Source organism: Thermobia domestica, chromosome 11 (assembly GCF_964235325.1).
Source record: "Thermobia domestica chromosome 11, izTheDome1.hap1.1, whole genome shotgun sequence".
Lineage (NCBI taxonomy): Eukaryota > Metazoa > Arthropoda > Insecta > Zygentoma > Lepismatidae > Thermobia > Thermobia domestica.
Window position 1 is genome coordinate 249,796,649 of NC_137464.1, and position 72,089 is coordinate 249,868,737.

Sequence of the window (72,089 nt, forward strand, 5' to 3'; positions counted from 1 at the left end):
CTTCGTATATTCATACTCAAATTTTGAAACTCTCTAGTCGCTTTTCGTACCTATTTCTAAGTGCCTACGTTTCTGCTCCGTATATTACAACATTAACGAAGCATTTGATGATCTGTTTCTCTACTCTATATTCAACGACTGCCACAATAATATGTATGCGTTATTAAGGGCAATGATTCAGTACATAAGATTTTTTTTTGGGGGGGGGGGGGTAGCCAGACCTTGCAGGGACATTGGTTTAGAAGTAAAAGCAGAGAAAACTAAATACATGGAAGTGCGTCGGGGCCGGAATACAGCAAATTATGGATGCGTTAAAATAATAAATAATGCTTTTGATAAAGTGGATAGTTTCAAATATCTAGGATCAATATTAACAGAGGAAAATCATATTCACGGAGAAATTAAATGTCGAATAAAAGCAGGGAATTCGTGTTACTATTCGGTTCAAAATCTCTTGTGTCGAATTTTGTCGAGAAATTTGAAGCTTAAAATATACAAAACGATAATCATGCCTGTTGTTCTGTATGGCTGCGAAACATGGGCACTTACTCTGAAGGAAGAACATAGACTGAAAGTATTTGAGAACAAGATCCTGAGACGAATATTCGGACCCAAGAGGAACGGGAATGGGGAATGGCGGAAACTTCATAACGAGGAACTGCATAATTTATACGGTTTACTCTTAGAATGGACGAAAGTAGAAACGCTTTCAAAGTCTTGACAGGAAGACCAATCGGAAAACGACCATTAGGAAGACCTAGGCGCAGATGGGAGGACAATATTAAGATGGATCTCGCAGAGATTGGAATACAAAGTAGAAACTGGATGCAATTAGCTAAGGATAGAAGTCAGTGGAGAGCTTTTGTGAACGCGGCATTGAACCTCCGGGTTCCATAGACCATAGAGTTAGTTAGTTAGTTAGGTAGCCAGACCTGCACATTTATGCTATTACATTTTGTGGCCATATTTGTACACTTATGCTGTTAAGATATAATAAGTGAGGACAGCATCAATGTTAGAGTTGTTTTTGAGATATACGGCGAAGAAATGATAAGCATTAAAAAAATATAGTTTTAAAGGAACAAAAATAGTTTAATTTCTTGTAGTAATTATCGAAGTAAGTTTTGGTGGTTGTTAAAGTTAGTTTTATCGAACTGGGAACTTTATATTAAATTTATTGTTACACGACCCACAAAATTACGATGTTTTCCCTTATTTTCTTTTTCGACATTCATTTTCTTGAAATTGCTTGTCATTTACACTTCTTCTCTCAACGTCCATATTTGCCATTCAAATTATAATTATCATTGCTTTCGTTTTCTTTTTTGGTATTTTGTTATATGTATTTAATAGGTATTTATTCCGATAATTAATACAGTGCATAATGCTATTCCGACTGAACTAATGCTATGTTCTACAGTATGCGCCATTTATATCGTTGTGTATTGTGGAACATCACCTGGGAATGTTATTCGTTATGACAAGGGAAATCTTTACGTGTACGACGTTAAAAAAAAAAAAAAGGATTTCCTAGAAGTTTTTTTATAATCCTTTTCCTACAAAGCTTGTAAAAGACTTTCTAGATTTATTCATGTATAGCAGACATTTATTTTCCCATTTATCGTCTCACTAAAAGTTCTCTCAAATTGTCTCTGAATATCCTAAACTCTTGCCCATTATCGCTCACTTTGTACTATCCTTCAATACTAAAACTAGAGGAGGTCCACAATGGCTTAGAGGTAAAGCACTCATCTCTGGTGGCAGAGGCCTTTAGTTTCAATCTAGGTCCTATTAGTTTGTCTAACTTATTCGTACTTCTGTCTAAATTTTTTATACTTCTAATTTTTAACAATGCTCTAAAAGATAAAATGTAACCCTATTTTTTCTATTCTTTATGTTTCCTTAATACTTTCTAGTCCCCTATATTTGAAGTTGATTAAGGATTTGGACTAGTTCTCCCCTTCAAAAAAATATTTATAGCCTATGTGTATGCAAATAAATATACGCCAGTCTTCACTATTGCTTTCTAACAGGGTCGTTGTCAAAGAGGCTAGGAAACATGGTCCTCCTGTATTTCCTGTGCAACTATAAACTATGATTGCAATGTGCGAAATAATTGTACTAATAGTATGTTTGTTTCCTCTTAATATTTACAGTGATCTTTTCCAGAGCAGACCCAGAAATTTTTGCTGGGGGTCCATAATCTTTGAAATCTCTAAGTTTAACGTCCCACGATTATGCCTGTTAGGCTAAGGAAGACGATGATGAAAACAAGTGAATGATGATAAAATAATTATTGGAATGAGAAAGATTGGAGGAAACGGGAGTACCCCGAGAAAGTCCACGAGCACGATGTTGTCCACCACAAAATTACTTGGCGGGGATCGACCCAGGGACCCCATTCACCAGAGATAAGCCATCTACCACTGAACCACTCTGCCCTCTTCGAAAATATAGTTCCGCAGCAAGTGTGCTCAGAGTTATGAAGTTTGGGAGGTCCGAATCTGAGGAACTCGCCTCCCGGTGATATGTCCCTCATGAACTTCTCTTACTTGCTGTCCCGTACCTAAAACCGAATTGACATATTATTTCGTTTGAAACTGCAGCATTCCACGAGTGAGTGGAATTGACTTCTTTAGATTTTTTCTCTCAATTTTCTCGGAAACAAAGTTTGGAAGGAACTATTATTATTATTATTATTATTATTATTATTATTATTATTATTATTATTATTATTATTATTATTAATAATAATAATAATAATAATAATAATAATAATAATATAAGGATGGCTTTTCAACACGTTCTAGGCAAATTTATTTTATCAAAGCTTAAATGGATTTATTCTGACTGAAGGTCGTCTTCTTTGAAACAAGTTTCTTTGCATATAAAGGTGTGTAAATTTCTTTGCATATATTCCATATACCTGTATCTTTTTTAAAAAAACAATCAATAAAAAAGAGATGGCTAAGAATTTTGTTACTAGGAGAAAAAGTAGCCAACATAGTTGTATACAATTTATGTAGTACTCTTTTTTTAACAATCATACCGTAAGTATTAGTATATGCAATTACCAGATATACATAGTGTGCCAAAAGTAACCTTGCACTTGGTAGCCAAGCAATATACAGTACACTTATCTGTATTTGTTACAATCATATTAGTTCAATACAGTTTGTGTATACTTATTTATCACATCACTTACTTTAAAAAAATCCCGTTAGTGTTCAAATTGCCCTACTTCAACATTGTAATATGCTTTGTACCTTTCCGTACCACTATGACACGAAACCTGATCTGAATCAATTTTAATAAATGATTCTTAGATGTACTCTTTTAATTCATTTATTATGTGTGAATTTCTATCGTAAACTTTGCTCTTTGCTACACTTCAACAAAGAAATCCATTGGTGTTAGGTCAGGTAAACGTGATGGCTACTCGATCTTCACCTTCTTCAGAACCAATCTGTGGAAAGATTTAGTTAAAGTAGTTTCTTACTACCAAAGCATAATGGAGAGGTGCTACATGTTGCTGGAAGTTAACTCTGGTGCTGAATTGTGGGTGATAAACAAATGGGTATGGGTGCTGTAAAACATTTCTAGATAATTTGTTCCATTTGACAATTCCATTAAAGAAAAATGGCCCTTGCTGGACAATGCACTTCACAATGTGATGCCAAACTGGTTCAGTTGAGAAATGACTGTAACATGAGGATTGTTATCAGTTCATTACACACTGTTATACCTGTTCATGTGACTTGACAATTCGAAGCAAGTCTAATCTGACCAAATTATATTATCCAGAAAGTCAGACTCCAAACCGATTTGTTTACCCATCAGTTCGCAGAACTGCAATCGGCGATTGGAGTCATCTTCCAAAAGACCATGAAGTAGTCATGAGTGGTATAGTTTTAATTAGTGATGAGCGCAAGAGTCTTGGTCTTGCAGTTTTTGCAAGAGTCTTGCATGCAAGACCAAGACCAATAATCCCGATGCAATACCAAAACCAAGACCATATCTACAAGACCAAGACCAAGACCAAGACTCTTGCGCAAGTGTCTTGCACAAGTACCGGTACTACTTGATTTTCTTATAGAATGTAAAAAGGGGGAAATCATTACATCTTTCGTTTGAATTTCTTGGCTTCAATAAAAATGTCGCTGGAGTGAATATGTTACCAGTATTTTATGCAATCCGTGTGAGTCGATATGCCCCTGTAGCATATAGTTACATTATGTCGTTTTCTGAATTGGTTATTTGCGTTGTCAGTAATTATTACTCGTTTTCAATCCACACAGGTATCATTCTAATCAAAGCTTGTTGCATACAAAGAAATGTGTCATTGGTGCTGGATTACGATGCATTCCTGCGTTTTTAAACAATGAGGATTACTTATCGGGAAATCAGACACTATTCTACAGGTATGTGTTATCTGGAGTAAATTTAAACCTTTGACCTTCGAGCTGGTAAAGTTTGTCTTTTCGTCCAGGGATAAATGTAGCAAAAGAGGGATTTGTTTTTCACCCTTCAGTTGCTTCAGGCGTGCTGGCTCAGTGGTAGAGCGTTCATCTTTAGTGCATTTTGTTCCTGGTTTGATCCCAGCTTGCGCCATGTGAGCTTTTGGTGGACAAACATCGTGTGCGTGGGTTTTCTCGGGGTATTCCCATTTCCTCGTACTTTCTTCATTCCACCATTTCATTCATTTCTCATCATCAGTGTCTCCCTTAGCTGCGGTGCATAATAGTGGGACGTTAAACTAGATATTTCATTTCATTTCAAAACATATTAGTGGTGTTTTCCTTCCAAAACTATAGAGAAATGTAGTACTGAACATCGGTAATTCCGTACACCATAGGTGCCGATTAGATAGGTATGGACTTGGCTCCGAGGCTCAGGCATCCGTTGGAAATTTGTAATGTGTGCTCATAGAATTAATATCGAAATAACATTTTCATGACATTGATAAAAACTTAGTGTATGTGACCGCAAGTTTGATTTCATGGGTAGACGCTTATACGTTAAAAAATATTTATCAATTAAACTTTTAGCCTCCTTAGGTATGCGGCACATCGAGGATTGAGCGATATAACATTATAAAACAATAAATAATCCACATTCACAAGTGAGAGTTATTTTATACAGCTATTTCTAATAACTTGGAGTTTGATGCCGTTATTTTGTATTTCTAATATTTAGGTCAAAAATATTTATACAAATTGAGTTTACACAAAAGATATACAGTCATTTTCAGTTTTCACTCAAATTATTCTAAAATATTAAGAGGTTTGATTATAATCATTATTATTTTAATTTTTTCTCTCTCTCGTTTTTGGCAAGTATTGCTAAACATATCATCATCATCATTATAGCTATTCTATTATCGGCAGATCACTTGCTGCAACTAAGAATCTTTGATGTACACTTGTCCTCAGCTAGTCTCTTCGTCTTGACGTAGCTATTTTCTGTTTTAATACCTTCCTTCAACTAGTCTCCTTCGCCCCCTCCCTCTCTTTTCTTCCTCCATACTCTCTAGCACGTTCCTGATAATACAGTTCCTCCTCAGCCAATGCTCCTCTTAATTACATCTGAAATTATTCTTTTCTTCGCTACTGCTACTATTTCTAACACCTTTTCATTCGTTTTCCGTTCAACCGAGCTAATTCTCTCCTATTTTCTTCATACCTACGTTTCGAAAGCCTCCATTTTTTTCACCGCTTTTGAGTAATTTCCATCTTTCTGCCCCATAGAGTACATGTGAGAGTCAGTAAAACCAAATCTCAATATTTAATTGGAAGTTTGTTCAATACAAAGATGAGGTAATCGTGGTAGAAAAAAAAAAAACTGACGCCTTTAGAGTGTAAAAGTAATTTTGAAATTCATGATATTTCAGGAATCTATGCGTCTTGATTTTCTTTCATGCATCTCAAGGGTAGCCTCCCCAGTTTGTGAACCAATGGAGTATTGGATCTGTTAAAAAAAATATACCTATAAAAGGTTACGAAACGTTGTGATTTATCTTATACGTAGTGAAGCGTGGGCACTCATTAATAAAATAAAATAAATGTCATCGTCTATGTTGTACACTATCATCATACTTACACGAAAATAAACTATATTACATTTAGAAACATACATTTATTTCCATTACTATTGGCGCATTGTAGAATTTATTATCCCTTATATCCAGAGCAAAATTTACCTATGAAAAGCATAAGATTTCTTAAAAGCAAAACTTGCAAGACTCTTGCTAGCAAGATCAAGACTAAGACCAAGACCACCTGGGTCCTGATCTTGGTCTTGCATTTGCTCATCACTAGTTTTAATTTAAGTGTACCCATTAGGCGACGCAAGAAGGTTCTTGGTATGGATAGTTCGATAAAAGTGCGTTGACAGGCTTTTTTAGACTGTTCACAAATGGAAGAGGCACTTTCATCGAAGTCTTAGGACGGCCAGATTTTGCTAAATTATCCACCTAACATATGCCTTAAAATTCATTTCTAATGGGATAAATTGCTTGGCGTGAAGATGGGGGAATGTTAAAAGCTTTTTGCCATGCTGTGCACATCTGCTCTGCAATTTCACATTTCCAGTTAGGGTTCTTGCTTGTACAAAACTAGGCTAGAGATTTCGAATTTTAAGAAAATTTTCAGCATTCCGAATAATGCCTATACAAGGAATGCATTATACTATGAAGAAACGCCAAATTATCCCGAACACTTACAAAATATAAGAAAATGTTAGTGGCATTTGTAAATTTCGAACTAAGATGCGTACCTATGACTGTCGAGGTATTTGATGTGGTTCTATCGCTAAAGTTTTTCGTGTTAGCAGCATTGAAATAATCGTTAATGAGGTTATTATTTGACTGATTCTATAGTTCTCGTTCAACTAACCGTCAATTATGTTCTTCTTTGACCGGTTGCATAGTACCCGTTCAACTAATCACCAATGATGTTCTTTGACCGGTTGCATAATACCCGTTCAACTAACCACCAATGATGTTATGCTTTGACCGGTTGCATAGTACCCGTTCAACTAATCACCAATGATGTTATTCTTTGACCGGTTGCATAGTACCCGTTCAACTAGCAGCCAACATAAGCTGACGTTACGACTTTTCTGTTTAATGTAGTTTTCATTTAATTTTTCATTATTTAATATATATGTATTTCTTTCTGTCATTCTTAACAAATTGTTTCATGTACCACTAATGTATACATGTTCAGTAAGTGTGCCTCCGTTTAGGCTTACGAAAAGATGCAACCTTACTTCTAATACCACTCTAGGAATCACCTTCTTTAATCTCGATTTAATTTTTTTACTGTTGCTGCCAATTACTGTAAATAATAATAATAATAATAATAATAATAATAATAATAATAATAATAATAATAATAATAATAATAATAATAATAACTATTAATAAAACAAAACTGACTAAAGCATCAAATATACAAGGATAAATCAAAAAGTAAGGTGAAATTGCCTGTCAAACCCATAGTATTGTGTGTAGCTAATTAATTCTTTTCCATTTTACAGGTAATCTGGTAATAGAAGTGTGACGGCTTGTACAACATTCTATGTCCACCCGTCTGGTGCTGAGAGCAACTCAAAGATGGCACAACGACTGGAACATTACACCAAGGAGGAAGTGCGTGGTGTAATTCGTTTTTTCTGGGCCAAGGGAACAAAACCATGTGATATTCATCGAGAATTGGTGCAGGTCTACGGAGATAGTGTTATGTCGCTAAAACAAGTGTACGTGTGGTGTAACGCATTTGCAAGTGGTAGGAGTACTGTCACAGATGATGGCAGAAGTGGCAGATCAACAACGTCCATCACCGACACGAATGTGGCTGTCGTCGATGCTATGATTCATGAAGACAGAAGAGTGCGGTTGCAGGGCATTGCCAATGAATTGAATATCTCCTATGGTTCCGTGAGCGCTATCGTCCATTACCAACTGGGCTTCACAAAAGTGTGAGCGCGCTGGGTACCCAAGCTTCTGAGTAACGAACACAAAAACCAGCGAATGGGCATTTTCCTGAGCCAGCTCACACGTTATGCCGACGAAGGAAATTCATTCCTTCATCGCATCATAACGGGCGATGAAACTCCGATACCTCTATGGACACCTAAATCCAGACGACGGAAATATCCTTCGTCACCACAGGCCAAGAAATGCAAGACAATAGCATCTGCCCAGAAAACAATGGCTACTGTCTTTTGGAACCGTCTCGGTGCTATTCATGTTGAATTTCTGGAAAAGGGTACGACCATTAATGCAGACACCTACTGCCAAACCCTGGACAGGCTGAAAGCAGCCATACGGCAGAAACGGCGGGGGGCACTCCGAGAGAGCGTGTTGTTACTGCATGATAACGCACGTCCACATACAGCCGAACGGAAGCGTACCCACCTCCGCGGGTTCAAGTGGGAAATTCTAGATCACCCTCCGTATAGCCATGATTTAGCCCCGTCGGATTACCATTTGTTCGGCCCCCTGAAGCAACATCTTCGTGGGCAGCGTTTCCAGACACTGATAGAGGCACAACAGGCTACACGTACCTGGTTAGGAAATCTGGAACCACATTTCTTTGAACAGGGCATGGATGATTTGGTGCCACGTTGGAATAAATGTTTAGACAACTACGGTTCCTTCTTCGAATAATAGTGTGATACCATACTTCAAACATAGTAAAGCTTCATCGACGTATCTCTGTACGCTTTTCTGTAAATCAACAATTCACCTTACTTTTTGATTCACCCTTGTATATCAATAAGACTTTATAACGGTTTCGGCAATGTAATATCGCCCCACGATTTTAAGTATGCTACCCATCATGAATAATGAAGGCGAGGGAAAGTGCACTTGCACTCAGAAAGGTCTAAATACTACAAATACAATCTTGTTGACGTCTGTTTTTTCTTTAAATAATAATCTATTATGCTAGTGAAAGATAAAGTAAACACACCTACAGAAGGAAGATGGTAATCCGTTTTATAGAATTCAATATCGAGCTTCAATTTCAATATATCAATCTACAATTTCAGTGCAACTATTTCTTTTATCATTATATCTTGATTTTCCTTCTACATTTGCTAACGATAAGGAACTTGTTTGTGAGAAAGACAAGACTTGTTTTCATATCAAAACTGTGATAACTAAGTACAGGTGTTCGCTACTGCTCGAGAATTGAGTCTCTATATTTGACAACAATCAAGCAATTCATTCTGGAATTTGTTTGACAATTTGCTTTAGAACTGTCCATGTGACCTTAAACTAATGCTACCTAAACGTGATGTATGAATGTAGTATTCAAATAGGCCAGCTTGCTAAATTTAACTACCATCATTATGAAGTGTATTTCCAACAAGAAATGTTTATTTTAAATAATATAGTTATGGCAGACCCGCCCCTCGAAACTTACCGTCTCGTGCAAATGCATGTGTTGCGCATAGATCCTCTACTGTGTAGCTGGTCCTGACTGCATACACTTTTATTATACTGTAAATTCTTATTATTTATATATGTGTTTAGTTGTTCAGTTATTGAAATGAATGTTTTAATGTTCTCTGTGATGTATATAAAATGGTAACCAAGAAATTTCTGTCTCTTTTTGTGGAGGTCTGTGTTCCATTGACCTTCACACCGTGAGTTGAATGCGAATGGAGATAAGGCGAAGGTCAGTTGTTGGTGTGGGTATATCCAACATACTACCAGTTGTGACAAGGCGAAGGTTAGTTGTTGGTATGGGTATATCCAACATACTACCAGTTGTGACAAGGCGAAGGTTAGTTGTTGGTATGGGTATATCCAACATACTACCTGGTTGTGACAGTTCAGTTACACCGTGAACTTGCGTAAGGTCAGAGTGAACATGGGATCTCCACAGAGCGTCATAAAGGCTGGTCTACACGCTCTGTCTTGGCAACGATTTACCTGCGCAGTTTTAAGACGTTGCAAGCAAAACGTAGCGTGTAGACAGGAAATTTGTGCAGTTTTCCGAACTGAACGATGACGGAACACGGAGCTAAAAGACTGAGCAAATTAGCACAAACATTTGCGACGTGTTCAGACAAATCCGAGCGTGTAGACGGTCACTCCGTCTTTAGTTCAGGCATTTGCTCCGTTTTCGTAACAATTGGGAAGCGATGGTTGATCTTCGGCAGCGTTCCAGACAATTTCTCACAGAGTTTATAGAGTTGTAGCTTTCCATGCCTATGGCGTGTTAAGTCAAAAGAATATAGCGATCGGGACAAGAAAAGTCAGGCTTATGATGTCCTAGTTATTAAGTCCAAAGAAATCGATGTCACTGCAAACAGAGAAACTATTGTGAAGAAAATTAATTCTCTTCGAAGTGTTTACAGGAAGGAATTGTCTAAAGTAAACAATCTATTCGATCTGGTGCTGGAGAAGCTTAGATATACAAGCCAATGTTGTGGTATTATGATTTGCTTGCATTTTTGAGCGACCAAGAAACTCCCAGGAAATCTAGGAACACCATAGACGATGATCCTAAAGACTCTGAAGAGGTAAGAAAATCTCTCGCTATCAGTAATAATTTCAGGTAATTTATTATATTTCCCGTATTGTAAATAGAAATTGTTTAAAAGCATTTTCGAGTTTTTTTTCTTTTCGGTCATTTTGCGGATTATCCGTAGTCGCCACACCACCCAATCCTGGAGATAATCCGGAATTTACTGTATTTCAATTACAGTCTTTGAAATTGGAACAATATATTTCTCTAGAAATCATTCAGAAGGAAAAAATTTACTAGTGTAGCAGGTGATTTATAAAACTATTTTCTTCCTCGAAAATAGTGTAGTGATCTGGTTAATATTTCAGTAACAATCTTACAGTATTTGACATAATTCATTTTTTTCCTAAAATTCTGGAAATACTGGAGAGAGTTTTACGTTATTTATCCAGAGCAGAAAAAAAAACAGACTTACTTCATATTTACTGAACAAATATTTCACTACGTGCCCTATAATAAGGATAAGTTATTTCTTTTTTCTTCGTCTTCTTTTTTTAAGAAAAATAATAGTTTACTCAAGGATGTTATAAATAGAGGATCTGGCCATATGTATCTTCATCCTATTAAATCGATGAAGCAAAAAAAAAAAAAAAAAAACGAGCATCGGCACGTCTGATTGGCTACTTTCGTTTCCGCCATGATTGTTGGCTCAAAACATTGCGATCCTATTGGCGGAGTGGGCAGAATAGGGGTGGCGAAACTGTGACGTATGACTTCAAGATTTTGTTATAAGGGCAGATCCTTGAGTTTACTGGTAAAAATCTTTTGGACCATTTTGTACACGTTTTTCATTAACAAATGACAATCATATACTATATACAAGACTTGTATACAATTTTGTTGGTATTTTCTATCAGTAACTTTGCAGTATGTTGTGAACCATGATTAAAAAAAAAAAAAAAAAATGTTAGTGCAGTGATCTGTATCTTATCTTTTATTTGTTATTGAAGTTGTTCTAATGTCTAAATTGATAATACTGAAGCGCTTGCGTTGGTCAGGGATCTTGTTTTTGCTTCAACGATCAGTCAACCTTTCGACGATTAACCTTGTTGTATTTTTTGCTGCTGGGGTTTTCCGCTATGATATACATGGTTGAAAGTTTCTGGGTCCCCACTTTATTTTGTATTTCAGTAAATAACTTAAACGCAATGAAGAATACAAGAACTGTAGAAAGTAAGCCAGACAGTATGTACAAAATGCTATTATGTGAAGTAGTAAATGCTTTAAAGACTTTTCGTATAGCCAATAAATTTGGATGCCCACAAAATATAACGTCATAAACTGTGCACCCAAATTTCCGTTCTATAAGAACAGGTGAACCGCTTACTGCAGAAAGCAAACATGTTCACATTTCGTAATCTTCGCAGGAGTAAAAAAAATAAAAAATGAAAACCGATGGAAATTATTTTTATATTTCCAACACAGGGGTGTAGCCAGCAGGTTTGCGTAGGGGGGGCAGTCATTTTTGAGGGGGGGCAGCTACAATGTACAAAGCAAAAAAAAAAAAATGTGTTGCTGCTAGTGTGAAATAAAGGAAAATTTTGGTTTCCTTCTGGAAGACTAAAAACACTATTTTAGCTTATTATTATTATTATTATTATTATTATTATTATTATTATTATTATTATATTAAAGATAGTTTTTATTATGCTTAATCAAGAACTACTGCCCGGGACCAAACGCTATACTTTTGTGCATAACTATAAAGGTAACCAAGAAAGTTCTGTCCCTTTTCGTGGAGGTCTGTGTTCAATTGGACCTCACACTGTGAGTTGAATGCGAATGGAGATAAGGCGAACGTCAGTTGTTGTGGTGTGGGTATATCCAACATACTACCTGGTTGTGGCAATTCAGACACACCGTGAACTTGTGTAAAGACAGAGGGAACATGGGACATCCACAGAGCGTCATAAGAGCATGTATGCTGAACGAGTTCAAATGGAAGTCAAACGCCGCTGTAGCGGGACAGAAGATATGCCAGGCCTTTGGTGAGGGTGTCGTGACGACGCGGACATTGCAGCGATGGTTTAACAAGTTTAAGAACTATGACGAAACACCCGCAAACACCACGTGCCAGAAGACCAACACATGTACAAAGAGGAACTGGGACTACAATTCAGTATGTGGTGAAACCATTCGGCAGCACATCCATCAACTTGTGAAGCACTACAAGTTGGGTCGATGGGTCTCTCATATTTTGACTCCGGACCAGAAGGCAACGCGGCAGTCGCCTGTGTTTATTTACTGTTTCGGAGCCATTTCTGGACAGGGCGTTGACATGTGATAAAAAGTGTGACCTATACGAAGCTCCACGGCGCCGTCATCATTGGTTAGCATCCCATGAACCGATTTCAAAACAGCAGAAACCAGCACTGTACCAGAAGAAGGTCTTTCTGTGTGTTTGGTTCTTCGTGCATCGGGAACTGCTACCAGCTGGTCAGAGTATCAATGCAACTGTGTACTATCAGCAGTTCAGCTGTGCTCAACAAAAACTCAAAACTCTGGAGCCATCACTTCTGAATTGCAAATGGGTCCTCGTTTACGGGACAACGCTAAGTCCTACGTGGCTAGGATGACTCAGGACACCATTTTCCGCCTTGGATGGGAAACAATATTGCAACCACTATATTCCCCGGGTATTGCATCGTCCGATTACCACCTGTTCCATTCTTTGGAGAATCACCTTAGAGGACGCCAGTTCAAATCCCTAGTAAAAGTCTAAAATGCACCTCATACTTTCTTCGTTTCACGGCCCACCAAGTTCTACCGCGATGGATTGCATGGCCTTCCAGAACGTTTTCAGAAGGTCGTCGATGCTGATGGAGACTAATTTTGATCTTCCAGGTTAGGTGACATATCGATGTTCGAAGGTGGTGGGTTAAAAAGCAACAAAACTTTTCTTGGTTACCTTTATATTTAAATTTAAGACCTTGTATACAGAACCTATCTACACAAGATTGATTTTCTTTGAAATTTCACTTAATTTCTTTATGATTTCCTGACAAAAATATTTATTATTCGTGACTAAAACAAAACATAATTATTTTGAGTAGAAATAAAAGAGAGCGAATGAAATCCAAATTGAATTAAAGCATTGTTTCTCACCAAATTGTCCACCCTCTGTCTTTTAAAACACTTGTTAAAGCATATAAAATATACTGTACTTACAAATCAGTTTAGTACCTTTGTTTTATGGCTGTATTTGTAGTACCTTGTTAAAACGTTTGTCTTCAAACTGTCAAATTAAATCGCAGTAAATTGTGTAATCTGCTGTCACAAAAAAGTATAATATTTTTCGATCGGTATAAGGAAGAGATACTATACTATTTTTCGATCGGTATGGAAAAACAATATTTCTCCATACTATTTTACCATAAATTATTAATTGTGAATAAACTTTGTTACTTTTAAATGAAGCGAGATAATTTTACTATAATGTTTTAAAAACTGGTCATTTGGGGGGGCCAGGAAACCATTTGGGGGGCCGGGCCCCGATGGGCCCCCCCTTGGCTACACCCCTGTTCCAACATAACATGTATTTTTCCTTAAATGGCAGAAGTATGCGTGATTAAAATATACGTGAAAATTTTGTATATGACGTAAAGAAATAGACGGGGCACGATTATCATCACAGAAAAGTAAATGTGTAAATGTTGGACAAGTTCACTTGCTGCAGTAAGCAGTTCAGGTTTTGAAACGGTGATTTAGTTTATTCGATAGCGTTCTGTAGACATCACTTTGCTTGCTTAACCCTTTGGGGATTCTATGGTACAATTTTGTACCATACGGGTGGTTCATCGTACATTGCGTTATAACCAAGGTGACCAGAATTTTCACTTGCGAAAACGGGACGCATACGAAACGGCTATGGGGGGGGGGGATATCTGACTTCCAGATTGCATTTTGGGACTCAGCAGTGTTCTCAATTTACAAAATACACAAGTAAGAGTGATAACAAACCGTTTCTAACTTTACGTGTACCACACAACAAATAATGGTTCCCGATTGCAAGTTCCACCCAACAATTCTTTTAACTAGTTGAACACTGAGAATTCCCACTCAATTCCCACTTGAGCCACGAACAAACAATTCCCATTTGAAAATTCAGAAGTTCTAGACACGGCTGAACCTTGGCAACAAGTGTTGGTACGGAAGATAGTAGAATTTGCATTGACGATTTATATTTTGAATAATAATTACGGGACACCTAGGTCATTTTTACTTAAAAACGGGACATTTAGGCGTCCCGTTCGAGAATCAGAAAAAAACGGGACAGCGGTTGGAAAAAAGGGACTGTCCCGTCTAAAACGGGACGTCTGGTCACCTTGGTTATAACTCTCCTTTTTGAGCTTTTTCGTCCGTTTTTTTTTTTTCAAATCCAGAGGCATTGTAGAAGACATTACGTATGGTTTCACACCTTCCTGCGTCCAGACATAGGAAGTGATGACGTCATAAGTCTAAAATATATTTTTTCATTTATTAAGCCTATGTTGAATATTTTTTGGCGCGCTTATTTTTGCACGTAGAAGAAATTTTGCACAAACATTCAGTCCACAGAGTAGTATTTACCAGATTTTTTTCAGATTTGTGAGTTAAAACAAGGGGGGAACCAGAGGGTCAAAGGGTTGAAAAAAGGGATATTTTTACTCCTAAAATCCCTTTCTTTGGGATTTTCCCGCCTTATATACATGATGGAGTCACGTGAGTCATACCGTCTGAAAGGCAATTTTATTCTGAAGAGAATGATGTGCGAAACATGACCCTAGGGTAATTAGGGATGTCTCAGGGATTTTTAAAAAAAATCCCTCTGTATACGGGAATATGGTACATTGTCGGTATATATATTTTTGGCGGGCTTACTTTTGTACCTAGAAGATTGAAATTGTGCACGAACATTCAGACTACCTAGTAGTATTTATCAGATTTTTTTTTAGATTTCTACGTTAAAACAAAGGAGGTCCAGAGGGGCTAAAAGTTGAAAAACGCTATATTTAGACCCAAAAAATCCCTTTCTTCGGGATTTTCCCGCCTTATATACATGATAGACACACGTGAGTCATACCGTCTGAAAGCCAGTTTTATTCTGAAGACAATGATGGGCGAAACATGACCCTAGGGTAATTCGGGATGTCTGGATGCCTCAGGAAATTCCTGAGATCATAGTGTTTTGTGGTAATTTGGGGCATTGTGGGAATTCTTGATAAAATTTCTCCCGCCCTTACTATTCAACATAGAAACTTGAAATTTGGCACACACATTCAGTATACCAATTACTATTTATCAGATTTTTTTTTTAGATGGCTACGTTCACACAGGGCCGCTCCAGGGGGGGGGGGCAAAGTGCGAGAAAAAATTTCCCTCCGAAATTTTCCCTGATATCATTTTTCCCGCTCCTGGTATATGGTATGAGCATGCAAGTGGTACCATTTGAAAGCCAGCTCTATTCTGAAGAGAATGAGGTATGAACCATGATCCTAGGATGAATAGTGACGATGCAGTAGCTGCTTGGCTGAAAGTCTAAAAAATAGCCCAAAAAGCCGGAATCCGGAAAGGGTTAAGAAGGAACACAGGCGTTGTGATCCATATGGGCTAACAGATAAGTTCGAACCGAACCGAAAGATCAAGTCACTGAATCGAGAAAAATTAAAAATGGTCAAAGTAAAGACTTACCAATCTGTAATTCAACATAATATCTCTGAAGCTTTTGGACAATACAATCTATAAGGTTCTCTTCTACATTTTAAAAATCATACGTTAAAATAACATCTTTATTTATCCTTTTTTTCTTCAGTTTATTGAGGATACTTGATACAACATTATAACTACCCACTTCTGTTGCTATTTTTTTCTATTTTGTTTCTTTCCAAGAAATCCATAATTTGAATTTGCAAATTTTGTAAAATATGTGGGCGATATCCAATTAACTAATCTATGTGATAATCCTTCTTCCTATAAATACGTATTACAATGTTGAGTCATAAGTCTTGCAATATTCTAGCACATACAAATATATAAATACAGTACAATTGAAAGCAGGATAACGTTCAAAGTATAGCCCCTCGTGTTTGACTGAACCCACCTTCCTGCCAGTTCCTCGATTTCACGTCGATATGTCTTGTCCTTAGAGGAATTGAAGTCAGTCACTGTTGTTGTCCCCTCCTTCTGGGTGGCGAAGCATCGTGATTTCAGGAAGTCCTTAGACCGAAACAGGCAGTAATCTGAAGGGGCACGATCAGGACCATATGCTGGGTATGGCATCAGTTCGATGCTACTAATAATAAGTTCCTTAACTTTTATTGCATTTCCTGAGTCGAGTGTGGTTTTGTATTATCCTGTTGCAGCAGGACGCGCTTTCGGTTTACCAATGCAGGATATTCTTGGCGTAGTGTGTATACATCCGCTCCAACTGCTCGGAATAAACGTTGGTATTGATGATAGGAACGAACTTGAAGCGAATTATCCTCTCATGGTTCCAGTATACAAAAAGCATAGCTTGATGCTCGAAACGGCGGTTCTGGAAGTTGGTTCTTGCGCATCCACTGTTTATACACATTTGGATTTTGAAAAAATCATCCGCTTTCCGTCGCATGTCACAATCCGTTTCAGGAAACGCACCTCACGCGGATTCGGTAATAGTTGTAGGCATACATCCACTCTCCTCTGGAACTTAACTCATGCTACAGCTGCTAATGATTTTGTCCAGTTCGTGAAAGTAACGCACTACAGTGGACTGAGCCATAAGTTTGTTTGACGATCATCATATGCTGGTGAATGAATTTTCCTTAATGACGTGTCGTATGTCCCCAGAATCTGTTACCCTGGGGCAGTCTGATCTTGACTGATAGTCATTTTTACAACACCCACGAAATTCATGAACCAGTGAGTTGCTGTGCACCTTCCCGTTCCCACGACAAATGTTTGGGTTGTTGCCGGAGTATTATCCAGGACTTCAAATTCCTACATTAATAGGGCTGATACGTGAACTGTACTCACTATCACTGCCACTAAAAACTGACTGAATATACTGACGGAGTGGCAGCTTCCTTGTTAAACAGTTCATCTTGCCACACTACATTACCTCTTGGGTCAGTTTGAACTTATACTTACGGTCATTAACGGCTTATACACGCTCCTGCCGTTTAGGCTGTGGAAATATTGCGAGACTTACAATTTACCCTTGTATTTAATGGTTTAGATACCCTCAAGAAGAATCATCTCTCACTTTAAGTTCTGATTTCTGAAAAAATCTCCCATTTCCAAGATTTCAGTCATTCAGTTCTACACCATCGACTTTGTAACCTACATATTCCAAAGGTAGTCTTCTCACACGCCCAAATCATCGAAATATACTTTCTTTCAGTTTTCCTCGGATCACTTCATTCCGAATTTTGTCATTCTGCGTCACTCCACACATCCAACGCAGCACCTATATCTTCGCAACATGCAACTTCTGTTCTTCTCTCTTCTTCGTCGTCCAATATTCTGCTCCGTATAATATGGCAGGTTACTGTTTTCTAACTTTACCTTTAAGGCGCACTGGTACCCTATGGTTCAACAATAGTTCTGCTGCTTCTCTACATTTTGTCCAACCGTTGCTAATTCTGCTATTATTACCGCTTCTTCTATTGCTGCATTTTCCTGTAGTATTGATCCCACGTACTTGTATTTCTTCGTCCAGTCATATTCTTGTATTTTCGGTTACATTTTTGTTGAATAGCCAATGTACACTCATGTCCAAAATGATTGTCGCATATCTATAACTGTCTTCTTGTAAGAATATAATTTGATAATGATTTTGCAGGGTACTTTTAATACTGATACTATGTGTATAATCGGGAAATGTATATTTGTGGTAAATACGAAAATTACAATGAGCAAAACAAAATGTTGCTAAATGGACAAGAAAGTTTTATTTTCGTTTTAATGTTCTTATTTACTGCTCTTTTGACATGAAATTTACCACATGCATGTCTTTGCCTATTATACACTTACTAACATTATAGGGAATACCGGACGAAATCGTTATCAAATTATATTCCTACAACAATATACTTATAGACATGCGACAATAATTTTGGACATGAGTGTACATATCCTGTCTTCTTTTCACTAATTGTAGACCCTTTGCTCTCCAATGTTCCTATCGAGGTATCTAATTTATCTTGCCCTCCTGTCTTCGCCTCAAGTCACTAACACGATCTCGTCCGCGAATAGCTTTATTGTAAGATGATGACTCTTTGATATCACCTGTAAGCTCGTCCATCACAACTGAAAATAAATAAATAAACAAAATTAAAAAAAAATAAAAAAGTATGAGCTAAGACTAGATCCCTGATTAAGTTATACTTTAACAGTGAACTTTGTTATTATTGCCTTTGGCGTGGGAGACCCGGGTTCGATTCCCGGCGGGAGCTAATGTGGTTCGGATTCCACGTTAATCAGTAGGTCCACGTCTCATATAGCCTCGCTGCTGAACGGGACGCTAAACTAAAATCAAATCAAATCAAATGAACTTTGTTATTCCACACGTGTTTCTAAGTTTTGTCTTGCACTTATCATATACATTATCTTGAATTATACAGATGTATGTGTTTGAAACACAATTTTTTTTAGTGCCCACAAAATCCGATCCCATGGCACTTTATCATACGCTTTCTCTAGGTCGATGGAAACCACATGGAGATCCTTCTGGCATTCTCTGTTCTCTTCCACTATCATCCTAAGTGCAAATATTGCATATATTAGCAATCGCCCAGACATGAAACCAAATTAACTTTCTGTTATTTGGGCCTCTCCCCTTAATCTTGCTTCTATCACTCCCTCGCGAAGTTGTATTGCATGCCTTATGAGTTTTACTCCCTTACAGTTGCCACATTCTTGTACCTCTTTTTGGTTTCAAACACTGGTACAATGTAGCTGCTTCTCCATTCTTTTGGTATTTTTCCAGATTCCAATATCCTATTAAAAAGTCGAATAAATCTTTGCACTCACGGAAGTTGACAGCACATCGATCTTTCTCCAAACACTGTTGTTCCAAGTTGTTAATAGCAGCCGTCAATATCTGTAACAATTAGATATAAGTTTGGAATCACGAATGTTCTGTGTCTAAAAAAAAGTTAGTAAGGTTTGAGAATAGCACCTGCGTCATTTAAATCTAGAGAAAGACAAACTGCTTCGTTTTATCAAAATTGGCTTATACTCAATCCACAGTCACCAGGAAATTTGGAATAAAATTTTAAAAAGTGTCAGTAAAAGATGATGAAGGGGGATTGGGGACAGATTAAGGGAATAAATTACGCACAAAACGGACTGCTATAATGCGCTGGAAAGTAATTCTCTAATCCCAATTGGAAGTAACATTTGACACCTCTGGTACTTTAGGAAAGGTAGTTTTCGCTCTAGAACGAAACGAGTGCGTACTTACAAATTCTAACCCTAGATAAAGCTCTTTCACCAGCTGGAATTGAGGTCAACCACAATGTTTTAACAAAAATGCAGTGAAATCTCGATTAAAATATTATTTGCAAGTATATTTATTTCTGATTGAAAAGTAGGGTTTATTTTTAAAAGTAAAGTAAAAATACTTTCCTACTAAAAGATTAGGAAAACGATGAACATTTGAAACTGTTTTAGTTTCACAGTGATTCGATTTGAAGTATTCGACATGATTAGTACATTATATTTTTGGAAAAAGAAAAAAAAATGTTTATTTTACAGTTTGTAGCTACATGTAGCTAAACGATATGATAGAACTGAAGAGAACAGGGATTCTCTGAGAAGACATGTCAAACTCATACGGTCTATCAAGAATCGAAAAACGGATCTTTTGCACCGCTTCTATCACTAAGCCCCTGGGCGCATCACATACTATCTGGGCAATCACAAATTAATCAAGCATAGAATGAATCTTGTAACGATTTTGACAAATGTACCGGGGAAAGAAATCAAATGGTTCTCCGTTTATACTAGTGTAATTCAGAAAGTAATGTCTCCAAGCCCACTACTTAGCCAATAGTAATGTAAACATTCTGAACTTTTTATCATTAATGCACTGATGTTTAAGCTATAGAATGTCACTTGTTTCACCTTCCTATCTCTTCTTGTTCCAGACTAAAGGCGCAACCCATGGCATCCAGTGGTGACGTCCGGTTGAAACAGAGAGCTGTAATTGAATTCCAGACTACGGAATGTAGTGTGTCTAGGAATATTCATCGCCGACGACAAGTCATGGATACCCCATTACGAATCGGAAACGAAGCGTCAGTCGATGGAGTACTACTACACGTTCTCTCCTCCTCCAACAAATTCAAAGTTGTCCCATCTGCTGGGAAAGTGTTATTGACATTCTGCCTCATCCTGCCTATAGTCCGAATCTTGCGCCATCCGACTTTTGGCTCCTCCCCAAACTTAAGGATCACCTTAAGGGCCAACGCTACAGTTGTGATGTGGAGGTGGAAGCAGCAGTTCAGCAATGGTGTTGCCAGCAGCCACCACAATTCTTCGCCGAAAGCATGAAAAACCTTGTTTCGCGTTGGCGCCAAGTGTGTGCTCGTAATGGAGACTATGTTGAAAAATGATGCACCATTGCAAGCTTTCCATTGATACCTGTGTCGGTGCTATCTGTCAAACAAAAATAAAGGTATCACCTTGGGGGAATTACTTTCTGAATCGCCCTCGTATGTGAACGTTTCTTATGGATCTATCAATTAAATGTTAAAACTTACAACCTCAAACGTTTTCGACTTTTCGTATCTCCCCCCCCCCTACCCTACTGTCTCATGTATATGTACTTCAAAGAATATGTTATTGGATTAAAAATACACTTAAACTCAACAACTGTGATTATTTTAGTAAAAACAATCAACTACAAATGTCAAGCAAAGATACAATACATATTTTTTACAAATGAATTCTTTTTAAATGGGTCATTATTAGTACAAACAAAAGCACTATTTTCATAACGCCTTTTTCTTTTTTTAACTTCTCTGAATAGTTTACACTGGACTTTCTACATTTCTATTGACAGTCTATTACAAATATTAAACACTGTGCACTTTTAAGACTGCTCTCGCATCCCAGTACCAACGGGCCCATGACGGCGTTCCCACACTAGTCGGTGCTTCTGTTTCATGTAGGCCTTGATGACATTACCTGTTGCTCCGAGGTCGCCATCTGAAAACAGAAAAATATTAGTAATTCTTACAGTTATTCCTAAGAGATATTGAGATGAAATCAACAAGGTTAACAATACAATGTTCGCACATTTTGCTAAATGAGAAACCAAAATAAAAGATTTTTAACATTTCTTCAAGATAGATCGTCCAATACACTTCCCTCATATTGTTTAATTGATGAATGTTTTGTGATGATCCAATATTAGATCGTTACTCAAACCACTGAAAGACAACCTTCATCTGCGCGATACTTCAGACACATGAAGTATCCTTGCCGTATACCATGTGAATGTGGCAGATCATACACAGGGCAAACTGGAAGTACCACAGAACGTTGATGTAAAGAACACAACTACTACATAAGACTTCAGTAACCAAAAAAGTCAAGATAGCAGAGCATCGCTTAGAGCTGGAACACAGAATCAATTTTAAAAATACCACCACAGTAGCCAAGTGCAGCAACTCTCTTGTTCCAAAAGACAATCAAGAAAAACATAAAATAAATACAAACCTCCTACTCTTCTCTTCTTTACAATAATCTACGCTCTAATCAAAGTTATAAACTAAAACGTTATAAAAGCATAATTCTGCCCGTCGTACTGCATGGATATGGAAGTCCATCGTTAACACGCAAAGGAAAGAAATGAGTATTTTGGAGAACAAAATTCGTGAGAAAAGCTTCTGAGATGAATAAAGGGTGAATTTTAATAAGCTACGGTTCGTTGAGTATTATACGGATAAAAAAGCCAAACTGAGATGGATGAGTAATACGTGCAGTGAAAATATATACAGTTGTTAATGAACAAAACCAAAGGTGATTCCTCATATGAAAATAAGTTCCTATGAACGTGTAGAAAAAAATTGCACAGTTTCAGAGAACTAGAACCGTCCAAAAACGTGGAAAAATACATTCGGACACATGTTACTTCGAACAAAAAGAACCACGGAGCCAAAGATCCACGACAGCGTAAAGAAGCCACACATTCACTATCAAAAAACGTTTGAGTAATTTGCAATGGACGCGCAAAAGATTCCACATAAGCCATAATGAATATTCAGACATGCTTCAACTTTAAGTTGGGTTTCAAGTGGGCAAAAAGTAAGCCTTAACAACAGGAGCACGAAATGTGCTGGCGAGAAGTTGAAGGTATTATGAACCATTAGCTCTATAGTTTCTGTGTTCGAAATAGCGAATGCTGCTATGTATTTTTTTTTTTTTTTTCATGTTTTTCACGGCCATAGCTTCGAAACTATGCACCCACAGATTCATATGAACTTGATTATTTATTTATTTATTGTGTTAGCTTCTAAGTCCTATTGTTTTAAGTGAAAACTTTGCTTGAAAAATAAAATATTTTGCAATGTGTTTTGTTATTTGATGGAGAATTATATGCTCTACAAAATAGTGTGTTTACTTTTTATATGCTGATATATTTTTTGTTCTTTTCAGGTCATGTCAAGTCAATAAAAAAGAGCATTTTCGAAACATGCTTTTTGCGTTTAATCGAGGCACCGAAGCCACAGAAACTGCTGTTCGAGAGATTTGTGAAGTATCATGTATTGCAAAGAAGCTATTCGAAGACGGCGATTTCGACCTCAAAGACATAAATCGCACCGGACGCTCCGTTCAGTTCGATGAGGAGCGATTGAATCAGCTTATTTACGAAGATCCACTCCAAACGACGAGGGAATTAGCAGAAATAATGGAATGTTCCCACAGATGATAAAAGTTCAAAAGAAGTAAGTAAGTAAAAAAGAAAAAACTTACGGACTACCCCAATATTTGGATGTAAGAAATCTTCTCTTTCAGTCTATTGGCACAAATCAGTATAGAGTTGTACGGTGCGCGGCCGCCGGATTGATGTTTGACCTTGAGTGATGCTTTCACCTCAAACAACCTGCTTAAAACAATGTTATCAACGGGACGATATAGAAGCTCATTTCAGCAGAGACGCCGTACGTTTACAATTTACAGTGATATGAAAACCTTGGCATCATGTTTCAATGTTAACTCGCTGAAAATAAATTTCTCTGCGGAGATTTGACAATTGTGCGTTGCACTCTCATTAGTTATCACCAAACATCAATTCGGATGCCGCGTAATATAGTGGGGAAGCCTAAAGAGAAGAGATCTCTGGGAAGACCAAAACAGAAACGAAAGCATAATAGTGATAACAATCTAAGTGGATTTGCTCCACAACAGTCCAGTGCAGTGCAAAATTTTTCTGAGCTCCATAAGCCCAATAGTTAGTTCCGGGAACAATTCGCACATTATGACTTGTTACCAAGAATAAGACTGTGCCTCTAGTGGAACAAATTGCGAAGATACACCAACGTCTCTCTTTTAAAGCTTGTCTTAAGCCCTTGAGAAAACGATAACAACATATTAACACTTTTCAGTTAACTTATAATATAATTCCTATTTTTTGTCATAATGCTATACTTTGTCTGAACCTTTTGCTGTCAATCAAGGAACTTACATTGCATTTGAGGGGCAAGAATCATTTAGTAGTCATGAAAACACCACTCACTTCACACTTTTACCTTACATTACAATATACGTCGGTATCATAATAATTAACACGTTCGCTCCCATATGAGACCTTGGTAGGATTTAAATTAAAGTGCATAGCCTACCATATCCGACTCAAAGTCAAATCATATTAATCATCAACGGAAGGTACGAACAAAATTTTAGTTCTTGATTTCCAGTATAGAAGTAAAACCTATGTCAGTTGAGGGAGGACTTAATTAGGAATGACTGACATAGGCAATTAAATACCTTTTGTAATAACTGGTACTGAACGTGTTAGTATAATATAGGAATCTTTATCCGATCATTGAATATTGTTCACCTGTATGGAATATGGATACGTACTAAACTATCACGCACTGACTCGCTCTTAACTTCTTTATAACCATAGTAAGATTTAGAATTCCCGAGTTACGTGACCACACGAAACAAGAAATAATATCTTTAATGAACTTATGTACCCCAGACAAACGACGCCGAGCTCCAGACCTACTTTACCTATATAAGATCATCAATGGTAAAATTGAATCTGAATTTTTACTATCACAGATTAACTTTTGAGTTCCTCCCCGACGAGCTCGTTCTCTTAGTTTGCTAACCAAGAAGACACCTAGATTATCAATTGTAAAACGTTCGTTGTTTTACAGACTAGCGCATGATTACAGTACATTGCTAATAGGATGTAATATTTTTACTTCTGAACAAAACTTTAGAAATCAGCTAAAAACATTGTAAATTTAGAGGTTAACCTTCTGTGTTTTTGTATTTTTTTTTTTAATTTTCATTGTTTGTATTTATTTTATTTTATTTGTTATTGTTATCTTGTGTCAATTGACTTAATGCTGTATGAAACTCTATGAATTAATAAATAAAACGAAGCTTTTAAAATTATTTCTATTTCTTCTGAAATTTGATTTACTTGTACTTCTCACCAAACATCGTTTATAAAGGTTTCCCTGAGCTGATTAACTCCATCGGTTTCAATACAGATGACGCTCTGTTTGCAAGATTTTGATATGAACAATCCCAACGGTTTAGAGCTCGTTCCGTCAGCTTTGACAATTACCATGTCGCGGGTCGGAACCACTGAAAACGTCCCTCAGAACCTATGTGACGGAGATTTATACTCGCTTGATGTATTATATCAACAAAATCTAACATAACTACGGTGAAATGGAATACAGTGATGATACACATAATACCAGCATACATGTAAAATTTCGGTTTACTGTCTTCTACTTGGAATACAAAGATATCCTAAACTCAAGATCTTCCCTTGTACCCCCAACTGCCGCTCGTGTTTAGAACATTGTATTCTACACAATCCTCAAATGTAGGCGCGATGCTAGCCGGAATGTATTTCGTCTTTTAATTACATTATTACATCGCTCCAAAAACTATACATAGAAAAATCGGCACCTAGTACTCCGCGGTACGCTTCTGTCAACTCTATTCAATACTTCTAAGTTTATGTGCAAACAATCCTATTGCCGTAACTTCTGTAAGTATTTGCTAATGTTCATCACCGTTAGTTGCTTAATCCAATATAAAGGTTTGCAAAATTGTAAAATAAATATCACTTACCCTTTGTGGATTGAAAGATATATAAATGTTAGTTGAGTCTTTTTATGTTTGGGAACACCTTTGTGGAATGTTCATAGTTCAGCACTTACTCTCTTGTTCCTATAAATAAACAGCTTTCCTACTTAATTTTAACACTGACACTATTGGTTTTTGTTTTAATTTTTAATAGTTGCACTAATTGTAATTCCTTTCCCTCCAAAAAAACGGCTTCTTAAACTACGGCTTGCGCACTGATTATGAAGATCAATGTTGATATTTGTTTCCATAGAGGACAGTTGATATTTTTATCTCTCTGAGTGTATAACGGATACATTTATTTTACAATTTTGCAAACCCGCACACAAGGTTAAACAACTGATAGTGATGGACATTAGGAAATAGTTACAGAAGTTAAGGCAACAGGACTATATGCACAAAAACTTAAAAGTGTTTTATAGAATTGATAGAAGCGTCCAGCGGAATACTAAACATTATTCGGCGTAAGCTCTAAACTGCGATAAACAAAGCCACGTGAAACTAAATCTCGCTGATTTGCTGTTGTCCTACCGACGCTTGTACACCTCCGCAAAATAGTTCATGTGATTTCATTATTACTTTTACTATGAAGCTTCATATAAAACTGCTATATTATTATAAATGACAAAAATATAATACGGACTGTCTAATAATACTGCAATCGAGTGTGGCTAATGAAACAATAGAAATAAACACTAAGCATGCGCAGTAATTATGGCGCCAACTCAACTGTGGACGGGTGTTCTGCTTTTAAAGTCTGAAAGATGACTGGCGTGAATCCCGGTTCCGCGAGTGTTGTGGTGAAACACCAACAAGGCAAACCTTTACTCACTAAGCAACAATTGTTTACGAGCGAAATTCAAATACTTTTTTTTTTAATCTTTTGAGTTTCTTTTCTTTCTTTTCTGCTGCTGTTGTAAGTATCTGGACAACACGAGAAAGTATTGTCAAAATGCACGTGTATAATTTGCTCCTCCCCGTGGGGACTGGGAGTGATACATCACTAGCCAATCGTATTTGTGACAAGCGGAAGGATACAAATATTTTGTTTATCGGAGTTTAGAGCTTACGCTGAACAATGTATAGGTGCCGATTTTTTTTTAGAATTAGGATTAGGATTAGGATTTTAGAGTTTTGGGCTTTCGGCATCTATGGTCACGTTTAAGAGATGACGTTCCTCGGCGAGCACACTATCCGGGGAAAGAGAAGGAAGAAAGGATTGGGGAAGGAAGGAAGCGGCCTGGGATCTATAAGTTAGGTACCACCCCGGCATTTGCCTAGTGTGAATGAGGAAAACCCAGGAAGACCTTATTCACGGTGGCTGGCCTGAAAAAGCGTTTTACACTTTTTCGACCGAGTGCCTCTACCGTGCTGATTTTTTTATGTACTGATTTGGAATAGTATAATGTATTAAAAAAAAGAAAAGAAAGAAAGAAACAGATTCCGGCTAACTGCACGCCTGCACTTGAGAACGATTCCAGAGAGGATTGAAATACAGTGTCGATTAATGTTCTAAACACGAGAGCAGTTGGTGGTATAGCATACAACTTTGAGTTTTGAACTATGTGCCTTAGAGTACAATTTAATAACTACTGAGATGTCCTACTTACATTTAATGAACCAATTTTCTGCGGCCTTCAGGTATTCATCATAAAGCGGCATACATTTCTTTTTTGCCTCCGGTCCTTCATAGAACATACAATCTTCATAACGCATTCGCAATATGTTTAAGACTTCGTTATCCACCATTCTAGAACAAAAGAAAAAATATATATGTGTACTGAATTATTCCAAATACATTCAATTTTTATATATATATATAAAAAAATCGAGATTACTTCTTTCATAAGACAAAGGGATTTGAAGCGAAGTCCTACTATTTGACATGTAATGCGTTTGCATATAGTAGCATGCCTGTCTTTGATAAATTTCGATACAAAAAATCGATTTTGATAAATAACAGCGAATAATTTGTTGAAACTTTACTAACTATTATATTTTTAAAGTTGTTGAAATTAATCCAGGATAAGGGGGGGTAACTTCCCTCCACCTCTCACCCAAACTTTCATGTATATATAATGAACTATTTGCCAGAAAACACTGACAACATAATCACACGCTAAAAATGGGTAGTATAAATCCTTCCGTTAAGCAGTTCATCAGATAAGAAGGTAAGAGGGTATCATGAGGAAAAAGTAGTGAAGCGTCCAGGGTGCTATGTTGGAAAGTAGAGACAAATGATATACAGTACGCGGCAAAACAAACATCACTGAAATCACATCGTTGACATTTATTTATTTATTTATTTGTTGTACAACCAAATGGATATCAACTAAATGTTACTCAACACACAATGTAAATTTGTGAGGAATCACGCCTGTACATCATTGTAAAATGATATCTTTGAGTTTTACGTCCCACGGTTATGCCCGTTAGGCTAAAGGAGACGGTGACGATGAGTAATGAATAAATGGTGGAATGAAGAAAGTGGGAGGAAACGGGAGAACCCCGAGAAAACCCACGCACACGGTGTTTGTCCACCACAAAGTTCACTTGGCGTGGGCTGGGATCGAACCCGGGACCCCAAGCACCAGAGGTGAACACTCTACCACTGAGCCACCGCGGCCCTGTACATCATGTGTTCAAAATGTTGACCATTACGTTACATTCATTCTTCATAGCGCTCCTGTAGATCGATGATGTTAGTAAACACGGCTTGCTGGAACGATAAAACAATTCACCGAATCCTCTTAACTCCAGTATAGTGGAAGGGAAATTGCTTCCTTCAGCATACCTCATCTGTAGACATCTGGAGCCGTGAGGTAGAAGGGAGGGAATGATATGAAAAATGCGTTTCATGGGAAATCAAACGATGTCCAAAGTCTCGTGGGCAGAAGGACACGTGACTCACTTGCACTATGGGCAGTAGATTCGTCTTAATGCATCCATTGTTGTTATGTTCGACAGATTTTTGCTGCGGCACAAACCGCGTAAATCATGCAAGAAAGGGCCAATAATCAATTGTCGATTGATATAGCGATCAAGATCCATATGGTTTTCATCACTGAACCACATGTTGCTGATCAAATCTTCATCTTCATGTGTCATAGCTCCAAAACAATACAGTAGGCGTGTGCAGTCATCTCCTGCAGTGAGATGCATCCCCCACACCGTATGAGCGGAAATAGTGCTCGGCAATAAACACGTACTTTTGTTGTGAGTAACATTATCTTCAGGACAGATGCACACTACTCTAGTCCACACACAAATAAGCATACATGTGGCGCTCACACCACATTGCACCTGCGCGCAATCTGTACGCGAATTTCAGTACTGTTTGTTTTGCCGCATACTCAGGGCCGGTTCTAGACATTTCTTAAGTATAAGAAAACAATATTTTGGCGCCCCCATCTAAATGATAACAAAAAAATAGAAAGTTGTAATAGACAAAAAGTCTTCCAATAATTGTTACAATTGTAAATTTTTGTCAATATCTGAAATATCTCTGTGAATTTTAACGAAAAATGGTGAAATTATAATTAATTGACTGGACGAATACTGAACAAACTTCCAATTTTAATAATTAGTAGCATTTTTTATTAAGTAAGCACAAGACACAACTAAGATATATATCTAAGATGTATTTTGACAAGCACAATTGAAACATAAAAGTCGAAACAATAAAAAATCTTGAGTTTCAAGTCTAACATTAACACACATTAAATTTTGAAAAAGAGGTATGCTCTTATGTTTCATTAAAAACATATTTGTATAACGCAAACCCGCAATTTCCCTACATTTACACAGTATTTACTAGTGGTACGATTATGGTAAATAGCTTAATTTATCGTGTTCTTTGCTACTGAAAGGTTTATGCTATAAAGACACTTTTCTGGCTTTCAATTTAGCAAAATCTCTGATTATCGTATCCGTATCCATGTCATTGTGTCATTTTAATGGATATCAAAACTAGTCCATTTAATCGTTCTTGAGATATACGAGGCGCATGCAGAAAGTAAGTTTCCCACACGTCTCATAGCTAAGAAACTGTATATCGCGCGAAGCGACTACATGTACGTGAGAGAGTAAGATCCTAGCATGGCACATGCACTAGCGCAACTTCCTTAGTGCTCTCAGTAGCGTCGTGGCAGTGGTTTAAGATGGACGTTCCTATTCCAGCTCCAGCCGCGTGTGAAGTGCGACAAGTGATAAAGTTTTTGAATGCACAGGGTACAGCACCAATCGAAATCCATCGTTAGCTGTGCCAGGTCCATGGGCCTAACGGCATGAGCAAGTAATTCCTGCAGATTTTCCGCTCCAGACGTCATCGTGCACACCACTGTCACGGAGCCTGTTGATCAAGAAGTTTTGTGTTCAAGCAACTGACCCTAGATCAGAAAGCAAGGCGCACAGGGTCAGCATTCACATTTTTGCAACGATACAGCTGACGATGGATTTCAATCGGTGCTATGCCCTGTGCATTCAAAAACTTTATCACTGCTCGCACTTCACACGCGGCGGGAGCTGGAATAGGAACGTCAATCTTCAATCACTGCCACGACGCTACTGAGAGAATTAGGGAAGTTCTGCTGGCGCATGGGCCATGTTGGGACCTTACTCTCTCACGTACACAGTGTCGCTTCGCGCAACATACGGTTTCCTAGCTATGGGACGCGTGGGAAACTTACTTTCTGGATGCGCCTCGTAGTTGATCTCAAATAATTCTTTACTAATTTTAGCTGAACTTGTTTAATACACAACAAATCACAAAAGGGTGTGCCTTAATTGATATTTAATTTGTCTTAGATTCAGTAGCGGAACTTCAAAATCAGGTCCCTCCCCAAAAATTCTTTTTAGAGCTCCTTAGGCCTATAAAACAATTCAGTCCTTTCATGTCTATTTCCAACACAGACATTCGAAATCAGGCAATGAGTAACACAATGTAAACACAAGCAGTGGCGCACTAATTCTGGGTCCGAAGATTTTTCGGAGTAGTCTACAAAATGCAAATAATTTTGTGTAATTGCCCCCTGAAATTGTGCTATTTTCTCAAAAATTGAAAGTTCTAGGGGACCCACAGTCTCGGACCGCCTCTTCTACAAGTAACTAATACAAGTACAAAACAAGTACTAATAATAGAAGTATCTAATAACAAAACTCTATTTTGCATTACGACTATTACCAAATGTTTAAAAATATCGCTCCATCTAAATTTAATACGAGAGAATGGATTAATAATGATTCTTGCACTGTTATAATACAACGAGCATATGTATAGATACGCTGCTGTGATTGACAGTGAAAGTTCTGAAAAAAAAAAAAGTATTACTTATAATCCTAATGACCTTCCGATTACAGTAACTTTTTCGAGTTAATGCGCATATACTGCTTGAAAACTAATTGTATTTAAATAAATTTTGAAATACATAAAATTTAACTCAGACCCATCACCGAAAAGGCCGTATCCATTCCATTTTAATTAAACAATTAAATTACTGCAATCAAGTAAACTTCGAGTTTCAAAAGTTTGTCGACTTGCAAATACTTCGTTAACAGTAACTGGTATTGACAATTCCACCACCTCAACATTTGTATGATTATCACTTTCGAAATTTTGTCCAGAACTCGAACTCGAAAGAAACTTTTTTTTTTTTTAGAGCCTTCGCTTGCCTCTCATCTTTCAAGTTCGAAGTCTTCCGATAAAATACTCATTTTTTTTTTTTTTTTTTTTTTATCGTTGGCCATTATTATTACATGAAATACTATTGAAAAGTGAAAACACACATCAATATAAATAGAAAAAACGAAAGACTCAGGATAGAAATGAAAATGATGAATGACAAATACACTAATAGACATTATCAAAGTAGGAATTAAGCAGTGGGCAATGATTGTGAGCCACCCACTAATATTAGGAACTTAAGGTAAATTTTCCCTCAAAAATGATCAAAAATTCCATTCGCATCGCCCGTATTTTCTTAGTATTCGCCCTCCTCCCTGGGTCAATGGATAACAAAAGTCTAGTCGCTTGAACATTCATAATGTGCATTTCATTTACGCTGACCTTTCTCAACTCTTAACTGTGGTCATTCAACCGAAGCACGATGTGGGGGCGTGCAGTTGACTTCCTTCTATTGTTGATCTATTTCCATTTCGAAGATACATTTGACACCATGATATTTTCTACTAAGGTCGCGGAAGGGTTGTTGGAAGAGGAATGAAGAATCTGTTTATTTGTATTTTGTGTATATGGTGGGATTGTGGGAAGAATGCCGTTTGTTTTTAGTTATACTGCCGTAGTGTTTAATATAACGTCTGTTGAAAAACTAAATTTTCCTACATTTTATCTCATATTCGTAAAATATCCCTTTTTACCTCTTTAAGAAATCTTTATTAAATCTCCGTGCTGCGGAAAAATTTCCTCAAATTAGGATCACTTGTAAGCGTGGTATTGGCGCCAATTGATGTACGAGTCCATTTCAATTGTAAAGGGGTGGTTTATAGCCAACCACGCAAAGATTTGACTTTATTGTCCTTTTGATGTATTTTATTCGTATTTCAGTCTGCACAATATTTATTGGAAGCTATTTGGAAAATTTTTGATCATAACATTTTCTCTAATAAATATTCACATTTAAAACACAAAATTCATTTTCCAGTTTGGCGCCTCCTGCGAACGCGTAGTTCGCAGGATTTAAGATCCGGCCCTGCGCATACTGTACGTATAAATTCGTTCTATTATGCACGGAACACATATTGATCGATTGATTGACTGGATGCTGGATATTTAATGGGGATCTTAGCAGCGGGGATATTTGTCTCAGTCACGATAAGGCGTTGAAAATTCAAAATAAAACCTCTGAAAAAGTGAAGTTTAAGTAAAAATACGTAAACAAGAAGTAGAAAAAAAACAATGATAATAACACATGACAGGAAAAAAAAAAAAAAAACAACCTAAGAATGCGTTAACTACTCCAATCTTACGAATAAAAGCGAGAATAGGTTCACTAGAGACCATATTATCTGCCGAAATCTGATTACGATTTTTAGGTAGACCTAAACGTGTTCTGAGGTCTGACTATTGTGGACATTTTACATGTGCCGAATATTCACTGGGACGATCACAATACGAATGCTTAACGCCTCGCACTAAACAGAAATGCGTGAGATGAGAATGTTCGATACACAAGAGTATAAGTATTACTTCATCTCGGCGACTAGTCCACGATGACGTCTACCGATTGCCCAAAAGAGTTTATGCAGAATGAAGCTTAATTTTCGTTGGTCTGATTCATCCACTTGCCAGTGAGAGCGCATTCATGGAACGAAGCAGTTCCGGAGGTTAAACCACGTCAAACAATCCTCCAATGCTCGTTCTTGGCTGCTGTGCCAGTACGTTCTTTACCCCGAATGCCGGCACCCAGCAAACAACTATGACATAGATTTGTTACTACACGTAATGCAATATCTCTCAAGAATATCGTGTACTAAGTGTTTCTTTAAAGACATTTTGCAGGCTTATTACAACACTTTGTGAGTCAGTGCAGAACGACGCAACGAAAGCTGAGGCGGGTGAACAAAAGAAGCTTAAGTGCTGTTAGTTGAGCAATAAAGATTGAACACAGGCAATGCGAACTAAATTCAGAACAAAGGCACACCAACAGAATTCTCACTTTTTGAACCATCTGTATAAAAGATATTAAAATTGGGGTACTGTTCCAGTAACATTTGAAACACTTACTAGTATTATTGGATACCTGTAAACTTTTGGATACGTGATAACAATCGAAGGTTGAGTCTCGTGGAGACAACAGCCATAGTGGAAGAGAACAAACATGTAGCAAACAAAGACATGGGCATACGAATTCGTTTTCAGCGAGACTTTAATACGCACGACTGTACGGTGAGCATGTAGCCCGAAGATGTGTCGCACACTGGTCATATTTCTACCTACCACCCAGCGGAAAGGTGTAGAGGTAGTCGGAAATATAACGCATATTGGCTATATAATTCCTGAGAAGTCTCTAGGATGATAGGCTAACGGTAGTTCGTTTGTTTTTGCATAGAAGTTAACAACATAACTAGTACGGACAATACATGTAGGTAGCTGAATGCCAAGGTGATGTACAGTGGCAAGTTGTTTCAGCAGGGAGGAACGAGCGGATCAATGAACAATACAACCGTAGTATAACTTGGCCCGAATTAAACTATGATATAATCGCAATAAAACAGTACGATCAACATCCCAGGTGCGGTGGGAAAGAAGACGAAGCGAGGTCATAGCTTGCAGACAAGAGTACTTAAGATACGAATTTGTGGTGCCCATTTTAAGCGATGATCACAATTTAAGTCCAAAAACTGGACAGTCTCAACAAACGAGAGATGTGTTCTACCGTGATACAAGTCCGGATCAACAAGAAACGTTCGTTGTCAGCATAAATGCACACACAGAGCTTTTTAGCCAGAAAACCAAACCTATCTGGTTTGACCGGTGGACAAAACGATTTAACGTTAGTTGAAGCTATCGAGTAATTCCGCGAAGGTATCTTGAGCGACAATAAATAACAAGATTGTCAACATAAAGCACATACCAGGCAGGAGCCCGGATCTGCGTCAGGGTGTCTACTAAAATTCCAAAATGTGACTTTTTCTTTACCAAATCATAAAAGTTCATAACACTCTCGAGAGCAAATTTGGGTGCGAATCAGGCCGAAGTTTCATCCATGCGATAGAAGCGTGGTTTGCTTGCAATTTGATAGCGTCTAAAGCCAACCACAGACATTTTTGTTGGTGAATTTTGACGTTTTATACAACACAAATTTTCCAATCTGTGCTTACAGTTCCCCCTTCCCCCCCATATATATATATATATATATATATATATATATATATATATATATATATATATATATATATATATATGTATGTATGTATATATGTAAATCGTGACCCAAAAGCTAAATTTCGTGACTTTTTAATGGCATTCGTGACCGATAGACACCCTGTGCGCCAGAACACCGCCTTGTGGGCCCCTAGTCATATAGCTGTTTTAAAATTCCGTAACACCAAGCAGCGTCATAACCCTTTTCCAAATCGAAGAATATAGAACAAGCTACTTGTGATGGAAGAAGGATTCTTGAATCTGGCTTTCGAGACTAGAAAGGCTGTCTGCAGTGAATCGGGAAGATCGAAAGCCACACTGAAACTTGCTTACCACAAAGTTTAAATATCAAACGAGACGCTTATTAACTCTGTGATCAAAAAGTTTACAAACGCAACTCGTAAGAGCAATAGGTCTGTAGCTCTTGGCAGCTGTTACAAACTTCTCTGGTTTGAAAATGAGAAAGACCAGAGTCTCATGTCATCGAGGTGGGAACGTCTTCTCCGACCAGATCCGATTAAATATCTGCAATAATGCAAGCTGTGATTCGCGCGAGACGTTGTGAACATATCGTAAGTTATACGATCAATCTCCGGAGCATTTTCTGACGACTCATTTAAGATAGAGTTGAATTCGAGAGCCGTAAAGGGAATATTATAATCCTTTAAATTGGAGCTAAGGAAATTTAAACTTTTCTTCTCGATAGAGTACGAAAGCTGTTAAACGTGGCCGAATAGTGTGCAGAGTCAAAGATAAAGGTATCTGGATATTTCAGTAGTGTTTGTCTCTAGAATCCCGTTTACTGATAGAGCAGACACTAGTATTGAACAGTAGTGATTTATGGCATGAATCCGACGCCAGACAAATCTCAGATATTCGACTACTGAGAGTGTTACGTAATCTTCCCAACTTTAGCCCTTCGATGATTTAATAAAATATTTAGCACTAGCAGGAAGAATGTGAAATCGTTGAAGGTTCTCAGCAGTTGGGTGCCTATGAAAGGCTGCAACAGCACGCCGACGAGTCAGGATAGCTCCATGGATTTCTGCAAACTACCATGGAACTCACCGTTGAGGAATGTCGTCTCTGCATTCTGGAGGAATCATCAGGAGGATTAAACTCACTAAGCTCTCGGAATGTTGGCCAACCAGCAAGCTTGAAGTCAAATCGTGGAAAATGACAATTTATAAATGGACAGGATCACTCCACAGGGATCTGGATGCACTCTTACTGTGAGAGAACTCGCGAGAGAAACACTATACAGGGAGAGATCAATACACAAGTTTCAGTAGAAAACTGAGCAGTACTACCGTTATTAAGGACAAAAGTACCACTCTCTCTAGGAATTCCGTAACCGGAAGGCCGTGATCGTCAGTGCGGATGGAACCCCATAGGCGGCCGTACGCATTCAGATCTGCAACAATCAACACACGTAGCTCAAGTTGATTGTAAAGTTGAATCAAATCGGTTACAGAAAAGGCTTTAGCACGAGGAATATACAACGAACAGATTGTGATTGGGCGAGGAAGAAATGCTCGCGCCACAACTGACTGGAACCAGGAGTTTGTTTATGTTAATACATCTAGAATGTTCAGTCATTGATTACACCAACGGCTACGCCGCCAGCAGCGTGACTATCAGTGTGTTTATCATATACGTAAATCGTCTAGTGAGATAAGACAGATGACTTTGTAACTTGAATACGAGTTTCCTACAAGCATGTAGCACCTGATGAGTAATCAGATACCACTTATTTCAGTTCCTCAAGATGTCTACTAAAGTCGTTCAGCGCCATTGTTGGGAAAATTATAGTTTAAGTTGAACCTTGACTCATGAGCAAAATACAGTCCACTCACTGTCCAGAATTCCCATTGATTTGGAGAAATCTGTTTACCTGACTTCTCCCCAACTTTTCCTGGCCTTTGACAGGAAATTCCCTGACTTTCATGACAGGTATCGGATGACGCTTGACATATAAATAAGGAATAAATAACGGTGAATATTTATATATTAGAACATTTACTCTACAGAGACAAATAGGAATCATTACTCATATGTTCATTCCGCTTATCTCCCGTATAAATCTGGGCAACGTCCCATATAATGGTTGACTAAGCTGAAATTGGTGTACAATCAATGTTAGAAAAAATATATTTTATAAAGTTTCCCTGAGTTTTCTTTGATTTCCTGACCAGTAGGAACCCTGTCAACTTATCTTTCAACATACCAGATCACTGAAATCGATGGTGGCATGCAAACTGATAGAGAATTGGTCTTCCTCTGAGTGAGAATTGTGTCATCAAACTTAGACGGCGACGAAGTGGCATCAAACTAGATGCCAGCAATACGTGACTATAAGGTGGCATTTGTTTTAGAGAATCGCTACGCACAACGAGAGGAGACTTTGGTTGTATGCCACAATAGGTAGTGAGTAGGGTCTTTGATTCTGGACTCTTACATTCAGTACGCGACGTTCGGGTGAAAATGTCATATGTCTAGGATAAAACAGAACTCCCCTACACCTCGGGAAGATGCGACTACTGATGCATACGGAACGATGAGTGAAGTTGGAAGACCTTTTCTGATACAACATTTTGCATAAGTAGCGGAAACCTTTATAACTACAATTAGCTCTCAAATTAGCTTCTCTTTTTTGAAAAGCTTGACAGTCTCTAGACCAAGCAGATTAATTTCCCTTATAATTAACGCAATAAGGCTTGGTCGTTATACAGGGCTACACCACAAGTTGTACAAACTACAGCCGTCGCATAACAGGAAGTGCTGTTAACGGCTACCAAGCATTTTTGAATAAGCAATTTCCTGAAAACAATTTTGAAATTTGAATATAAAATGCGTTATATCTTTCAAGAGCAATAATCTGTGAATTAGATTTTTGTTAATTAGTAAGGCAATCGCAGAACAGTTTATTGTGGTTAGGTTTCTGTTTGTTTATTTAGAGATTTAGTGAACTTGAATAATCAATTATCGAAAGAAGAGTAATTTGAAATTTAGTTAGTCCAAAAATTTTGAATTACTAATTCTCTCTCTCTCTCTCTCTCTCTCTCTCTATATATATATATATATATATATATATATATATATATATATATATATATATATATATATATATATAATTAATGTTGATTATATGTATATTAAACTTGTGCAAATAGTAAAGGTCTCAAAAAGGATTTTGTTCTTACCATTTCCTGAATTGTTCAGTTAGTAATTTTTCTAAACAAAGGAGAAATAATTTTGTTTAAACCAGGTAATGTTTCAAAATTTTCGTGGGGGTTACAGGTGGTTCTGAGAGTTGCTGGATCCACTAGTCATTCATATTTTAATTTTTTTCTAAGTAACTAGTAATTCTGGAGTTGTTATCGAGTGTGATAGTGATCAAGGTGACAACTCTCCGATCATTTTATGTTCTATTAGATTGAATTCAACTGTCCCAAAAGGAGTTCTTATGAGTACAACTTTGGATCTGCGACTAGCATTTGTGCAAGAGCGATAATTTTGTAAGAATATGTCTTATGCGCAAAAATTCTCATATCAATTTTTCTCTTCTTTTAATGACAACGAAATATTACTTCAATCTTGATTACGCAGTACATGTTTCTTTCATATTCTGTCATTTTTGAATGGTTTTTAGCTTAAGAGCCATCTATAATACATCGTAATAATTGAAAGAATAATAATATACTAATTTTGAACTCACTTTAAGCACCCATATTGTTAACTTATTTACGCTGAATCGTGGACTCGCATTAACAGTAAATTTTGTCCGTAGAGAGACAAAAAGAACACTTGAAGGATTAAAGGATTTTAGTGTCACACAAAATTCGGATGACGAACTAGCTTATTTTAAATTTGCACTCATTGGTTCTCCGTCCCCCGAGTTTTGTAACCAAAGATGAAACATTGTGTGTCCCAACATGCATCAACCCTTCAACTGCTTTTCAAAGAAATTTAAGAGTTTGTGTTTAGTGTGAACAAATTATAGTAATGTTTTTCTACAAACAAAAATTCATCGTTAATGTAAATCCATGATCTACGTGAAAAAATTCTTAATAAATATGTACCGAAAATGACGACAAGCAATCGTCAACATGTATACGAATAAATTGGTAATACGCGTGCTTAAGGTGAGTTCAAGGTTACCATATATACGTATCATATCAGTTCATTAAATCTAAACTACTTTTGAAAGTAGTAATGATTGATACTATTTTCTGTTGACTACTAACTTTAATATTACCGAGTCTTGTTAATATCTACATTTTCTCTAAATCTTCAGATTTAAAAATACCATCTAGTCTGTTCCTTTTCGCCAATGTGACTTTCCCGTGAGTATTGTAAATCATCGTCACTTTGGACACTGTCCATTAAGACATGCTCCATACACTTGCCACTTTTGTCACGCTCGGGCATATATCCGAGCGCCAACAAGTTGCTCTCTTTGCAAACTAGAGATATCGCTTATTTTTACACTATCAACATCTGCTCAGTCCACTGCACACTGTCATTTTACTGCTCCTCACGAAGTACGGAGTTTATCCTAATACTACCACCAACAGCCCGAAGCTGCGATCGCCACCTGACCGTTGTCAACCCAGACAATTCACATACCGTATTCTTCGAATATAAGGCGCCATCGAATCTAAGGCGCGCCTGAAATTTCACCTCATTTAAACTCTTTTTTTTAAAAAAGCTTCGAATCTAAGGCGCAGAAATAATGTAAAAATGGGAGTAATTTCGATAGTCATTTTCTTATCAGTAAAACGAAATGTTCATTGTTCGTGAGCGATTGCATCTTTGTGCAGTCTGTCATTGTTGTAATACAACCAATTTTAAGCAAATTAGTTGTAACTACTACTATTAAAGACTGCAGTAGATTCTATGTTGTAACCTACATGCAATAAATAAATATCTATATAGCAGTATATACATCGAATCCAAGGCGCACCTGAATTTTTTGTCTAAAAGCTGACAAAAAGATGCGCCTTATATTCGAATAAATACGGTATTTCCATTTACTTGATAAATATATTTATGTGTACTTCAGAGGTATAAGGTCGGAAACTCTATTATATACACTAATATATGGACAACTAACTTTTTATCACTATCTCCGTACGTACACGTTTCACACATTGAAAAAATGGCGTAAAATTACATATAAATGAATGAAAAACTCACTTAAAAAAGGACATCTGTTCTTTTACCTCCGAGGTACAGTTATATAGCTTGATATAAAGAGTGCGCGTCTTTCCTATTGATAGAATTCCTGCAGTGTTCTCAAGATTCTGATCATAAGACTGGCAAAGTTTTTTATATGTGATGTCTACGCGTGGAGTGACGGATTTCCTACGTACCACGTAAAGTAATAATAAATAAATAAAAACAGCCGACAAGGTCAACAATGTAGAGTAAAGGATTAAATACAGATTTACTCCGTTTTGAGACAGTAGTTCACAACATTATAAATTTAATTATTCGTACGTACTTATCTCTCTTGAACTGTTGCTCTGCTTCAAAAATACATATAACGTCATCGGTATAGCATTCGTCAATTGTTGGAACACGGCGAAATCTCCTATGATACCAATAGGACGTCTGCTGATTAGGTTCAACTACCTTCTCTGTAAAGAGATAAAAATAAAAACAAAATTCTTAAGCAAATGCATCGATATTCACCAGGTTTAACATACCTACTTTCTATATGGTTAATTCATTAACGTATTAAGAAATATCTCTGGGAAACTTTACATTTCTTCCACGGTAAAAGTACTATTAATACTACGAGGGTGGATCAAATATAAACGGGATTTTACTTTTTTTTGAATTCATTTATTGAATACCACAAGGCACTTACAATTTATTTTTCCCACATAGTTTCCTCCTTTGGAAACGCATTTGTCCCAGCATATGGGCAGCTTTTTGATGCCCTCTTCGTAAAAAGAACAGGGTCGTGTTACCAGCCAGTTGCGCACGGACTCTTCCACACTCTCGTCAATTCCACACATTCACATATTCAAATCTTTGCCCTCCTAGAGCTTCTTTAAGCGGTCCGAACAAATGGAAATCGCAGGGCAATAAGTAAGGGCTGTAAGGAGGATGTTCAAGTGTAGTCCAGTGCATTTCCTGTAGCTTCGGCAGTATGGGGTCGCGCATTGTTGTGCAGAAGGATCTGTCGAATCGATTGATCTCTCTTTTGCGGCGATATGCAACTCTCGCCTTGTTCAACAGCTCGCAGTAGTATTCAGCATTTATTGTGCGTCGCTCATGTAAAAAGTCAATTAGCAAAATGCCTCGCTGATCGAAAAAAGCGGTTGAAAGAACCTTGCTAGCTGACAGTCGAGTCTTGGCTTTCACTGGTGCTGCCTCCCCTTTCCTCCGCCACTCCTTACTGGCTTGTTTGGATTCAGGAGTGTAGTGGTGAACCCATATTTCTTCGCAGGTGACGATCCGACTTAAAAATGCATCACTTTCTTCCGCAAACCTAGTTTTAAGCCTCTGACAGACCTCCAAAATCTCTACTTCAGATTTTCGGTCAAAAGGTGATTGACCCTTCTCGAACACACTTTACGGATCTGTAGGTCGCTTTTGATGATTGCTTGACAATTCCCATAGCTGATTTCAACTTGTTCTGCAATTTCAGATACTGCTACTCGTCGATCGTCGTCAATAATACCTTTAAGCGCACGAATGTTTTCGTCCGTAATGCTGGTCCGAGGACGGCGATCGTGTTGCTGATTTTCCACACGTTTTCGTCCTTCCTTGAACATTTTATGCCAGGCATACACACGCGTCCTTGACAATGTTTGATCCCCGAACTGTGCAGTCAATCTCTGGCAAATTTCTGCCGCTGTAATTCCTTCACGAGCAAGAAATCTTATAATTATGCGTTGCGCAGTGGAGGGGTGCACCTGTTGCTCCGACATCATGAGCGGTACTGACGAAATGGCGGGAAATAACTAACAGCACGCTCTAGCGGTCCCTCTAAACATAGCAGAAGCGCACGGCCAGTCTTGCCAATTATTGTTCAGGAACAAAAATCCCGTTTATATTTGATCTCCCCTTGTATATATTTATAAGTTTGAGTTCATCTACAAACGGCCAGTTTTCTGTGCATGTCATTTCAAATGCGGTCTTTCATCAATCGAGAATTCTAACTATTTCTAGAGGTATTCCCTAACTCTCGTAAGCATTCTGAGAGAAAATTTCCGATAAACAGATACATCATTTCCGCATTGTTGGTCAAAGCTCAATAACCAAGCAAATAAAAAGACTATCTGTCCAAACTTTGTGTCTACTATCAACTAGGCCTATATCTATTTGTTTTAAAAAAAAAAGTACCTGAAATTAAGTAATTGTGAACGTTTCGGAAAAGAGTTATTGCTGCTTCAAACGTGCCAGTTTTCTTCGACTAATTATCCTATCAGTAGTGTGAAATAAAATATTGATGAAACGAGTGAGATTTAGAAGCAATGTTCCTTTAATCATTATTAAACATCTGCACAGAAGTTGGTGCTTATGAAAAAGAGAATTTAGGTACAAGGGAAATTTCATGGAGGGATACTGAGTAGTTCCCCAGAAAACTTTAATTTTCTGAAATGATATGTGCTGAGGAAGGCAATATTTGTGAAACGTTTACAATTAGTAAATTTTGTGTGGTGATTTTGGGGTATTTTTTTAAGTGAACATTGCACATGCATACTATTAAACTATATATTCTATATATTCTGAAAATACTTTTAATAATTGAAAAAGTGAGCAAGTCATCGAAGAAAGAAAGAAAAAAAAAAAGGACTGCATTTTTTAAACTGAAAAAGTGCTTTAATACAATCAGCTTATCATTCAAGTCGATCTATCTATACACAGGGTGTTTCAAAACAACACCAGCAATGTTTGGGAGCTGATTCCTGACATCAAGATAAGACAAAAAGTATAGACCAATCTGAGCTCACAAGTGCTTCATTTCGGAGTTATAGGTTGCCGAAACCATGAAAAAATAAACTTTAAAGGTCCATAGCTCCAAAACTACGAAATCTACCGGCTAGTTTGGCTACAGGCATATAATTTGAAGTACTCGCCAACTACCTCTGTAAAAATTGTTGCGGAAGTACCAGGATTCTGAAACTTGGATATTTGGATAGATCACATACTAGTTCCTACGTAAAGTCTTGAACAGACTACGGTAGGTCCCTTAATATTGCAGTTATGGACCTTTAAAATTTATTTTTTCATGTTTTCGGCAGCCTATAACTCCGGAAGGAAGCATTTGTGCACTCAGGTTGGTCTATACTTTTTGTCTTATCTTGCTGTCAGGAATCATTTCCCAAACGCTGTTGGTGTTGGTTTGAAACACCCAACATTTACATGTCAAGTTGAAAGACTCTAAAAATTCAGCATGTTCATACTCTTATAAAATAATATATTCTTCGGTAAATGAACAATAATAGGTATACAGAATTTAAATGATGCAGATTTACTATATGGATTTGGCAAGTCTTTACTTTGACTCGGACATTGACTTGAATCGATTCTTATAAATTCGGCCATTTCCTGGAACTGTTTGTGCCTCAGTCACTTGGAACTGTTTATGCCTTTGGTGCGACATCCTTGATTGCAAGATAGATTGGTGGTAATTAATATTTTTTTCACTACGTGTGTGTCTATAGTCATATAGCAGTTTGCTACTGTGATGTCACTCGTTCTATCCTATCTACTTTAATATTTTCCATAAGTAGAAGCTTTGCTTTGTATATACTTAAAAACAAACAAACTATTTGCTGAGCGAAACAATATATTCACATAAAAATCTACATACGTATTACAGTTCCGCTAACTAACACTTTGGCTTCATCAGACACTATAAGATACAGCAGAAATTTACATTCTTATATACAAACAAGAGCTGAGACATCTTGATTCTGATTGGCTCCTGGCAGGAGCCAATCCCCTTCAAGTATTCTGGTTTGAATCACACATAAAAATGACGATCTTAGCACAACTAATCTAAACAAACAATTAATTAACATAAATAATTAAATAATTATATAAACAATGGTGGGGAAATTTGGAAAATGGTAGTATGAGTGATTCTAAGCAAAAAAAGTTCATATGAACATAGGTCCTAATCACAATGGTTTAATAGCTACAGGTTGTGAACCATTTTTGACTTTATTGCGTATTGCTCACTCTGTAACTATTTTACAGAGGTAAGACATAGCGGGTTTGAAAGGTGATGGAATGACCTTTCCAACGGTATACAGCATGTAGCAGTGTTGTCTTTGGAAGGGAAGCTATTGACGGAAATTTGAGAAAGTTAAGGTTATTTAAAGGAACTGGATTGCAACACTGATTCCAAATATCCCTTAATAACTTCTCTTCCAAAGATACCACTGCCACATATTGCATATCGTTGGAAAGGTCATTCCATCACCTTTCAAATTCGCTATGTGGCACCTCTGTAGAATAACTACAGGGTGAGCAATAATTAATATAAAGTAAAAATGGTTCACAACCTGTAGCTCTCAAACCGTTGAGATTAGGACCTATGTTCATATGAACTGTTTTGCTTAGAATCACTCATACTACCATTTCCCAAAAATACTGCCCCTTCCTCTTGGGACACCCTCTACATATATATACACAGATAAATTACTCATGCACTTAAAAATGTAGACACACACACATATATCTATGTATAAATACAATTACATATATATATATACACACATACATGTAGATAACTAATATTGACACATGTAAGAAAATCAATATACAGGGTGTTAATGAACTATACCGACAAACTGTAAGAGGTGATTTCTCACATCAAAATAAGAGAAAAAGTTCATATGGACCTATGACGAAAAGTGCAGTTTCAGAGCTAGGGCTGTCCAAAATCGCGAATTAGACAAATTTCAACAGACCCTATTTCGAATTCCAGAAACTGTGGATAGTGGTCCGTATAAGCGTAAAGGAAGCCATGCATACACAATCCAAAAGTGCATATTTCATCAATTTTAATAGGTGTTTAGGTTATTCCCTACAGGGTGTAATTATCAGATATGCTCTCAATAGCGTTTTCAGATATACCCTGACTTCAAGGAGGGTTTAAAGTAGGCAGGAGGTAAGCCTTGACAACAATGGAGATCCAATGCTTCGGAGGAAAGTCTGAAGTGTTAGGAATCAGCAGCTTCATGTCTTTTTGTGTTCTGAATAACGTGTGATGCGATGTGTTTTGTCACAGTATAATTTCTATTTTCTCCACTTATAAGCATGAAAGAAAACATCGCAGCATCGTTTTCCCGAGTACGACAGACCATGCTGCTGCTGATCCTTAACACTTGCAACATGGCGCCAAATGATTCCGTGTTTACTGTTATCAAGACTTATCGTTTGCCTACTTTGTCATAAAGTCAGAACATATCTCAAATTCGGTTGATGGCATGCCTGGGAATTTCACCCTGCAGGGAATACTCTGTACACAAATTGAACATTAATGAAATATGCATTTTTGGACTGCGTATGCATGACTTCCTTTACGTTGATAAGGACCACCATCCACAGTTCTTTCAAATTCGAAATAGGGCTCTGGAAATTTGCCTTTTTCGCGATTTTGGACAGCCCCACCTCTGAAACTATGCACTTTTCCCCACAGGTCCATATGAATTTTTTCTCTTATTTTGATGTGAGGAATCGCCTCTTACAGTCTGTCAGTATAGTTCATTAACACCCTGTATATACAACAACATATTAGATGTGTAATCAAATCTTATATTTTAAGCTTTTGTAAGAATCTATTCCACTGTTAGTCGATGGTCAGTCCTGAGATCCAGTTCATTGCTTTATTACCCTCCATTTTTATAAACCGTGCCTCCTTGCATCTCCTGACTATACCCTGGCCGGTGAACGATGATTTCTGACAGTTTTGGACAAGACCACGGCGAGCGAGCAGAAGACAGGAGGTCAACCAACCTTAGGCTCAGAACCTGTCGCGTCTCCATGGTAACCACCGCACATTGCCAAACTTTCACTCACCCCCTCCCAGCCCTCAACGAGGAAGCAGACGATTCTCCCCCTGCGTGAGAAGCACATGGCAACACCGCACTCCTCAGTCGTCCTCGCGAGCTGAGCTGTCAGAAATCATCATTCGCCGGCCAGGGTATAGGATTCTATCTTCTTGGCATAGACTTTTTATTTCATTGCAATTAACTGCATGTCCCATGTCCCTTACGTGTTTGTAGATCTTCTTCCTTCTTTTTTCCCTTATTACTTCAAGTAGCCTTTTGCTCCCTTTTCTATAAGTTGAGATGCCTCCCATCTTCTTAATCATTCTTTTAATGAGTTATGTTTCTTCTCCCATTTTTTTTCTTCTATTCCTCCTTCACTTTGCTCGCCTTCTTTTATTTTAGCCTCTTTCTATCGTATCCATTATTCTCCACCTGCTTATGGAATGACTGTATAGTCTGTTCCGCCTTCTCTCTTTCACTGCTTATTTGCATAATTCTATTCTCCATGTTAATGATGAAATTCCTCTTGGTCGAGTAATCTACATTACTTCTGGCGTGGCAATAGTTTTCCGACGCGCAATTTTTTTGATACCATTCTGTATATAAGAATGTACATTTCTCCTGTATCTCAGTGTCTGATGAAGCCAAAGTGTTAGGTAACGAAACTGTAACACGTATGTAGTTTTGTATGTGAATATATTGTTTTGGTCAGCAAACAGTTTGTTTGTGTCTATCTACTTGTGGTCGGTGTTTGTCAGCTATTAGGTTTGTGCGGTTGTATAATACGTGGAAGCACGTAGTTGAACTTTCCTTTCATGGCTAATGAACAGTTAGCAAATGCGATTGAAAAAACGTTTAATGAATTTGATACAAAGAATTTGAACTTGTCTTTTTTGAATAAGTTAGTGTTAGATTCGGATATTGTCATTGCTTTGCAGCAGGGTGGATTGATTTAAATCAGTCTGATTTAAATCACGATTTAAATCACTTGATTTTTTAAATAAAAATCGTTGATTTAAATCGAATTCCGAAATAAATTAATTTAAAGTGAAAATAAGTAAAATCCCGTTTCTGTTCTGCTATTTCGATTATGGAAATTAATAATCATAATACATTGAGACTCAAATGTACAGTATAGTATGAAAACAAGTGTCATGCAGAGGATGATTAGGGAAAATCCCGTTTTGAACAGGCAACGGAGCAATCCTGCTTTATTCTTTTCGTAACATTGGGTTTGGGTTTTAAAATCGTTAACTATTCCAACGGGGAAATCACCATCGACATTTAAGATGAAAAGTCTTTTTTGTGCGTGTCTGTTTGTTTGTTCCCAGATAATAGGGCGCATTTAGAGGGGTCCTATCCCCTCTCCATTTTTTTTTGTGGTTAATTTTATAACTTTAGGCGAAATTTATGTATTTCATGCCGCAAGCTAGTTCTGAGTTTTCTAAAATAGGCCCCTGCCCAATATCAGTAACTTTTGTGAAAAAAGTGTCAGTTTGATAAACGTTGCTGTACTTTTTCCTTAATGCTTAATCTTTTAAATTATATCACCTATTTTTAGGTGATGGGGTAGAATCTTCTTTATTCAATTAAAAAGTACCAATAAGGCTTTTTACTTCGTTTTCTTCAGGCTGGAGGCACTTTAGAACACGTTGCATATGCTTTTACGCCTTTCTGCGTTGAGGCATAGTGTGTGATGAAGTCATAAATTTAAAAAGATTTTTTTGTTATGCGTATTATTATTATTTTTTGTCGGGTTACATTTTGCATTCAGAAGACTGAAATTTTGCACACTCGTTCAGTGCACCCCTTAATAATTTTCAGATGTTTTTAAATCTTTGCGTGGAAACAGCGGGTCCCGAGGGGCAAAAATGTTTTAAAAAAATATATATATATATTTAACAACAAAAAAAATTAGCTTTTTTCGTGATTTTTCCGCCTCAGATGGAGACATATGAATGGTACCGTTTGAAAGGCTGTTCTATTCTGAAGAAAATGATGTACGTACTATGCTCCTAGGATAAATAGTGATCTCTCTGGAAACTGTTATCTGAGATCCTATTTTATACGGGAATCTGGGGTATTTGGGGAATACTATTTTTCGCGGGTTTAATTTTGCACCTACAAGATTGAAATTTTGCACATTTACTCAGTGCACCCCTCAGTATTTTTCAGATTTGTTTCAGATCTCTGCCTTAAAACAGGGGGAGGGGTCCACAGAGGTAAACATTTTAAATATATATATATATATATATATTTAACAGAAAATTCCTTTTTTCGTGATTTACTCGCCCCAGATACATGATGGACACATTTGAAGGGTACCGTTTGAAAATTTGCTTTATTCTGAAGAGAAGAATGTACAATTCATGATCCTAGGATAAATAGGGATGTCTGAGGAAATTTTTATATTATATCCGGGTCATCTGGGGCATTGTGGAAATGTTCTTAGCTCATTGTTAAATAGTTTCCTCACCCTTACTACTCAAGATAGAAGCTTGAAATTTTGTACACACATTTAGTACACCCCTTAGTATTTCCCAGTTGATTTTGAGATATGTGCGTTAACACAGGGGAATCCAGAGGGGTCAAATTTTTTTTTTTTAAAAAAAGTAAAAAAATGCCGATTACTCTCAAAATTTCCCGCTTCAGGGACATGACAGGGAAATGTGAATGTTACCGTTTCAAAAGTTGCTCTATTCTAAAGACAGTGATGTGTGTACTATGGTGCTAGGATAAATAGGGATGATGCTGTAGCTGCTTGACTGAAAGTCTATAATTTACCTTTAAAAGAGTCATAATTTAAAAGGGTTAAGAAACATTGTTTGGGATTGATATAGGTTAACGATTAGGGATAATTCAAAATTCAACCCCAATACTTTCACTTAAATGGCATAATTGGCATTTAATACTAATTCCTAATGCTTTTTCTTCAGTTCGTGACTTGTATTATACGAGGAGAAAGATTTGATTGAAATAAAAAAAATCGATTTAAATAAAAAAAATCAACAAAAATGATTTTTTTAAAAAAAAATCATGATTTTTTTTCCACCCTGCTTTACAGCAGGGTTGGCTGGTTTAAACCAAAAAACGAAAAATGTTGGTAAAAGTGTAAGTGTTCCTAGAATCTTGATGAACACACATTTGTGAGTTATTACGTTTCACTCCCGTATATTATTCGTATTATATCGACCTAAATTCCTCATTCATTAGTCAAAGAGATTATACCACAAAAGCAACATCTTTATATGTAAGTTTATGAATGTTTCTTTTGTGTTTTTTTTTAATAGTTTGTTATTACTGTTGTGCAATTGCAATCAAAGAAAAATTCTAAATATTATTTCGTTTTAATAGTGTTTACTATTGATAAAATACATCGAAATGCCGTATTTCTTTGGGAAGGGGGTCATACAAACCCCACGAGAGGCATTTATTGAAATCAGAAGTATCTTTGGTATCTATTTATGTATAAATAGGTCAGAGCCAAAGTGACTTAAATAATTCGTACCTTTATTCACTTTTCTTACTGATATGCAAATTAAGTCGTTGTATTTCTTTAATTTGGATTAATAAAAGTTGTAGTGAACTAACTTGGACTAAATTAGTTCTTCTGTACTCTGCAGACTTTGAAATTGACATATGTAATTCTGTATATTGGCTTCACTTGTGCAATTGTTTATCTTTTTGTCCTTCTGAAATGACTCTTGACAATTACATGAACAAGTATGTAAAGAACAGTACAACGTATTTTTATTAAGAGTCCTTCGTGAGTGAGTCGGCAGACGTATCGCTATGTGGCCAATTAGTCCCTTGTTTCGAGTTAAAATGCAGGACAATTTCTCTCGAATGTAAGCCGAGAAGTGGTTTGGATTCCACTTTAAGCTTATGCGACTCTTTCCAGCATAACCCGGTTGTTGCATAATAACACCAAGGCGAAACCAACTTGTTTCTGTCCATATGTGATATAAATATACGGAGAAAATTATTTAAACAAACAAACAAACAAACAAAAAAAAAAAAATCAATAAAAACTTTTTTTTTCTGCCAACCCTGCTTTGCAGCATTGTTCGGTTTAATTCAGTTAGACGGTTATGACCGAAGCTATTTTCGACGTATGGTAAAAGTTGACGTTTATTGGTTTTTCGTGTTTGTAATAAAGGAACTGCGCTCCCTTTAATAAATCGACGTCTGTGCGGAAAGGAACATTTTTCAGTAATGTGAACTTCAGTATTGGGCAAGTGTTCTTGTCTTATTTTGTTCGTGTGGAATCAGTAATTATGAGTTTATTATTTATGAGTGTTCTGGCACGGTGAAAACGTTAATTAGTAAAACTGCCTCTGATTGGCTAACGTTTTGTCGGGAGGTCTGCTTAGAAACTCAAGTTAAAGAATCAGGTGGTTTAATAGGTGAGGCTGGTTTGCATGTTGAGGTCGACGAGCATGCTGGATCCCTATGTCATTAGCAGTGAGTGTTTTTTATTTGTTAATTGATATTATTTTTATTCTTGATTTGTTTTGTGTTTTTGAAAAATTACGAAATGTTTTTTTAAGAGTTTATTTTATCCAGCTATATTTTAGAGGGATTGGAGGGATTTTTTAGGTATTTCCGAATATAAGCTGTCCATATTTTACTTTTATCTTTTTGAAATTTTTAGCTGAGAATTAAATTCGTAATAGTTTGGATTACGTTAGTTTAAAAACTAGTTTTCACTTCATGTAAAGTATGTTAGTTTTATTTGTGGCTGTTTTTGAGTAGTTTGGGAAGCAGTTCCCAAAAGTGTTGCTATTCTCCGTAGTAGTCTAAGAGTGAGTTCTGGGGGAGAATAACAGGTTGTCTGTTCCGGGGAACTGATTCCTAGACTGATCTAATGAACTGAATCGTTCTTGGGAAATGATTCCTAAATTGCTCCGGGAACCGGGTCAGATGAATCGGTTGCAGTCACTGTCCGGGTCAAAGTAAAGACTTGCCTATGGATTTATATATTTATAAAATTTACAGAACAAATATGTTTAATAATATTGTAATAGATCAGCGTGTAAATAACCTAAATATGTTATGCTCTTACTTGTGAGATGTGCTTCTACGTATATATATATAGCTATATAAACACCTTTAACAAAAGTCCAACCTACTGAGCACGGATTCATCCATAAGGTAAGTATTTACCACAGTAAACAAACTGTTATGAAATATCTGAAGTCAGTGTAGTAACACTTCACACGCAAGTTTAGAAATGCCCGATAGTTACAGGATGCCCATGCCAGCAATGGTTTATGCTTACTTTCGAATAAAAATATGCAAGCTATGAAAACATATCTGGATATTACCTATTACGTCTTTAATAACGCACAAATATATAATCTAACTTGTAAGATGTATGTTTTTAAGCAATTATTTTGCACTATCCCCGTTATTGTACCTATCTTCTCTGACGCGCCTCCTCCCTACTGATGCATCCCGTTCCTCCCCCGTTATGCTCTATCCTCAGTCGGTTAAATAGCATTCGTGCTTTTTAATTGCCACCCAGAACAAATTGGTTAGTGTTCTGAGATTTGGAAGCGAAATTCTATCATTTTTTCGAAAATTATGTTGGACCCCTACACTAATATAATCTAACATGAACTAACCAAACCTGACTGAAATCAGCCCAAACTACCCTAATGTGAATACAAACTACCGAAATTGTAACATATTTTAGAAAAAATAGCTGGATCCCGTCTGCTAAATATTGTCCAGAAACTTTAACTCTTAAACATTCTGGTCTCCCAAATACAAAAATATGCCAGTGTTCATAGCAGAATCCTTACTATGTACGTATATTGAAACCCGCTTAAAGGGAATCTGGCAAAGGAATGCAAGTCCACAATCCGAAAACGATTGTTTAAGTTTATAATAAGTCTATTTACTGAAAATGTCTATGGAATGAATTTACGAATGAATCCGTACAATAAATTTGCACCAATTAAAAATACCGTTAAGTGAATTTTTCAACAGATCTATTTTCATTACCTCTAAACCACACTACTGGGCTTTCCAATATATTAAACGCTGAATTTATGAATCTGGCTAGAGGATTTCGGCCTTCAGCTTCCGGCATGATTATAAAAGTAAATCGTTACTCAAATTTAACTCGAAACTACTATGTACTAATCAAAACAACACCAGACACCCTCTGAACTCTCCTTCATGATCTTCTTCTTCTGCGGTTGCAATTTGCCTAATCTCTTCTTTTTCTTCAAAAGGCTAAAACCTTCTTCTTCTGCTGCTGCTAATGCAACTTGCCTATCCCGGCAATTATAGACGTGCTCATACCTCTCAGATTAAGTCTAATTAATATCTTGTCTTCTTCACCATTAACGGTGTTTTTAATTAATAGGTGCATCAACCTTATTAGAAAAGTATGCTATAAATGTGTGTAACTTTAATTCAAAAATTGAAATACTCGGTTTAATAATTGTAAAGAAGTTTACAAATGACGTCCGCCATTTCCATTTTTGACCGACTTTCGAGTCGAATTGCCTGTAATATATAGTATAGTATAGTATAATATAAGCTTGAGGAAACAGTAGTATAGTAAAAATTGTGTAAATTCAAGATCAGGAAAAATAGTTAGTCAAAATTGGTTAAAGAAATGTATAGTCACAATTGGGTACAATAAAAGTTAAATTCGTGAAGGAGTTCCAACGGAAAGTAGAGGGCCAGCACGCAAAACTTTTGCACAAACTGCAAGACCAAGATTCTTGCGCTCATCGCTACTTGAGACCAGCCTGGGACAAGCTTTAACGAAGTCCTTTAATCTTCACTCTCTAAAAACTACCACATGCCATACTTCTGTGAAAGTAAAGCAAGAGTCTAAAGAGAGTCTGAGGGTTTATCTGGATTTAGAGCAAATAGAGTATGTTTTATCTTTTAAAAAATTGACGACATATTGTAAAGCCACACGTATAAAATTTTGCTTTCTACCACCTACATTAAAATGAAGTCACTATTACAGTAAGAATTTTAATTGTGATACCTATGATTGATTATTGATTTAATTTAAGAGAAGAGCATACAAAATAAATAAACAACATATTTATTTTATTAATCCAATATTAACTAAATAAATGGACTTGGAAAAGTCCATAAAACTCTGCCCACTAAAACTATCACCTACATTATATCAAAGTCACTCAGATTGTAAAATTGTTAATTATGATACTCAAGTTGAATTGGGTTAGATTGATAGAGTACACTATTTCTCCTAATATTAGATTTACAGGGACAGGCTTAAATGATGTTACTATACTATTTATTGAACCATCTTGCTGAATGCAATATTTACATTTCAGACTGTAAAAGTGCTGAATGTCAATGAGGAAAACCCAGGAAAACCAAACTTTTTCGACCGAGTGCCCCACCGGGAATCGAACCCGGGACACTTATGAAGTTCTGACCAGTAGTCGAAGTGAGACGGTATGCGGTGGTATGCTATACCACCTATGGTTTTTCAGTAATGAGGACATACCATCTCTGGTTTTCCAGTGATCAAGACAATATTTAAATATCCGGTATGTTGAGTCAAAATCATAATAAAACATACCGCCTCTGCTTTTTTTCCGCTTCGAACTCTGCTTTGGACCATATGCACCAAAGGCAAACTCAGTAGCCAGTACTCAAACAGTAATGGACCCCCTTTGATTCATAACAGAATTTTGTGCGATTTTTGTCTATGTGCGCCCATATTCTTTTTATTAACCTGTTTAAAATGTTATTAATTATTTTTAATGTTAAATTTGAAAAATGAAAATTGTGTAATTTCTGTACGATGCTGTTTATGTTAATTGTTGGTATAGTGTTCCAATATACTATTACTATTACATTTTTTATTATTTTGTACAGTTTTAGGATCTTTACAAGTTGTAAATTAGTATTAGGTGCCTTGAACGGAAGGTTTGTCGTCTCCATGAACATCATTCCCTGATCTTTAAGTATTCAAGTCTTGAAGAAAAAAGGAGAGTGTTAAAGCAAACGCCAAAAATATAGACGGGTTGCGCGCGCACCTCATAGCTCGCTGTTGTCAATTCTATCTTGTCATGTGCCACCTCCTTCCCTACCTGTTGCAGGAGTAAGCAGACGACAGCCGTTTACAGGATCTGCCCTTACAACAAAATCTTGAAGCCATACGTCACAGTTTCGCCACCTCAACTCTGCCCACTCCACCCAATAGGATCGCAATGTTTTGAGCCAACAAATATGGCGGAAACGAAAGTAGCCAATCAAACGATGGCTGAAACGAGAGTAGTCAATCAGACGTGCCGATGCTCGGTTGTTTTTTGGCTTCATTATTTAATAGAATGAAAATACAAGTGGGCAGAAGATCCTTGCGTTTATCTAGCCACAGCTCAAAGCCTGCGTTCTGCCGTTACCAATCTTCAACACGCGCGCGAAACATGAAACCTTGACAGTGACTGAGAAAGACAAATGTAAATGTGGCAAGTGCGTAGGTTGCTAAACATTGTTCGGCGTAAGCTCTAAACTGCGATAAACAAAGTCACGTGAAATTAAATCTCGCAGATTTGCTGTTGTCTTAGCGACGCTTGTACTCATCCGCAAAATAGTTCATGTTATTGGATTATTATTTTTACTATGAAGTTCCATATAAAACTGCTACATTATTATAAATAACAAAAATATAATACGGATTATCTAATTATACTGCAAACGATTGTGGCTAATGAAACAATAGAAATAAACACTAAGCATGCGCAGTAATTATGGCGCCAACTCAACTGTGGGCGGGTGTTCTGCTTTTAAAGTCTGAAAGATGGCTAGCATGAATCCCGGTTCCGCGAGTGTTGTGGTGAAACACCAACAAGGCAAACCTTTACTCACTAAGCAACAATTGTTTACCAGCGAAATTCAAATACTTTTTTTAATCCTTCGAGTTTTTTTCTTTCTTTTCCGCTGCTGCTGTAAGTATCTGGATAACACGATACAGTATTGTCAAAATGCACGTGTGTAAGTTGCTCCTCCCCGTGGGAGTTGGAGTGATACATCACTAGCCAATCGTATTTGTGACAAGCGGAAGGATAAAAATATTTTGTTTATCGGAGTTTAGAGCTTACGCTGAACAATGTATAGTTGGCTGTTGCCCTCTCCACCCACTTTCTGTTGCGCGCGCAACCCGGCTATATTTTTGGCGTTTGCTTTAGTTCACAATGAAAATAGATTGTGGAAACGATAAGGGATAGCGCTGGGGGAGTTCAGCGGTGACCTTATTATAACATCCAGTGATGCCGATTTGGCCTCTTTTTGGCTAAATCTAGTCTATTTGGAGAGGCATTTAGCCATACAAATCTACGAAATGCTTATAGCCTTAAACATAGCCTTAAACTTGAAACTCTTTTGCAATTTTTTTGTGTGAAACTCTTTTGGCATTTTAAAAAAGCCGCTAAATTAAATCTAAAAGTATTTTTTCTTCGAAAATAAAGTGTAAATTTTTAAAAAATTAGTATATTTGTCATTATATATTATCCTATTGATTTCTTTAGACAGAGGATGTTTTATTATGCAACATATACTTGTTTTTTCATTCCTCTTCTCTCCTCCAATCCACAGATTTACAACTACTTAGTACTTATTTACTCATGTCAGAAAGAATTTTAATGTCATTCTTCCAACGACCCGGTTTGATACTTTTTAATTATTTTAATTTTCGCATTTCATTGCAAGAATATAAGTTATGCAAATTTAGTAAATGTTCGAATCTTGAAGCCACAGAGATTGCTTTTGTTTATTAAAGGAAACAAATAGGATATCTTTTTAGCTTGAAAACTCTCAGTACAATCATTATTATTCATATCGATTCTGGAGAAATAAATGTTTGTAACAACGATGACCTGCCGAGATAAGTATAACTGAAAATTGGGACAATGGTAGTCTGCACAAACACGACAATCTACAATCCAACGATAGTGCATCCAGTTCCAGCACCTCGGTAAGTTGAGGCGTTGTCGATTATGACTTATTTCAACTGATAATATGGCTGTTGACTTTAACAAATCAGATGAGTTGTTGATGGAGTTTATTGTAATTTAAGGTCATCTTGGTTGCTTTGTTAGTCTAGCAGATAAAATTCAACATTTCAAATTTTACTATAACTCACTTATAATTTCTACACACAAAAAAAGGGGTTTAATATTGACAATGTGGGTTATAGCTTAGCAGTTCAAAATCTAGCCATTTTTGTGCGTAAAGAAGCTTATTTCTGAAGGCCCTCTAGTCTATTTTCTTGAGAGGTTGTTGGCAACACTGATAACATCTCTTGATATGTTGTGGAGAAGAGGAAGTGATTAAAGTGAAAAGTGTTCATCTTACATTTAACATACACATTCACATTTATTTACAAACACATATGCTTTCATTCACAACTATTCTTTTCATCTATACTTCATTTATTTCCACTTTTTTCAACTTTTACACCCTTATCAAATGGGTAGCTGGCCCTCTTCGTCCCGCTAGGTCCTCCGTCCCGATCATGACTTTGATACTTCCCTACTATGACAATTTTATACCTCTCCCAATTTTGACATACTATACACTTCTTTCACGATTGTACTGAATTTAATTTTTTAACTTATTTCAATTTTTAACTATATAATTCAGGCAATTCGACTCTCTAGTCGGCCAACAATTGCAAATGGCGGCGTCCGCTATTTGTAAATTTGTAATACAATTCTATATAAACAATTCATTTCTACACAAATAATTCATTATTTCTACATTTGTAGCATATAAAACCTTAGTTGTTGGTGCATCAAATAATTAAACACCCTTAATGGTGATGAAGACAAGACAAGACAAGATAGCGCTGTAAACACTAAGTATTAGGGAGCTTTGCTCTCAATTTTAATTCAATTTTTATTATTTATAATTCCTTACTTTTGACAATTTTATTGTTTGTGACAAACTTAATACGCTGCTTTTCAATTTTAATATATTCATGCGCAGGCCCGGACTGGCTCAGGTGGCTAGGCGGCGATTGCCGCCCAGACAGGGGCCAAATGAAAATTTTAATAAAGAGAGGAGGTCACATAAATTTGGAATAAAATTACGTAAATCAAAATGAAAATGCATTAGACCAATTTCTGGTAGTTATATTAAGATTTACTATTGATAATTTCTTTTATCTTTTATATTTTATCACGTCGCAGCCATAGTACATAATTTCATTACGATCAACCTGTCTATATGTGCACGCGATTTGCATAAATACACAGAATCTGGGTGCTTGACAGTTCGTAGACCACAAGTGCCTACTGATGTTAATGTCTTTACGAGATTTTCTAGTGCTTGTTCCCGGAAGTATATCTCCCCCGGAAAAATATTTCATTCTACGTGCAGTGGGCGTTCCTTTGCAATTTGTCGTGTACTTTTTTCACGAATACTGAAACCACCAGTGTTAAATTACATTAATTTATCCGTAGTTCTTTACCAACAAATTACAAATTTCAGCTATCCCAAGGCCAAATAGATAAAAAAAATGTATGCTAATGATCACCGTCTCTGTTATTCTCATAAATATTGCTTCATAACGTATGTATACTCTGATTTTATATTATGATCCTTATGATATAATGTACGATGTAGCTACTAAAGAATAGTGTGCTTTTACTGTGGGAAAACAGTGGGCAGTTGGGGTAATGATGGTTTTGGGAATTGAGAATTTAGGACTAACACAATATGCTAGCAGCCTGATCAAACTAGTAGCCAGTCCGGCTCTGTTCATCCCTCGCTTATCCTTTCTTATTACATTAACAGTGTGATAAACGATTATATTTAAAACAGGCAAATTTGGCCATTTTGGCACATGCCATTTTAGTACATATGCTTACTTCAGACAAATTTGATTTAAAATGAATTTAGTGAAATAGTCCACAAGGCTCTATGGCTGGGACTTCTTTTATAAATTTCCCATAAGGTAGATAAATGAAACTGAAAACAAAACAAATAAAAAGGAAAAAGAAAAAGATTGTGCCACCATTAGTCATAAAATTTACTTAAGCAATCTGCAATTAAGCATAAGAAAGTTCTAGAACTAATTTCCGTGAATTGTGTTATCTAAGAATTAATGTTTTAATATCAATTACTGAGTAGTTGCGATAAATAGACATGTCGTTGTATCAGGGATTTCGCCAGATCCCCCCAATTGAGGGGTGTCATCCCCCAAAACTTTCTGTAACACCCTAAGCTTCTGCGAACGACCCCGCATAAAGCATATTTATGTTATAAAATGGTGTTACAATGTGTGAAAATGTGATGAAGCCTAATGACGGTTCAGATGAGAGTTTCAAAATATGCATAATCATCAAGACTATCATTACATTCGTAGATATATGAATCACGTTTGAATTCTCTATGAATTTAAACGAATTAACACAGTGGCGTAACTACAATGCAGCGATTGGAGCAGTTGCTGAAGGGCGCACAGTAAAAGGACGCAAGGGCGAAAAAATACGGAAAACTGTTCCTTATGCAAAGAACATTTGAAAACATTTCAAAAGGTACGCTATGAGTATTAGCAGTTAATTGGGAACCGGCGGTGGATCCAGGAATCGTTGAGGACGGAAGCAAGTCTGAAAAATAAACTTGAGACATTTTTCCTATAACCTGGCAAGTAATCCCTAAGTTTTTTGGGGGAATCCCTCGTACATATCTAGCGGAGGTTTGAAACATACATTTTTTCAATCGAGCAGGTATGTCATCGAGTGTCATGTTCTAAGCCGCACTCTCTACGTTGCGTTGTTTTTGAATTGCAATCCTCTGAAGTTCATTTTTCCATGCTTTCGGTACCTTATATCGCCGAAACTATCCGTCAATGACCGAAGTTCCATAGGACATTTTTTACTGGTTTAGGTGTCGGGAATCAGCTCCCGAAGTTTTTGAAATAGTTTCTTAACACCCTGTATGCAATGTCGATGATGATTGTTATATTAAATTTATGATGAATAAAAAGTATCCGATTAGTTGGCAATTGTACTCTGCTTTATGTTCTTGTAATTTGGTAATTTGTTTGTACGCTGAAATCAAATGTGCATATTAAAGTATGGTGAATAATTAGAGACGCGGTGCTGTAGGTTCACCGCTAAAACTACTGACGATATGATCTTGCTTAAATTGGAATATATACAACTTGTGTAATAAAATTTTCTCTCCTGAAATATTGAATCTTTGTCAATTTCTTTAATTGATAATTATTTTGTTTGATATTTTAAGATCGAATCATATTAGTATAACTTGTTCACTTTATCTTCACCAACTGTACAAGAATCTGTATACCAGATATGTGTGAGATGCGTTAGAAGAGTCCTGGTCCTATCTAACGTAGACGAAAGGTTATTTCGAAAACAAAATCATTAAATAGTTGTTGTTGTGAAGCAATATGGCGACCCAAACAAATTAATAATAATACCAAGAAAAAAATTATGTAACCGTGAAAAAGGGCGCAACAAAGCGAGATATACCTTCGTCTTTCAGCCCATTCAGTTCATTTTTTGTACTTCATTCTGGTTTTGATAAGGAACAGAATACACTTGGTTTTGTAGGGTGCTTTTCGTATTTTTTCTCTTTTTTTTTAAAGTTACACAATGATCGGTATTGCGATGCTTCAGATTTCATAAACCTTTCTTCCCTAAGTATACTTTTGTCTACAGTATCTTATAAATATATACAAATATGAAGTTTCGCACGCTATCTATGCAGAGCAAATTCATACGTCGGCTGCATGAACACCTATGATAAAATTGCGTTTTTTGGAGAGAGAATTCGAACAGTCTTTGTTTCCTTAATATCTCCAAATATTGAAGGTGCTTGAAGAAATACTCTAAGGGAGATTTTAACAATTAAAACCTGTGACAAACATCATGGCATTTCAGTTAAACGAATAAAACGCAAGCTCTGGCGCGACGTTGCCAAGTTGTAAAGGGATGTGGCTATGGCTAAGCAGACAAACTACAGCGCGATCAGGTGGCAGAGGATAGACGTTGATGTGTACAAAATAAACGTGACAGTACCGCTGGCCTCTGATTTGCTAGCAACATTTAAAGGAACTTGGAGCGCCGCCTTCAAATGCCAAGATGTTTGTCACGCCGTTTAAATCTGTATTTTAGTGGAAGTCACCAATGCTATTTATTTACATATCATGGATGCATGGACAGAATGAGCTAGTACATTGTCTGCCAACAGCAGCACCCCTTTTGTGACCAATCCATGACGTTTTTTTCTACAGTCCATCTCGTAACTTACTCAGGAGATGGAAATATTGATACTACTAATAGTTTGCCTCTGTGGAAGGTAATCTGTCATGATGACCCCCTCACAGCCTTAGAAAACGGACAGTATCACTTTGGCGGAAGACTTCTGTATTCTTTTTTTTTTTTTTTTTAGGGTTGGGGAGGAGGAATGTTTCAATTGTTTCCTCATTTCCTATGTTTCTGGATCATAAAATTTTCATTCATTGTCCTAGCCTGCCGAGAAAGTTCTCTTTATCTACATCATAGCGACGCAACATTTCTCTTGCAGCGTCCTCGTGATTTCTTCTGTGGAAGGGTTTGAGCAGTCGAGGCACCCACTGTGCTGACATTTTCTGAAGATGGAGCTGGTGGTGAATAATATTCCAGGCAGGCCCATAACTCATACCAATTACACACATCACACATTGAATGGTTATCCTCCGGTTTCCCATTACGATCTTCTCAATTTTGCCAAATACGGCATCATCAGTGAAAGATGGTCTTCCAGATCTGGAGGCGTCAGGGGTGGTCATATGTCCAGTTTGGAAATTGCCTTTTCCACTTGGATACCATCTTATAGGATGGGCTTTCATCGGTATAGATTCTTTCATCTCTTCATGGAACTGCTTTGCTGATTTCCCCTGAAGATGGAGGAACTCAATGACGCTGCGTACCTCAAGCTTGTCAATCATCACACCTTCAGAAATTTACCTGCAAAGAAGAAAGAAAAAGCAGTAACGAGTCCAGAATTTGTATAGTTAACCTACAAGAACCTAACTATAAAATGGATGTCCAAGGGGTTCGTAGTTCGTCAGCTTGTAGGTGATTTCATGAAAGTTTTTGACAATTCATCGTAGGTTAGCAGTTCGTAGAAATACTCATTTTAATCTTAAAGTACATGTTTGTTTGCATGATTTTGTGAGAAGAAAATTGAATTCTTCGGATTTTTGTGCACACCGGGCTTACAAGAAGCGTTGCGAAAACAACGTGCAATGCATGTGCAGTGGGCCAAGGCTTACAAGGATTGGACTATGAATAATAGCACATAGTAATATTCATTGATGAGACATGAATGATTATTTTGGAAATTATTCACATGTATGTCGAATGTCTGTTGAAACACTTAGTATTGCGTGTACTGTTAAATCCTCAACGTAACCTACAAGTGTCATGATTTGTGGATGTTTTCTTCCAGTGGGGTCGGTAAAATCTATATTTATGATTGTGTTCTTTACGCAGAAACATACAAAACTATTCTTCAGATTAAAATTATACCTTGAAAAAGAGGTTTATTCAACGGTGAACCCTTTATTTTTGAAGTAGATTTTGCCCTTTGCCATTGTGTCTGAGTTATAAAAATTTATATATTCTGTCCTAACGGCATGTTATATCACTTTTTTGGCTCAGTAATTCGCGGAACATAAACTCTATGGAAAATTTATGGCGTACCTTGAAGGATAGGCTTTGTGCAAGGGAATCTACAATAAGAAATCAGTTAATTTCATCAATAAACAACGTCTGATAACATTGCACTTAAGTAGAGACATAGGGCTGTATTCAAAGAGAGGGTAACATTTATAAATCCTAAACGGTACAAGATCTAAACGGCATAAGACCAAGTATAGACACTGGACCTAAATTTTTAGATCTTGTGCCGTTTATTACTAATGCCGCGAAATGATTTGTAGGTATTGTGCCGTTTAGAACTTGTGGCGTTTAGGCCTTGTGCCTTTTTCGTTCAATTGCTTTAGTTCTGAAATTCGCAACCACCACACGAAATTGCGACGATGCAGCAACTAGTTCCCAATAATGTTACGAACGTAGCTAATTCCAACGGTAATAGCTATATTTGTACTACTAAAATTATTATTATTATTATGTGTTCTGCATTTATACATGAAATACATTATATTTCATTGTAAGAATTAATTATATAATTGATTAAGAAATGCGTTTCTTTGGAATGGAGATACAAGAATCCCATGACAAATTCCTAAAAAAGAATTAAAGAAAAATGTTTAAAAAGCACATTTTACCAGACTTCTGAAGCCAAGCAAGCATTCAGAATTGCAATATATATACTCTGTGGACTATATTTTATTAGGAGTAGGACAAAGGCCCACTCTAACTTTCCAATGGTAGGACAAAAGCCCACCAAAGTTTGCTTAATTAGGACAAAAGTCCACTAGATAATTCACAAGTGAACACTAAATATCAACTATATATATTAAGAGCGCAGAGAGTTACTATACTTTACAGTGTGTTTTGATAGAGTTGATATGTATAAGCCAGAAAAATCAACAAATAACGCTAAATTACTAATGTAATATGCAACATAATACGTTCGAAGAAACCAATACATAGTCATTTTGGGGTGTACCCTACAAACTTTTCTACGGAAGTAGTCTTTTTAACATATTAAAAGCAAACCAATAGTATATTTCCAAATTACGAAAGCTTCAATAAAATAAAAATATATACGTATTACACACGTACTCCCATGCGCAAAAAAAATTGCGCGTATACTGTAACTCACGATTTTCCGCATTTATTCCTTTTTCCTTACGTTTATTTGTAAAATTGAGTTATTAGTATGTGGAGATAATAGAGAGCAATCCATCTAAGGAGATATTTCCAAAAAATATAATAAAATAATAAAAATATAAACAAAAAACAAAATTATGCTCGGTTTTGTGTATACTGGCAACGATGATTTCTAGGGATTTTTTCAGTAGTACAGCACGATTGCGGAGGGAATTCAGTAGGGAAGTCGAGAAGATGGATGAAGGAACTGGATACTGAACTAAAATGTTGCATTTATTGGTTAAAACCTAGTGTGTAGATTGCCTGCCAAATATAAATTAGCTTCTGTAACTAAGATGTCGTACGAAAATATAGAATTAAACAGAAAAACTCTTATGTTAAGGTTCGAAGCGATACGCACCATGGTTATGAAGATTATTTCTTAAGAAAAAAGAAAAACACAATGTAGCCTCTGTGGTTAGGTGGATAGAGTGGCGGACTCGTGGATATTTTATTATTTTGACACCACATCGAATCCCATCCTATCCCATTCTTCTTTTTCTTTTTTTTATTTATTTATTTATTTTTACAAAACATTATAATTTTCATGTTAATAAGAACCGAAGCAATATACTAAGGACAATTTATTGATATCCAGGATTACAGTATTGATAATAGCTATTGTTTTCAGTTCATGTTGTTGTATAGCTTCTCTCACCCTGTTTTCTTGGGAAAATAACAATTTTGTCTCCAACAAAATGTAAAGGATATATACAGACAGAAAAAGACATCTTAATATCAAACGTGATTTATCGTGATGAGATGGACTAGTTTGCCATTATTAAAAAAAAAGTAAATTACTGAAGTTGACTTCCCTTTAGCTTTTAGCTAAAAAAATATTTTTTTCTTTATAAGACTATACTTTATGAGGCAAGGTGTGTGATCATACCCACAAATTTAGCTAGGGAGTGAAAGATAATCGTTTATACAAACATTTTACAGGTTTAGGTGCGTGAAACACCAATACACCATGGTCTCGCTTATCCGACCATCCTTTGTTACACATACCGTATGATCCGATATATCATTGCAGAAAGCACCAATCGGGAAGAAGAACTGCAAGTTGTGGTCTTAATCTATTTTTCATGCTCTGGAGTATATCGCCTAGCGCGCCCGTCTACACGTTGACTCATACATCTATCATTCAGTGCAGACACGTATCCAGGTTTTCTATTCGGAGGGGGCCCAACACGAATCCTCGTAAGCACGTAATTCTAATGTTTTAAAAATATCAATATCAATAATAATAATAATAATAATAATAATAATAATAATAATAATAATAATAATAATAATAATAATAATAATAATAATAATAATAATGCAACAGTTCTGTATTTCTCTTAAACTTTTTCCTACTTTTCATTTATAAATCGGTTTACTTTGGAAACTGCATTATAGCACAAACAAAATGAAACGAGAAATGTAACTAAGGAAAACTGTCTGCTACGTATATCACATAACAAAAATAGCAAGAAGACATTGAGTGTATCGTTCTAATATATTAAAGTTAAAAACAGAACGGAAACAAAATGTTAATCCTATTTAATTCCTGTTCTTTAATTCCAAATGGTATAATGGCATTAATGTATGTTCTTAGAATTATAACAAGACAACAGCAAATTGCCCAAAGTTTGGACACTGACTGTTAGTAAACTGATATAAAAGAATCTCAAAAGGGTAAAAGCATGTTTCTTAAAAAGTGCTTGAGTTTCGGAGGGGGACAGCCCTCAATCTGGATACGTCCCTGATTCAGTGCAGTACAGTTATTTGTTATAAAACATTATTATTAGATGTGTAATATGTAAAATTATATCATAAGTTTTACTTTTAACAGGTCTTTTCTTAACACATCCATATTATCCAGCGTTCTGCCTGCCTGTTTATGTCGGATAAGCGAAATTCTACTGTATTTCCAAAGCTAGCATATACATGAACTAGAATTGTATTGTCCTAGAACAGACAATAGTGTGAAATGCTTATATTAAAAGGCTGGAATAAAAAAAATAAATACTGTTTTGGTAGCGTGAGAACAAATTAAAAACAATTCAATATATTTCCTAGGTATTAGATTATCATCTTATTGTGTCGATATGTATTCTTTTTTAAACATAGTTTTAAAAGTCATACCATTCTCAATATTCCTAAGGAAATCGAAAGAAAAACTCCTATGTGCCTCTTGTGGTAAAGCGGCTTAAGTGCGTGGTCTGAAACGTTAAGGTATAGATAGAGTACCCGTACTTCAAAAATGCAAATTCGGGACGCTACTAAATTACGAGAATCTTTGAAATGCTTAAAATTGAAAGAAGTGTTGAATACTAATTTACTTTTCTCCATTAGATAGAGTTGTTCAAGCATTACGTTATCACATTTTTATTCCTTTCACTAGACCTTCTTCCAAGGGCGCCGATTTCTCTGTAAATTTTTTTTCTGGGAGGGCATTCAAATGCAGACGATATATATTAGGATTTTAAGGCAAATTGCATTCAAATTATGCCAAATATTGTATATTCATAAATACAAAGGGGGCCTACATGAGCTTTGAGGGGCCCGGCTCCCTAGGATCGGCGCCCTTGCCTTCTTCCTAGTTAAGCAAACGTAAGCAGATGATTTATTCCCTTCCCCTGGTAAGCAAAATTGTTTTTGTTTCTCAAGATTTGTTGTGTTTCGTGAAATAACAGCAGGAATTTCCAGATTACTTAACCATCTAAATGAATGTTTTCACTTAGAGCCATCCCTTCGATTCGCTTTGCCTAGGACTAAAATAAATTAAGGGTCAATAATGAAAGAGACATGTGGATCGAAGATCTTTCTTTGTTCGAACTTTGATTTTTTCAAATCCATGATGGGAAATTATATTATGTGTACAATTTTCGAAATTAATAGTATACAATCGTAAAAATATCTTACAAAACGATGGTTTATTGCAAAATACTTTGACTCAAAGAATAAATTACAAGTAATAAACTTGTTACTTTTCCTGGAGAGTCTAAGTCTTGAATGAGACAGAGGCTCTTCAGCGTAGTGCTTGGAAAGATTGCCTCACTTGTTCTACCTTCCCGTGGCGCAGCCTTGATTCGACTTGATCCTAAACGGATTATTCAGAAGTCGAAGTCGGAAGATGTTTCCCATTTTTCCCAAGCACTCTTGGTCGATTACAATCTGCCTCACTTGTGAGGGGACAACCCCATGCCGTAAGCGTCGGTGGACTACCGATAGGCAACTAGCGACATGTCCCCAAAAATTGGTGGTCCCGCAGCCTAAAATTGGTCCCACTTCCGCTTTGAAAACTATACCACCACTGGCAGAGAAGCGACGGAACGCCAACGAACCACAAAATTGTTCCCCTAAAATACGTTAAATCGCCTTTGCATTAAGGTGAGTCTACAAACATTTTAAAAAAAGTAAAAATAAAGTGCCCTGAGCTGGGCGTGAACCACCAACCTTAGGGTTATTAGGTGTGTGTTCTTCCGAATTCGCCACGGAGGCGATTGTGAAGACACAGCTTGTAGAGTAATAAATCGTTGAAGTATTTTTAATATTTCTAATCAGAGTGCTCCATTAACCGTGTATATTTGACGATAACTGTTTGGAATCAGATCAAATGCACTCGTCATGTAATTTTATAACAAAATGGCAAGCGTCTATTTACTTTTTTCATAGTTCTCCCATATTCACTTGCTAGTGATCGGCGACAGTTGCCAACTAAATTCATACAATTATACGCACCCATCTCAAGATTTTTCACTTCATGATGTAAAGGCAGGAGTTACTCTTGACCCCCGGAGCTCAAGTATTGTCCTTATAATAACAATTCGTCAGGGAAAAGTAATATATAATAATAACATGCACATGACTTGGATAGTTCGTGTTGGTCCCTTTGCGATTGTCCGTGACAAATCAAAGGAGCGGGGATCAAAATGAAGTCCTCGCTGTTACGTGGTGGTAACTTCAATATCCCCGATTCTAGATATCTGCTTCGACTCGAAGAATCCCTGCCACTAGTGGCACACTAGCGGCAATCCTTCGACGCGTCGCTATATTGACGATCGCCATTTACCAGCAAGTGGGCCACTAGGTGTTGGCGACGTTTACGGCATGGAGAAGCTAATAAACAAACAAACCAATAAATAAATCTAAAACCTTATAAAAATGTTTTCCCAAAATTTACATCTAGCAAAATCATTTGTTGGTATTCCAGAACTGCAAATTCACCTGTATTCATAATTTACTTCTATCGTAGTTTTGATATGAGAATGATGTGTCTGAAACTGTAACACAGGTCATTAAGATTATTTTTTTGCTTTAGTCAGATTTAGCAGTTTTACTTAGCAGTTAGTCAATTTGGATCTGTGATTTTAGAGTTTTAGAGATTTCCTTAAATTTTTCATTTCTACAACAGTTGGCAACTAACACCATTAACGTATCTCTTTCGATATTTCCATAGGCAATGGCTTGGTCACTCCCAGTATATTTCATACAATGAACTACGGTGTCTTACTCCATTAATCCGAACTACATTTAATATCCAACAACTCTGTACATTTTCTCTTAAATCTGCAAACTTTCTACTAGGTTAAAACTGACTGTGAGTATTTTCTATTTTCTTCCTTTCTTGCTAAAACGAAAGTGTTCTTTAGACAACCTGAAATGATGACTCTATATTACATTATGTTGCATAGGGCATTTTATGTAGCATATCATTTGACAGTTGGACACTTTCTTCGTATATTGAAAGCAACAGGGATTAAGTCCTTCTACACTTACATGAGAAGTAAACAAACTCCTTTTAATTCGTGGAATTGTGCCAATGCACTAGGTCCAAACAGTTTTTAATTTAAGATTATTATTATTATTATTATTATTATTATTATTATTATTATTATTATTATTATTATTATTATTATTATTATTATTATTATTATTATTATTATTATTTGTTATTGACTTAGGTTTTCCTGAATATTAAGCAATATTTCACAAAAAGCTGGTATTTTTAAACAAATGTGTTCGATATCAAGTTTTCATAAAGTAGTCACTCTCTCCTATAAATAATTTCAGAGGGGCCGCGGTGGCTCAGTGATAAAGCGTTCACCTTTGGTGCATGGGATCCTTGGTTCGACCCCAGCTCGCACCAAGTGAATTTTGTGGTGGACAAACGCCATGTGCATGGGTTTTCTCGGGGTTCTCCCGTTTTCTCCCACTTTCTTCATTCCACCATTTCATTCATTTCTCATCATCACCGTGTCCTTTAGCCTAGTCGGTATAACCATGGGTCGTAAAACTTAAAGATTTGATCTCAAATAATTCCAACCCAAACAGTTGCAGGAAGTATGTCATTTCGAATAAAACAAACTATAAAATTCTGAGTACAGTATTATTATTTTTTAAATATACAATTCTAGCGGACCTTATTTCTAAATCGAAGGGTAAGAAGACTAAATTCACTCTTATTATTATAGATTAATTTCAATTGAAGCAGTTAAAATAGTTGGGGAAAAATTAGAAAGCCATACCCTATATTCCAGTGTGCCACAACCGGATAACAGGCACACTGGCGCGCCCAGCAAATTACAAGAATATTTGTCGAGTTTATTTTATTTATTATTATCAACGATTCTCCCATGGATCAGCTGTCTGTATACAGTTAAACAAACAAGTATCACGTTGAGGGAATGAGTGTAATTATTTACTTTAATAGTAATAGAAAGGTATATTTTCTTGTATTTTCTACCGGGAATAACTGCATCCGGTCTAGAAAGCTGGGGCTAACAACGAAGGAACCCGATGTGCCAAACACACACCACTCTATAGTCATGAGTGCCACAAGTCCTTTTCTACGTCTTGGCACCCTAAAGGTTGTTGCCTTCAAAGAGAGAGAGAGAGAGAGAGAAATAACTTAAGTCTATTGCACTTCCATGCTTAAATAAATACATTATATAAATAACTGTTTCGTTTTCTGTTTTTATTATTATTATTATTATTATTATTATAAATTTCTTAGGAAGTTGACTGCCATATGTATGCACACTGCTCTCCCGTGCAGCGCCTCGTGTATGATTTTCCATACATAAACTATATATTCCAAGTTTGTTGTGTTCGTTCTATAGGTGTGTTTGTAATTAGATGCATATGGCGTAGAAGTCAAAATTTAATGTCCACGTTACGTATATGCAAAACCATAGACAAAGAAATTTATGAACAAAGACATTTATGGCGCTAAAACAAAGGGCAAAAATAAAGAATTACTGGCGGATTGTTGCCCGTTGTGCACAGGTATTAACGGTTAACAGTGTTAAATTTAAACACATAGTTTTAATTAAGCACGAATTTAACTTATAGAGTACAGTGCGGAAAGGCTGAGGAGTTTGCTAGGATCGTTACAATATCGAACCCCGTAAAATGTACAGCAAACCTGTCCGCAAGCCCCCCGTAATGTTCAACAGATGTTGTGCATTAATGCTCATTTCAATGCAAACCTATATAGACCTACGCACTTCAATACTAAACGAAGGTGCAGAGACTATTCATGAGTTCCAGTATTAAACTCTCTCACCCAATGTATTTTCCTAACATGTCTCCCAGCGATTACAATATTTTTTGGTATCTCAATCACTTCCTAGTAGGATAGCTTTAACTAGAGACCACTGATTAACCTGGTATTGGATGTTTCACTTTCTTACCTTTGGAGTTGACAGTCATGGGTTGGACTTTTACACGCAAATATCTAATATTAACAACGTTTCTTCTAGAATTTCGTAATATTGTATTATTTCTTTGTATTATTCATTAGCTAGGTTAGACTTGTTTAAACACTTTTCTCTTTGCACCTATTCCTTAACGTTGGATACAAATACACTAGCTCTCACCGGGAATCAAATCCAGAACCAAAGCACTTGAACCATTTGGCCACAGCAAGGCACATTTAAAAAGAAGTTTCGATTTTCTTAGGAAAATTGTGATTGGGCATAACATTTAAAAATATATTTAAGAATGGGTACGGATGAAACGCACTGAATTTTCTCGCTCGAATTTCTTAAACTGACTCGTGTTAGGCTGCAGCTATTACTGAAACATTTATTTGGGAAATGCGAATAAAATAATGTTTTTTAGAAATTTTGTTCGAAGCAACTTACGTCCAAAAGTAAAGTACCCATTCGTCATATTTCTGTTAGAAATAACTTATGCCATACATTAGAATTATTAAGCAGATAATTGTATGTGAACTATGAGCAAAAGCGTCTGAGTACTTTCTGAGAAAATCGTTAAAAAAGTCCCTTGTATATCTTTTCAGGACAAACGAGCTATGCTATTTATGAAATACGAACAAAATTGCCAGAGTAATTATCGACAAAATCGTAGGGTAAAACTTGCTCCGAAAAGTAATATACCACTTCTAGCTTTTTAGGATGATGGAATTATACCATATCGTTAGGTTAGTTATGTAACATTTATTTATGAAATATGAACAAAATTGGGTCAGGCGTTAATGGGAAAATCGTCGAAGAGTAGGCTAAACTACCTCTTCTGAATGTTTACAGGACGAACGAGTTGTGTCATATTGTCAGGTTATTAATGATACATTTATTTATAAAATGTGATTGAGAAAATTGTTCAAAAAAATGCATCCCATACAGTAAATTACACCTTACGTATTTTTTCAGAGCAATGATTCATACTATATTTGTAAAAATACAAACAAAATCTTTACAGCCGTTTTTGAGACAATTTAATGATTTTAAATTTTCATCCTTTAGTAAACTACCCTTATTTTTAGGTGTCGGAGGATATAGAATTCGAAACGATAGTGTTATGAACACAAATCTCCGGGTGTAGATGAAATTCCGGCTGAGTTAATTTTAGCTGGGGGCGAAAAATTGTGGAACAAACTCATTCTTCTTATATGGAACAAGGAAGAATTGCCACAAGAGTGGAAAGAATCAATCATTGTTCCAATTTACTAGAAAGGCGACAAAACTGTAATAATTATCGAGGCATTTCTCTTCTATCAACATCCTATAAAATCCTTTCAAATATTCTGTTAGCAAGACTGACCCCATACGCAGATGAAATTATTGGAGATTATCAGTGCGGATTTAGACGAAATCGATCAACTATCGACCAAATATTTACCATTCGCCAAATACTCGAAAAAAAGTGGGAATACAATACCCCGGTACATCGACTATTCATTGATTTTAGAAAGGCGTACGACTCGGTTAGGAGAGAAACATTATACAACGTCCTTACAGAACTTGGAATACCGAGAAAGCTAATTAGATTAATTAAGATATGTTTAAATGAATCCCAAAGTAAAGTCCGGGTAGGAAAATTTTTGTCCACGAGCTTTCACGTCGAAAATGGCCTGAGACAAGGAGATGCGTTGTCGCCATTATTATTTAACTTCGTTCTGGAATACGCTATAAGGAAAATCAAAGATAGCAACCAGGGCCTACAGTTGAACGGTATTGACCAGGTTATGGCATATGCTGATGATGTAAATTTAATAGGGGATGATAGGAGAACAATAGAAAGAAATGCAGAGATCTTATTAAACTCTTGCAGGGACATGGGTTTAGAAGTAAATGCAGGGAAAACTAAATACATGGAAGTGCGTCGGGACCGGAATACAGCAAATTATGGATGCGTTAAAATATTAAATAATACTTTTGGTAAAGTGGATAGTTTCAAATATCTAGGATCAATATTAAGAGAGGGAAATCATATTCACGAAGAAATTAAATGTCGACTCAAAGCAGGGAATTCGTGTTACTATTCGGTTCAAAATCTCTTGTTGTCGCGAATTCTGTCGAGGAATTTGAAGCTTAAAATATACAAAACGATTATTATGCCTGTAGTTCTGTATGGCTGCGAAACATGGTCACTTACTCTGAGGGAAGAACATAGACTGAAAGTATTTGAGAACAAGACCTGAGACGAATATTCGGACCCAAGAGGAACGGGAATGGGGAATGGCGGAAACTTCATAACGAGGAACTACACAATTTATATGATCTACCCAACATTGTTAGGGTCGTCAAGTCTAGGAGGCTTAGGTGGACGGGTCATGTAGCTAGAATGGAAGAAAGTAGAAATGCTTTCAAAGTCTTGACTGGAAGACCAATCGGAAAACGACCATTAGGAAGACCTAGGCGCAGATGGGAGGACAATATTAAGATGGATCTCGCAGAGATTGGAATACAAAGTAGAAACTGGATGCAGTTAGCTAAGAATAGAAGTCAGTGGAGAGCTTTTGTGAACGCGGCATTGAACCTCCGGGTTCCATAGGCCATATAGTTAGTTAGTTTTTTTAAAGTGTTATAAAAAGTTTATGTCTAGAATTCGGTCCAGATACGTCGAACAGTATGGCCTCTATTTGAATACATGAAAAAGCGTAACGAACCGACAGACGAACAGATGGACAGACATCAAAATTACTTTTTCGATATGTAGGGGCGTGAAACTTGAATTCATTGAAATCTCG

The 72,089-nt window shown here is 36.6% G+C and overlaps 2 protein-coding genes across 2 annotated transcripts; one reads left to right on the top strand and one right to left on the bottom strand.

Annotated features, from left to right (window-relative positions):
• The first annotated feature begins 7,615 nt into the window (after positions 1–7,615).
• LOC145665522 (protein GVQW3-like) lies at positions 7,616–7,984 on the top strand. The gene has a single exon (XM_081732827.1). The coding sequence runs from the start codon at positions 7,616–7,618 to the stop codon at positions 7,982–7,984; it is 369 nt and encodes a 122-aa protein (XP_081588953.1).
• A 13,380-nt stretch (positions 7,985–21,364) lies between these two features.
• Positions 21,365–51,985, bottom strand: ND-PDSW (NADH dehydrogenase (ubiquinone) PDSW subunit). Its single transcript, XM_081731999.1, has 4 exons — positions 51,759–51,985; positions 40,235–40,370; positions 27,458–27,597; positions 21,365–21,713 (listed from the first exon to the last, which is right to left on the bottom strand). The coding sequence occupies exons 1-4, from the start codon at positions 51,844–51,846 to the stop codon at positions 21,598–21,600; spliced, it is 480 nt and encodes a 159-aa protein (XP_081588125.1). The 5' UTR covers positions 51,847–51,985; the 3' UTR covers positions 21,365–21,597.
• Between the last annotated feature and the right edge of the window lie 20,104 nt (positions 51,986–72,089).

Bases quoted from the DNA above. Each gene is read 5' to 3' on its own strand.
- LOC145665522 (XM_081732827.1), top strand. From the start codon at position 7,616: ATGGCACAACGACTGGAACATTACACCAAGGAGGAAGTGCGTGGTGTA.
- ND-PDSW (XM_081731999.1), bottom strand. From the start codon at position 51,846: ATGCCGGAAGCTGAAGGCCGAAATCCTCTAGCCAGATTCATAAATTCA. The intron at 40,371-51,758 runs GTAATGAAAATA...ATCTCTTTACAG, and splicing joins CCCAGTAGTGTGGTTTAGAG to AGAAGGTAGTTGAACCTAAT. The intron at 27,598-40,234 runs GTACGTACGAAT...CTTTTGTTCTAG, and splicing joins CAACAGTTCAAGAGAGATAA to AATGGTGGATAACGAAGTCT.